General features: G+C 53.1%; 1 protein-coding gene across 2 annotated transcripts; it reads right to left on the bottom strand.

The window, feature by feature from the left end:
• Positions 1-11,966: 11,966 nt before the first annotated feature.
• On the bottom strand, positions 11,967-63,055 carry KLF13 (Kruppel like factor 13). 2 transcript variants are annotated; one of them, XM_045070752.1, is made up of 2 exons: positions 61,950-63,047; positions 11,967-18,138 (listed from the first exon to the last, which is right to left on the bottom strand). In XM_045070752.1, the coding sequence occupies exons 1-2, from the start codon at positions 62,539-62,541 to the stop codon at positions 17,849-17,851; spliced, it is 882 nt and encodes a 293-aa protein (XP_044926687.1). In that variant the 5' UTR covers positions 62,542-63,047; the 3' UTR covers positions 11,967-17,848. The 2 variants fall into 2 exon arrangements, with proteins under 2 accessions (XP_044926687.1, XP_044926688.1); XM_045070753.1 differs by lacking the exon at positions 11,967-18,138 and adding an exon at positions 60,621-61,129 and having other exon boundaries at positions 61,950-63,055.
• Between the last annotated feature and the right edge of the window lie 7,870 nt (positions 63,056-70,925).

The raw sequence follows: 70,925 nt of genomic DNA, 5'->3' as shown, positions 1-70,925 counted from the left end.
CCAAGTCAGGTAGGGTTCCGTGAGAGTGGGAAGGGGGTCATGTTCACGTTCTGATCACAAAATTATCCATGCATCTGCCTCTAGACTTGGAAGGCTCCTGCAGGGTCTGGGAGGGGACATTTTAAGTTGTATGTGGCCTGTCAGTTGTGGCTGCTGTCTTAGTCCAGGCAAAACAGAATGGGATCTGGAGCCCCAGGGCAGCACCGTGTAGGTGCTGCAAAGCCTTCAGAGAAGTATTAACTTTGATGATGGGGCCAACAGAGTTGGCATCTATCCATCTCCATGGGCAGCAGGGTCTAACTGGATCCTGGGCATGTCTCCAGAGTTGTTAAGTCTGTTAAGTCTATGTCTGGGGCAGAGACCTTCCAGAAGTTTCAGGAGGCCCTGGGAAGGGTTGTGAGAGGGGAAATAGAGGATATGCGTGTAGATCCCCAGATGGGACTCTTGGCCCAGTTCCCACCTGACCCATGTGTGGGATCCGTGCAGAGCCCACACTGTTAAATAACATGAGCAGACTCCTCACTGAATTTCCAGAAGGACAACTGCCCAAGCTATTCTGCTTTCTGGTCCTTATACAGGTTCTCCCCAAGATATCCTTGGGAGTCCTCCAGCCACTATGGCCCCAGTGACTCCAGAACGTGGAGGAAGGATCCCCATGGAATGAAGCAGAGCAGCAGTGGCCCCCAAGGACAGGCATGAGGGGTCAGAAGAGACAGAGCCACTTGGGACACCACTGTAGACCTTTCCAGTAAGTGGAGGACAAAGGATATGTGGTTGTGGACCACAGAAACCAGGGTATTCTGGTTATGGAATGGGGAATGGGGGAGAAGGCTGGGCCACTGGCCTCCTGGATGCAGCCCAGCAAGTCCTGGAGAGGGCTCCAGGCTCAGCCCGTCACTCACTGAGGCCACCGCCCAAAGGTGGCCTGCAGAACCTCAGTGGGCCTTCTGTAAAGGAGGATGGAGTCTCCCCTCCCTCTCCCTGGGGATCAGAAGCAGCCTTAGATGAGCTCATGCGAGTAAAAAGCACCTTAAAATTACAAAGCGCAAAGAAGAAAGCAAGTGATGATTATTGTCATTATTCCCTGAGACTACGACATCATTTTTCAATCGCGTAAGTGGTGGGCGTGCGTGTGTGTCCCATGTGCGTGCATGTGTGTCCCAGAGTGGCTTCAACACAGTCTCAGAACCAGAGGGCTGAAAGACATGTGGGGGCTAGAAATACAAACTGTAGCAGCCAAGGGCAGCATCTGGGAGTCCTTGGGCCGTCCTTGGGCGGGAACCGAGCGCAGAAGCCGAAAGGGGCTTCCTCCCACGCCAAGGGCAGTGCCCGGCCCTGGTCTGGAAGAGGGCAGATAGTTCGAGGGAGGACAGGGGCACTCCCGGGGACACGAGATGCAGCCAGAGGATTCAGATGTAGGTGTAGAGGCAATGGGTGCCTGCGTGAACGTCTGGTGCGGGAGGACCCACGGGTGTGGCGGGAGCCTGAGACAGAACACGCCGTCTCCCGTGGAGCTGAGTGGAGCCCTGAAGGAAAACAGAGCTTTGGGAGGGGTGCGCGGTGACGGCCAGGGCTGGGTTAGCGGGAGAGATCCGAGGGGAGCACAGCAGCCCCCGTGAAGGAGCCCCCTGACTCTAGGCCTGCTGTCACACGTGCTGTTTCACGCCTGTCGGTCCACACAGGAATCCGGAACCTCCCTGGCTTCTAGAGAAAACCCTCTCACGGAGCAGTTCTTGAATTTTGGGAATTTATTGGAGCCTGGGAAGCAAGGAGGGCTTCCCCGCCCGGCCCTTCTCTCCTCCCTCCTTCCCACCCCATCTCTCATTCCCTCTCCCTGAATGTTTCTAGGAGCCCCAGAAGGCCTGGACCCTCCAGTGTCCCATAGCCTCATCCCAGTCTCACCCAGAGCCCCGCCCACATCCCCGCCCACAGCTTCACTGACAGCTCCGCCCACAGTCCCCGAAGCTCCACCCGTAGCCCCCACAGGCTCCGCAGCCTCACCTACAACTCCGCCCACAGACCTCTAAGCCCCGCCCACAGCCTCCGACAGTCTCCACAGCTTGGCCCATAGCCTCACTCACAGCTCAGCCCACTGTACCCCACAGCTCCACCTATAACCCCACCCTGCAACCTCTCAGAGTCCCCCACAGGCCCACACACACCAGCCCCACCCCACAGCCCCCCCCCCCAACCCTCCACCTGGCAAAGGAGACTCATGCAGTGGAGACTGTGACATCCTTTCCTGCTTGGACAGCCTAATAAGGGTGAGGACAAGGTGCTTCCCGCTGAGGGGGGTATGGACACGCCTGGGGACAGGGATGCTAGGGCAAGCTGGAAAAGGACGGGACTGTCTTAGAGGATGTATGAGATTTGAGTATAGAACTCTGTTCCAGCTCAGGGAGCAGACCAGGAGATAAGAGGGAAGGTAAATAGGAGTATAATCCAGGACAGAAAAAGTGAAAGTAGAGATAAGAGATACAGAAAGCTGACTCTCTATGTCTACCTTCCACTAATATGAAACAAAAAAGGAGACGCCAGGAAGGGAGGAAAATTATCAATAAAACATCGAAGAAAATATTTCCAGTTCTAGAGAGACACATGGGATGGAGGATGAAGGAAAAAATGACCTGCTCTTACAAATACCTGTTTGAAAGTGCGAAACAACATGGAGTAAGAAAAATTTGAGAGACTTCAAAAATGGTAAAAGTAAAATGTTTGCTGCAAAGACCTGAGCAAAGGCTCAGACTTCCCATCAGTAGCAGTGGACATAAGAAGAAACAATAGACACATGAAAAAGTGCTCCACATCACTCGGCATCAGGGAAATACAAATCAAAACCACAATGAGATACCACCTCACACTGGTCAGAATGGCTAAAATTAACAAGTCAGGAAATGACAGATGTTGGCGAGGAGGCAGAGAAAGGGGAACCCTCCTACGCTGTTGGTGGGAATGCAAGCTGGTGCAGCCACTCTGGAAAACAGCATGGAGGTTCCTCAAAATGTTGAAAATAGAGCTACCTTACGACCCAGCAATTGCACTACTGGGTATTTACCCTAAAGATACAGATGTAGTGATCCGAAGGGGCACGTGCACCCGAATGTTTATAGCAGCAATGTCCACAATAGCCAAACTATGGAAAGAACCTAGATGTCCATCAACAGGTGAATGGATAAAGAAGATGTGGTATATATATATATATACAGTGGAATACTATGCAGCCATTAAAAGAAATGAAATCTTGCCATTTGTGACGACGTCGATGGAACTAGAGGGTATTATGTTTAGCGAAATAAGTCAGTCGGAGAAAGACAACTATCATATGATCTCCCTGATATGAGGAAGTGGAGATGCAATGTGGGGATTTTGGGGGTAGGAAAAGAATAAATGAAACAAGATGGGATCAGGAGGGAGACAATCCATAATAGATTCTTAATCTCACAAAACAAACTGAGGGTTGCCAGGGGGAGGGAGGGAGGGAGAGGGGGGTGTGGTTATGGACATTGGGGAGGGTATGTGCTATGGTGAGTGCTGTGAAGTGTGTAAACCTGGCGATTCACAGACCTGTACCCCTGGGGCTAATAATACATTATGTTTTTATTAAAAATTTTAAAAATAACAAAAAAAAAGAATTTCCATATACCTCCCCCACAAAAAAGAAGACACTCAGGAGTTCTATATTTAGCCAAATTATCACTCCAAGTATGAGACAGAATAAAGACGACACCTTTAAAGATGCAAAAATACGCATCTACACTTCACACACATTCTTTCTTGGACAGTTACTTGAGGATATATTGCAGCAAAGTGAGAAAGAAAACGAAGGAATAGAAAGACGTGGCGGAGGCACCCTACATCAGTTTGCTAACAAAAAGGAAGAAAAGGGATGAAAAGCTACAGAAGGAAAACATGTATATAATAAAATGACGTCTCCAGTATAATGAAAACTAAAATGTGATATCATTTTAAGCTACTGATGGAACAAAATGTGTTCACCCAATTTGCCCTGGATGCTAAGAATATCTTTCTGTAGGCTCACAGAGAAGGAAATGTCCCCTAGCCTAGGGCCTGGCTGTGCAATGAGTGACAGGTGTGTCACCAAAATGCTCACAGCCCCGGAGGATAGAGGTGCTTCTTGCTGTGCCACTTGAGTCCACGTTTACTGTGCAAAGTTTGCAAGAGTACATGACTGAGGGGTGGCCTGGGCGGGGGTGGATGGCAAGGGCCATGGGACCCTCACTTTCCAGAAAGGGAATTAAAGACATGGACCAAAGGTGGGGCAGCATTCATGGGAAAACCAGCCGTTTGTAAAGCTTCAGAGAGAACCTACGGAGCTCAAACATTCCCCGTCATGTAAGCACAGGGTGGACAGATGGAATTAATCAATCCTATTTCATATCAGAAAGCCCGTATATTTTATCAAATGCTCACAGACCGCAAAACAGGAGGACAGACAAGCATTTCACTGAGGCTTGAGGGAATAACTAAAAAGATATTTATAAAGAGAAAGGGTAATAAGGAAAGGGTTAGGCCTGGGGTGGTAGAACTTGGGTGGGGGCGGGAGAGCAGGAGGAGGGAGATTACTTTATCACTGGATTTTCTGGCATTTGTTTTTTTAACCTTGTTCACATGTATTACTTTGATTAAAATTCGCAAATGTTAAAAATGAAACCCATGGTTGAATTGCTTCCAAAGTCCTTGAACACCATGACTCAACACTCCATAAAGCAAAGTAAACATACTTTGCTGTTTTACTTTGTAAAGCATGTCACTTTCTCGGTGAGTTTTGCAGTCATCACCAAATGTGTACAAAGCATGCCTTCCTTACTCTACCTGTGCACATGAAGGGGAAAAAACCTTCAGGCTTTTACCTAAGGGTACAGCGCTGGGCGGGGTGAGGAATAACGAGTCCCCACCCCCACCCCCAGCTAGGGCTCCAGGTCCCAGAGTAGGTAACAGGGTCCCTTCCCAGCACTCAGGGCCAGCATCCCTCCATAATCTCAGATCTGTGAACACTGCTCTCTTTCCGGAGGCTTCCCAGCAAAGAGCCCCCCCGCCCACTTCCCTTTGGCTGGAACAGGTCTATTTTTATTTCCTGTGATCCACAGCTTACATACCTAGCCAGCGGCCAGGCTGCTGGTGCCAGGCTTTGCCCAATGCAGGGGGCGGCCCGAGGCCATCACAGTACACTGCAAGGACGGCCTGCAGGCCTGCAGGCCTGCCTGGACGAGTGCAGATGCAGGAACCAAATCCCAGGACCATGTAAGATTGTTGAATGTTTCACACCTAGAGCAAATATGCAGAAAGAAAAACAGCCCCCACAGTTCTCACCACCTAGCAGGTACAGGTGAAGGCCTCTGAGCTACCTGCCTCGACGCCCCCCCAACCAGCATGGTTCCACACGCCTGGCTTATGGGGATGGATGCACTAGGAGCACCCAGCATTGCCCTGTGTTTTCCAGCTCATAGACATGTCGCCCTATGGCAGGGCTTCCTTTCTGCTGCTTGCTTTCATTACACAGCGCTGTTTCGGAACGCTCTAAGGTTGATGCGCTCGGTTCTACATTGCACCTTTGCACGGATGGGCCGGCAGCCACCGCATATGTCCTTCCTCACCTGGCTGTGTGTTTAGGAGCTTCTGGGGTGTGTCTGGGTTTTGTTGTCCCCAAGGACACAGCCATGGTGGATAGTGGCCATCTCCTGGGGGTGGGAGGTAGGCCTCCTAGCTTCCTCTGACAAGCTCTTAGCCTTAGCCACAAAAGTGGTATTATAGTTTTTTTTTTAATTTTTTATTTTTTATAAACATATATTTTTATTGTAGTTTTTAATTACAAAAGTTATACCTGGGTCATTTTGAAAACTTAAAAAATAAACAAAAATAAGTAAAGAATTACAAAAGTTATACCTGGGTTGTTTTGATAACTTAAAAAAGTAAACAAAAATAAGAAAATAAAAATATAATTTGTAATCTCCACTACTTGCAGATACAAGTGCTTGTGTTTTGTCTTTTACCAGGAATTTTTCTATGCATATATACATAAGCACAATTATATAGGTAGAGAGAAAACTTTTTTTAAAAAAAGATTTTACTTATTTATTTGATAGACAAGGATCCCAAGTAGGCAGAGAGGCCGGCAGAGAGAGAGGAGGAAGCAGGCTCCCTGCTGAGCAGAGAGCCCGATGCAGGGGCTAGATGTGGGGCTCTATCCTGAGCAGAAGGCAGAGGCTTTATTTACCCACCGAGCCACCCAGGTGTCCCTGAGAAAACTTTTTAAATAACATGTGATTTTACTTTGTAAACTGTTTTATTACCTGCCTTTTTTACTTAATAGTATATTGGATACTGGACACAATGGATGTTACATGGTTCACTTAGCCAATCCCCTATTCCTATATATGCTATTTAAAACATTTTGGTGTTTTTCAACAGATGATTTTAAGTATTTTATTATTGAATATTTGCTGCGTTCACAAGAATATATATAATGGAGGTGCAAGGTGGGTTTTTGCTGTATTTTTTGTTTTGTTTTGTTTTGTTTTTTTTAAGAGAGAGAGCGCGAGCAGAGGAGGGAGGGGCAGAGGGTGAGAATCCTAAGCAGACTCCACACCCAGTGCCCAACCCCACACAGGGCTCGATCCCACAACCCTGAGATCATGGCCTGAGCCAAAATCGGGACTCACCCAGGCGCCCCCAGAAGTATGAGTTTTGACCTCCCCACCGCAGCGACGGTCATGGCTGCCACTGGCCACTGGCTGGTCCCTCCACACTAGAGGCACCCACTCTTCTCCATGTGGGGTTTGTGTTTCCATGACAATCGAGGATCAAGCACTAGCAGCTGTTCTTCCTTCCCCAGGTGAAAGTTATATAAGAAACTCCCTGGACCAGGGCTGGGAGAGAGCTGGGAGGCCCGGACTGAGCTGCTCTCCCTGCTCTGGGCATCCTACCCCCGGGGGCCCTTCGATCAGTCTCTACTAACCTTCCAGAATGTGCTCATAGTTAGAAAGGGCAGGAGAAAGACCAAAAACAGGGAGCAGCTAATGTTCATCAGAGCCAGCCGTCAGTAACCATTTCCCAAAAGCAATAAGGGATCAATCAGCAGAGGTCTCCCGCGGTGGCTCTGTGTGCTGATGACTCCTCTGAGGAGGAAGCCTATTGATGGTGCAAATCATATTGATATTTCTTGTTGATACTCACCCGGTGCTCCTGGGGAATTAATAAATGACTCGCTGCCCCGTTGTGAGGCTGGGAATAGAAGGCACTAGGGCCAGGACGGGGGTGGAGAAGCAGACTAAGTCCCCGAGTGCTGTTTCCCCACCTCGCCCTGCTGGGGAGCCTCCAGGTGAATGGGGGGCCCTGCCCTACCCTCTGCCTGTGTGGAGGGTCTTCACGGGAGGACTGAGTTTCCTAACTGCTTGCGATGGGGTTGTCTTGGCGGCCGCGAGTGGGAGTGGAGGCCATACCCGAGGGAGCCGTTGTCTGGGCACAGACAATTCTTGCTGACTTGGTGCCTGACATGTGGTGTATCCCAGTGAACTTGACAACAAGTGTGCATGGTCCCCCCACCAAGCCGGTTTCCCCAGTGAGGCAGGAAGGTGAGGCTCAGAAAAGGATCTCTCTAGGGCTGCTGGGTGGCCTGCTCAGAACTGAGAGCTGCTGTGCTTGTGTCTGTGCAGAAACAGACCTTTGCTCTGCATGAGGGTCCTGCCAGCCACCGCAGGCCCACTGGGCTGCAGTTCTCAGACGATCAATCACTTCTTCTTCTTCTTAATGGTCAGATCATTCATTTTACTTTTATTGTTTTTAAGATCTTATTTATTTATCTGAGAGAGAGACAGAGCATGAGCACAAGAAGGCAGAAGGGTACAGGGAGAGAGAGAAACAGACTCAATGCTGAGCAAGCAGCCCCATGGGGGGCTTGATCGCAGGACCCCGGGGGGATCATGACCTGAGCTGAAGGCAGAGGCTTCACTGACTGAGCCACCCAGGCGCCCCTCCCCATCACGTCTTTAGAAAGAATTGCAGCGGAGTGACTACTGTTTCCATGGTTGTTATTTCTACTTTTCAGAGCTGACAACAAGGAAAATACCATGGAGGACTACGGAATGCACGTGGCAGACACTGGGTCTGGTTTAATTTCCCGTGTGACCACAGGGTTCTCCCACCACGTGGGGGTCGCTCAAGCCTGCATCTCTCTGACGTGGCCCCGCCCTGCCTCTGTGCTCTCCCGTGGCTCGGGGTGGGTGCAGGAAGGCCACGAGGGCTGGGGCAGGTGCGAGGTTACCCTGCACTTCATCACAAAGGCCCTTCTAAGAGGGAGGTGGGAGGTCAAAGAGGAGAGACGTTGCTGTACTCTTGGCTTTGAGGATGGACAGAGGGGCCAGGAGTCCAGGAGCGGAGGTGATCTTTGCAGGCTGGAAAGGGCAAGAAACAGATGCTCCAGAGGACACTAGTCCTGCTGACCGCTTGAGTTGACCCTATTAGACTCATTGCAGATTTCTGACATCCCAAGCCACAAGAAACTATGTGTCACCTTAAGCTACTCTGTTGGCAGTGACTTGTTACATCGGTAAGAGGAAACTATGATGGGCCAATGCTTCCAACAGCATCTCCATCAGACCCTGCGTGCCCTGTGTACCACTGCTGTGGGCTCTCCAATCCATTCCAGTGGCAAGGTCAGGACAGAGGCGACAGCCCTGTCAGGAGGGACCAGGTGCCATCCCTGAGCTAAACTGCTGTATACTAAGGACGCTTAGGGCTCGTGCTAATGGCAGAAATTTTTTTTTTTTTTGAAGATTTTAATTTATTTATTTGACAGAGAGAGGGGGAAAGAGAACACAAGCAGGGGGAGCGGCAGGGAGAGGGAGAGGGAGAAGCAGGCTCTCCACTGAGCAGGGATCTCTGCATGGGGCCCCCGGGATCAAGACCTGAGCCTAAGGCAGATGTTTCACCAACTGAGCCCCCCAGGTACCCCTAACGGCAGGAATTTTATCACGGAATGCATGAGGTTTGATTAAGGGGTACTAAGCCATCCATGTCCCCAAAGTGAACCACACAGTCTAACCCACCAAACACCAGCCGCATCCCCAAGATGACTGACATGGGCATAAAGAGATTGGTTCAGAGGATTATGCCCCATTGGGCCCCCCTGGAAAATCCTGTGACCTTAGTTTTGCCTGCCAACCAGGCTCCCATCCAGAGTCACTCTGTGGCATTTGGGACGGGTAGCACCTCAGCCTCTGCTTGAAAACCTCGAGCAGTGCGGTGATCACTGCTTTGCAGACTCCTGCCAAATGATGGGAAGTTTCTGCAGTTGGTGGACCCTGCAGGGCTCTGCCCTTCTGATGCTACCCTCCTATCCTCCGCCCTCCCCCCCGCTCAAAGCCAGCACTCCCGGTGTCCCCAGGAGACCCGAGGGCGGGTCAGCAGCAGCCGGACATAGTCTCCTCCAGACTCAGTGTGGTAAGGTGGATCTGTCTTGGTTTTGTTGGTTATGGTCAGGGGCTTGTTGTCATGCTACTGGCCTGTTGAGGCTATTTTGAATCCTCTGTTGGTCCAGAAATTAACTACTACATCCCCATCTCTGTGCAAACCCTCCCCTACAGTGCACACTTCAGCTAACAGCCCCGGGTGGGACGTTGTAATGCAATGTCCTGATAAAAAGTGCCAAGAGTTTTGGGCAAGGAGTGTCTGGGGGCTGACCACACTGTAACACCCAGTCCCTGCTCTGTTCTGATAGCCCATCACCACAGACCCTCTGCCCCCACATACTGCTCGTGTGTTTTTTTAAACACCAGGAAAACCTATTGCTTGAGCGTTTTCTTTTTTCTTTTTTTTTTTTTAAGATTTTTATTTATTTATTTGACAGAGAGAGATCACAAATAGACAGAGAGGCAGGCAGAGAGAGAGAGGGAAGCAGGCTCCCTGCTGAGCAGAGAGCCGGATGCGGGGCTCCATCCGAGGACCCTGAGATCATGACCTGAGCCAAAGGCAGCAGCTTAACCCACTGAGCCACCCAGGCGCCCGCTTGAGGGTTTTCTTCCTTCTGCGTGACTGGGTACCTCTCAAGGTCGCAGGACACACCTTGGCCCTGAGATGTAGCCTCCCTGATGCCAGGCCCCCATCTTCTAGAAAGGAGCCCCAGCAGGAACCCGGAACTTCTTGCAAACCTCAGCAGCAATGTCACAATGTTAGGATGGATGGCTGCATTCCCCCCACCCCGTCAGTATTTCTTTCTTTCTTTCTTTTTAAGATTTTATTTATTTGAGAGACAGAGATCACAAGTAGGCAGAGAGGCAAGCAGAGAGAAGAGGAAGCAGGCCCCCTGCTGAGCAGAGAGCCCAAATCGGGGCTCGAACCCAGGATCCTGAGACCATGACCTGAGCTGAAGGCAGAGGCTTTAACCCACTGAGCCACCCAGGTGTCCCCCTCCCCCGTTAGTATTTCTAAAGCATCTGGGCTCCTGTCAACACACAGCTGTTTATGGAAATGGATCCATCCATCCGGCTTGCTGTGATCAGGGAGTTCCCCAGCAGAAAGGAATGGTGTCTGAGAAGGCGGAACACCGGCTCTCCTGGGAAAATGCCCCCCCGAAGACGGGGTTCCCCATGTCTCAGCACCAAGAGACATTTGTCTGAAGATGCGTGCTTGTTTTCCGGCTGGTTCCTGTGTGCTCTGGGGCCTTCACTTGGCGGGCCTCCCTCCTCAGCTGTGATACAGAAAAAAAAATTATATATATATATTTATTTACATATATTAAATTTTAATATAATTAATATCATAATATAAATATATTAAATATTAAAATATTTTCTGGGAATATATATGTAAATATTTATTTATATATAAATATATTTATATTAATAAATATATATTTACATGTATATGTAAAAATATATATATATTCCCAGAAATACATATATATATATATATTCCCAGAAATATATATATATATATATATATATATATATATATATTTTCCCAGAAAATATTTTAATCAGGAGCGCCTGCCAGTGTAGATGTCGCTTTAGGAAAAATCACCTTTGATCAGCTCCAATGTGTGTCACTCATAACACTCATTTTACATTTCTCTGTGTTTCTGAGTGCTTGCTGAACCACAGGTGATAATGTGAGACGCTCGCACTGTCCCAGAGGCAGGCCTGGCTCTGCCCCTGGCTACGGGCTTCTTTCCGTCCTCTGTGGGCACAGGCTACAGGCCAGACCCATCACCCATCTCTTCCCACTAGCTACAGGCTTTACACTGCCTGCTGCAGAAATGCCCTGTTTTGGGGGAGCCCCACAATCACGGGAGACTTAAACAAGCTCTGGCATTAACACGTACCATGCCAGTCCCCAGACCCCAAGACCTGTCGCCACAACTCTGGGTTGCCATCTGTGGCAGAGTGCTTTAGGGTCAGTGCCCCCAGCCACCCCAGGGGCGTCAGTGGCTGCAGGCAGGTCATTCTTCGGACTCTGGGCAGAGGGGCGAGGGGAGCAGATGGGCATCTGGCTGAGGGACAGCATGGTCTAAGGGGCTGTCAGAACCTCCGAGGGGATCTGGGGTGGAAAAATGGGGCTGCTGCCCAGGGGAGACGAAATGCTGGGCTTTATGGGGAGTTCAAGGGAAAGTCACTATGCCCTGCTCAGAAACCCATCATTGCTGCCACCCCAGGGCCTGCCTTTCTCCTTGATGCTCTTGGGGATGGAACTGTCAGGGTGACCTTTTGAGGGGAGGAGGGTGGGAAGGGGAAAGAGTTGAGGGGTGAAGCTGTGACAAGCTAAAATCAGCTGAGTAGATGGGAGGGGATAGCCAGAGGGGCACCGACTCTGTAAAGCCTTCGATCCTACAAAGTCCCAGGTGGGTTTCTGCTCCCTCAGCCAATTACATAATGCTGCTGGAGTTGGTCCCCTTTGATTGCTCCCCTCCCCCACCCTGGGGCTCTCCAAGGAACCAGCTCTGGCAAATAAAATAATGAATCATAAATTTTATTTCAAAATGTAAACGTCACTAAACATGCATACACGTTAAAACAATAAAATTTACAATTTAGTCATTTTTTTCTTTTTGCATAGGACATCATTACAATATAGAATCTATGCCATACAAAATACATACAAAGTTTTATCCGAGCAAGCCAAGGCCAGATTGGGAACTGTACAACTGTAATACTTCACTGTAGTGATCCAGGAAGGATGAAACGTGGCCTTCGGAAGCATGGTGTGGTGCTGGTTAAAAAGAAAAAAAAAAGTTCCTACAGAAAAGGAAAATGTGTGCTCCATGGAAATGGTCTTGGACCCTTGGATTCTGCCTTGGGATTTTGGCAAACGGTTCCAGAGAGGCTCCATCAATGGCTTTGGATGAGGAAGGGGTCATTTGTGTGGATCTGGGGGTAGCCGCCTCATGTGCCTGACACACCCACACAAGGTACTCCCGGTTATGTGGGGACACAGCAAGCCCCCCTCCCCACAATGCATAGCTCCTGGTGATGCCACGGAGCCCTCGGGTTCCTCGGCACCAAGCACGCGATTCTCCAGGGGGGGATGAGAGGGAGCCCACCCGCCCCACCCCACTCCACACTGGCACCCTAACCTGGGAATGGCTGCCACACCACTCCTCAAGTGGCATTTGAGCCCAGCTGGGAAGTGGTCCCCACACACAGGGCAGGCTGGGGAGGGATCCTGCCGGTACACCCAGCCCTTGTGCTCCTGGTCAGGGCGGGGATCGGTCAACCTCCGGCCAGACTGTGGTTGTCTCGCCGGCATTTAGCTCACGTACTTGGGTTTCTACATGAGCTTGTACAGCATCCTGCCAACACGTCACTAGGAAAATGCCCCTGAGCCCTGGGAGAAAGCTGCTCTTGTGGTCCACTCGCCTCCCATCCTGATTATCTTTAAATAAAAGTAGTAAGGTTTTAAAGCTGCATGAGAAGGGGAGAGGCTGGGCAGAGCCAGCCAGCGGCCGCACTGCAAGTCCAACATTGCTACAGGGGGTCGGAAGAAACCAAGTAGGGCCCCTCCACCCTCATGGATCTGGGGCCACGGCTCCCACCAAACCTAATCTTCACACCAGTGAGTGGCAGGGCAGGCGGTGGGGGAAAGGCCTCGCCCTAAATGACGTTCAGGCATTTATCAGTAGTAAGCTGGATTGCACATCCAAATTCTGGTACAAAATTCTCTGGAATGTGTCTTGGACAAACCTTTGAAACTGAGCCTCAGAATCAGGAGTGTCAGTCACAAGAGCTGGCTCTTCCCTGGGCAAGCCTGCATTCGGCAAGTGGCCCACATCCTCGATTCTACCTTTGGAAAACATGGTCACCAGAATCACATATGGAATCTTTGGGTAGCAAAATATGCAGGTGACCAACAAAGCATCTCTTACTGTTTTCGATGCAACCGCTACATCAGACCCTTTAAACCTTCCAGCACTGTTTTTGACTGAATGACTTTTTAAAAATAGGTTAAAAAGAAAAAAAAAATCAGTGCTATCTGTCCAAAGTCAAAATAATCAGGTAGTCTTGTGAACAGCCCATACCAGGAGTCAAATGACAAGGGGATGCTATTGCTCAGATCCCGCTTGCTTGTTAGGTGGCACTCCTGCTAGCTGAGACCACTGATCACATCCCTGGGGAGTGCTGCGACCCTGTGCTTAGCACCTGCTTCTGGCAAGAAAGGAGGCTGCGTCTTCTGAAGACTCTGGGCCGGGCAGCAGACAGCTCACCTGGAGACGCCAGCTCGGCCACACTTCACTTGGGACCACAGGAAGCCACCAGCCCTCCCTTCATGTCCCAACAGGTGGGCTGGGGGGCCACCTGTGGCCTGGCTGTCCCTACCTCCGAGTCCCTACCCACTGGTCTGAGCTGTGACCCAGGGTACAGTGAGATCCGGGGACCCCAGTGCCCCTGATGTTTGCACCTGGAGGCTGCACCGTGGCAAATCCTGCACCTGCCTGGTCGCATGGCCTCGGAATACAGGGTGGGCGGTGTCCTGCACCTCCAGAGCCAGAAGTGGGATGCAGGTAGGGTCCCTCCAGGACTACATTCCCATCAAGGGCATCGCTGCCTGTTCCTACATAGCACCCTGTAGAAGAGGACCCTGAGGCCCTTTGTGGAAACGGCTGTGTTCACCTGTTCCTTTCTGGATGGCTGTAGGATTCCATGGGCATGTGGGGAGGGGACAACTGGCTCCCTCACATGGCTGATGCAAAGAGGGGCTTTCTTATTTGGGATGTGATCTAAACACCAGCCCCCTGATGGTTGAGTCCTGGGTCACTTTTAGGACTTTTTGGAGGAAATCCTCCCGGTGTTCAAGCAACCTTCATTTTGAGATCTCTGCCCCCTTGGCCTGTGAGAATAAGTCTGCTACAAAATAAAGGTTTCAGTTTTCACTATTCTGTCTAGGAGTCCTATGGGCTCTTCAATCACACTGAAGCCAGTAAGCATGGCCATAAACCAGAAAAATGAAAGACCCTGAAATAGACCCAGGCTGGGAAGACATTCTACATCTTAGAAGAAAATGCAGGCTGTATCAGGAGGGCCCGCTCCATTAACTACTTCCAGTGGGGGGCCCTGGGGAGTCGCTTTCCAAGGCCCACCACCCCCTTCCACGAGCACTCATTTCATGATGATGAGATGCCGGTGAGAGCCCATTTAAACCTTGCCTGAGGTTCATGGATCTTTCCCCCACCCTTCAAGTGAGATGAATTCTAGCCCCAGGTGAGTTAGGATGGTCCAACCGGAGCTCCAGGCCAAGTGCCCAGGGATGCCAGGTGGGAATTCCCTCCAGGTGCCCTACGTCAGCTGAGCAGTGCCCCATCTCTCCGGCCAGGCCCACAGCGGAAGGACCGCACCCTGCCATTAGACCAGAACCACTTTGGGAATGAAGACACACTCATTTGCCAAAAATAGCCAATGCCTGCATATTTCTGTTTTAAGGCAATGTTACCCTTCCATCTATCTGATGGAACAGCCCTGGGTCATTTAGAGGAAAAATTAAATTAAGTGCTCTCTTTGGAAACAGCAAACACCCGCTTTCCCTCCCCCACCCCCCACCCGCCTCTAAAACAAACCAGCTCTTCTTTTATTCCAAGATGACTGGGTTTAGAGTCCTTACTCCCCTTCCTATGTGCAGACAGATGTGGGGTTAGAAACCCTCCTTCTGAGATGCCAGTGGGCAGATCACAAGGAGACTCCTGGCTCCTCAAGGGGACAGCACTGCGTGGCCTCCCAGAGACACACGGCTCCCTCTCCCTGCCTTTCGGGGACCCGTGGACGGTGAGCACACCAAAGGACTTTGGAATAAAATTCCTGAACCTGGAATGTGAGTTCCTGAGACATGAAATGTATTCAGTGTGGCTTTCTATGCCTCACACAGAAACGACTTTGGGAGGAGCCTCCAAGGGCCTTCTGGGCCTCACTTTGGAACTGGGCACCAAGGCCTCTCACCCTCAGCACTCAGGGCGCTCTTCTGTCCAGGTCTCTATAGGATCTTCCACTCTCTCCCCCAGATCAAATGCAAGCATGGCTGTCATGCAGCCCAAACGGGGCACCGTGGCCAGGGCCAGCAGCTCTGCACCTGACCCCCCCAGCCCCGCTTGGCTTCCACCCACACCAAGAACGCTGCCGCCCAGCTTGGTACCTAACACGCCACTCAGAGGCTACCACCATGCCACTGGCTGAGCCCAGATGACTCACAACAGAATTCGCAAGGGGTACCCAAGTGTTGCAGAAAGCAGACTGTACTCTTGTGCTCACCATGGCCAGAGGGTACCAGCCTAAAGCCGGGGCCAAGGGCTGTGAGCACCAGCCATGCCTGGGTCTCTGTGCTGCAGCCCACGCCATGAAAAGGTGGGGACAGAAGCAGGACGGCCACAACCAAGGCACTCTGGGCCCAGGAAGCCCATCTCTAGCCCTCTGAGGTCCCGAGGGTCATTCCTCCTCACCAAAATGAGCAGAGGTCTCTGCAAGATACCCCAGATCCACCCCAAACCCACACCCCCCACCCAACACACACACATACGCACACACTGTCCTGGGGCTTGTATTTACATGCCCCGACTCTCAGGAGGAAGGGAAGGGAGGTGCCTGGGCAGCAGCACTGAGGTGTAACCTCCAAACGTGGCTGAGCAGCAGCACACTGGAGCCCAGCCCAACTGCCGTGCCAGTGCTCAAAGCCCGGCCCAGCCCAGGCGGGGGCTCCCGGAGATACCGCTTGGCTCTCTGCTCTTCCTCTCCCTGCAGGAGAACGCCGGCGACAGAGCCCCTAAACCCCAATGCCCCCACGAGCAGGTGTGGGCTGGATCCTCCCGGGCAGGAGGGGACAAATGGGAGGGAAAGGGAGAAATTAGTCCAGGGGGTGCAAAGCTCATGGAGAAGCTGGAGGTTTGCTAATTCCGAGCTGGGAACACGGTGGGTCTGAGCAAAGTATTTCCCACAACTTTCTGTCTGGCGTTCCCCAGGGAGGAAACAGAATGCACATTCTCCGACAGCATTTCCCTTAACATCTGCTTTACCACTCCCGAAAAGTTCCAAGTCACAATGTTCCGGTCTCTTGCTACAGAACTGTCTCTGTGAAGCACCGAGCGCTGCCACGTGCACGGCCACATACACTGGGCCTCTGGCCAGGTGGCCCAACGACCTTCCCCACGGTTGCAAACAAAGGTGTCTTGAGACCAGGGCCATCCAGGAGACACAAGAACTAGAGGCACGGAAGACACTTTCAGACGTCTCTGAAGACCAGGATTCCCAGGCTTTGTTTTCCAGTCAGAGAACGTGGCTGATTGAGAGGTCTCCATGTGCCTTCTGCAGGACACAGACGACCAGGTGTCCCTCCACAGGGCACATACCTCAGGCAGGCCAAGGGCTGGGCAAATGTGGCCCCGGGACCCATCACATCGGACTTCAGATGGTGCACTGGACTGACCAGCCGAGACTTACATCTCTACTCTCAGTGCTCTGAGAGGCCCCGAAATAGGCTCCTGGAGGCAGGGGAGGGAGATAGGCAGGGCCTCCCCCGCACAAGGCAGGCATTTCTGTGGTCTCCCCAGGTGGAGTGCTTCTTTTGCCCGGTACAGCTTAAGGCATCCCTCTGAATCATCTATGTCCTGAGCCTGGCCGGGCTGCTGGGGCAGAAGCTGGCAGCTGGGAGGCCCCCTGCTTGGGAATCTGGCCTGGAAGCAAATGTCAGTGACCGTGTCCGCTCAGAAGTGACTGATCAACTGACCCACAGGCTGGATGCTGAGCCCCACCTGCACTGCTCCATCTCCTTTGTCCCCAGTGTGTTCCCGAACCTAACAGAAAACTCCAGAGTGCAAATCTATATACAGAGTAAGGCGGCAGGAAGGGGGTGTCCTCACTGACCTCGTGGAACATGTCCATCCCTGAGAAAGGGGGGGGAGGGGTTCAACACCACTGAATCTCACCTTTGTGGGTATGTCTATTGTGCAATTTGTGGATGGTGTTTTTTGAAAATTTTTTGTTTTTTTACAAATTTACTTTTGACACCTGAGGTGAAGAAATTGTGTTGTTACTGACTTCATAAAGTTATCTCTTCTTTCTTATTACAAAAGGAAAAGACACGGCATCAGGAGAGGAAGGGCGAGCATCTGCTCATGGCTGTAGTGGGGGCGGAGTGTCCTCGGCCAGCCCTGGGGCGGGGCGCCCGCGACCCCGTGGAGAGGCGGGGCACCCGCGGAGGGGTGGGGTGGGGCCCCTGGGAGGGGCAGGGCGGGGCACGGGGGGGTGTGGGGTGGCCGGGTAGCCGATGGAGGGGTGGGCGGAGCCCCGGGGAGGGGTGGGCGGGGCGCCGCAGAGGGGCGGCCGGGGCTGTGCTGCTGGGGGCGGGGCAGCGGCCTGGCTCAGGGTGAGCTGGCCGGGCTGATGGTGGGGCTACTGGCGTCCGAACGGCTGTAGTCGCTGAGGGAGCCGGTCCGCGAGCCCCCGCTGCGCCGCTGCAGCATGCCCGGGTGGAAGTTGGCGTGGCGGCGCGCGTGCTTCGTCAGGTGGTCGCTGCGCATGAAGCGCTTCTCGCAGATGGGGCAGCTGAACTTCTTCTCGCCGGTGTGTGTGCGGTAGTGCCGGGCCAGCTCATCCGAGCGCGCAAACTTCTTGTTGCAGTCCTGCCAGCTGCAGGCAAAGGGCCTCTCACCTGTGGGCGACAGGGCAGAGCGTCAGCCCCAGCTCCTGACTCTGCCCTCCACGACAGCCCCTTCCTTTCTCCCCACCCCTAGCTGTCTTCCCACCCTCTGCGACAAACCCATCAGGGCAAAGGTGTGCCTTGCCAGTGCCCTCCAGCTGGTACCCAAGGCGGACAACAGACCTCTCCCATGAAAATGGCAGCATCTCAGGTAATGTGGCTGCAGAGCCCACGGCCCCTGGGGAGCTCAGGCCCATCTTCAGAATCAAAGACTGGTTGGTAACCAGGAGTAAAGGGTCTTGGGGAAGGAAGAGCTTTCAGGCCTGCATAGTCCCGCTGCCCCCACACTGGCCCTGGGGGAGTCACACTTCAGAGCCCCACACCTCTCAGGGCCAAGAGACAATTCCCAGACTCGAGTGCCCTACCCTCATCCTGACCTCTGCTCAGTTTCCTCATCTATAACATGAGGAGCCCAGACCAGGTAATTTTCTTCTCTTGTTGCGCCTTCTCTTATAGAAGTTCCAACAGGGCCAACACGCAAGAGCCAGCAGAGCAGGAGAGTACAACAAGGCTTTTGCAGACCCAAGCCCAGAGACAGATAAGGGTGGCTACTCAGAGCACTCCATGAGAGGGAGGTAACAAATATGTAGGCTATGATCAGAACCACTCCCTTCCCTTCTATTCCTTGCTCAGAGCAAGGAACAGTTGAGCATTTACCCAGACAAACTCTGAACCACAAGAAAAATGACATCAACTGCTCAGAGAGAGCCAGCAGAAGCTCCTGGCACCCCAGAATACAGCCCTTATGGCACCTGGGTCGCCACACAGCCACCTTTCCAACCATTTACTTTCCCCTCCCTCCCCTACTCTGGCTCTAAAGCCAACAGCCAGGCCTTATAGCTGGCTCACCTGTGCCTGGAGGGGGAAATCACACCACCCACCCCAAATGAGGCCATCAACCTTAAATATAAACAAACACCCAGGGATAGCCAGATGGCCAAGGAAAATCAGCAGCATGAAAGGGAAAAATCCGAGAGCAACAAAACAAAGCTTACTCCAGGGGAAAAAGAGTGAAGCCAGAAGACAGAAGAGAATGTCAACCTAAAAATTCTAATTAGTATTCTAAGAGCAATTTCAGACAAAATTCATGCATCAAGCAAACGTGATACCATCAAATGGAAGTTCAGAGAACAAAAAATTGTATTTAAAAACTGAGAGCATTGTTGCCCAAACAAAAATTCCACAGAAAAGCTGGAAATAAACTCAAGGAAATATCACAGAAAAACAGAACAACATCAAAAACCTCTAGAACATGTGAATGTTGCTGTGTTTTCTGTCTCCTAGTAATGCTAAAGCTAAGAGCTATGTGTGGTTGTATATGTTCTTATTGACTTTATGTGGGTTTTTTGGAGAGGGAAAGGGTGTGTGTTGGGGCGAGGGATTCAAAGTCAAGTAGGAGAGTAAACCATGATTATTTCCTAAACCTATCTAACAGTTTACAAATCATAGTTCAGAGTTACAGGGACTCAATCCTGGGGAGTGCAATATTTAATTTCTGTTAAAGAAAAAAAAAAAAAAAAAAAAACAGGGAAAAAAGGGAGGAGCGCAAAGTACCAAAGAAACAAGAGCACCGTATCTGTCAGGATCAAGTAAGACTAGTTACCACAAATGTGGGCAGGCTAGTGAGTAAAGGCTCCCGCCATGAGAAATTCTGCAATGTCAGAACACTGAATAAAAAGAGACCACAAAATTCATTAGAAAGAGGTGAGAAACAAATACCAAGTTATCTGGAAGGGAATAAGGCTGGGACACACACTAGACTTCTCATAAATCACACTGGATTCTAGATGACAAAGAGAGCGGGTCTTCATGTTTACCTCCAGCAAAAATAAGAAAAAAACAAAAACAAAAACAAACCTGAGAAGCCAGATTGATGAGCGAGAAATGAAGGGGTGTTCAGGAGAGTGAGGTAGAGACCTGGGGACCACTGAGGCAGGATTCATGGGGGGTAGTTCCAAGAAGAAAGTGAGTTCCATGCATCAGAGAGTATGATCAAGAGGCTGAATATACTTCAGGACACAGTGAGGGTACGTATTATTCTTTATTTAAAACAAAAAAGAGAGGCAATTAGAAACTCCAGGAAAAACAGAAGACATGCAAGAAAACTGGGGTCTAAACTGGAAGCAAACTAAAATGCTGCAAGACTCTGAGCAATCAGGGAAGAGCTCTGAGCCAAACAGTGGTCTAGGGGCTTTTTGTATGTTAAACTATTTATCTTTCACAACAACCCCATGAGGCAACAGGAGGGAATGAAATCCCTGTACAGGCCCTGGCATATGGAAGTAATCTTTTCATAGTCATGGTCATGTGAACCCTAGCACCAATTAGTTGTCAGTGTGTAGAATCAATGTTATAGACAAAGTCCACGCAACTGACTCGGCCCCAGGAGAAAATGATTTATAAGAAAGGTAGGAACACACACATGAACAGTCAAAGGAAATGTCTAAATGAGGTTAAAGTTATAAGGATAATCAACAAAAAAATTAATAACATATCCATCAATTCAGGAAGAGGTGATGGGAAAGGTAGGAATGAGGTAAATCCTTAAATTTCATGGCAGGAAGATCATACCTACATCTAAATCTAAATCTGAAATATCAAAGAACAGTAAAAAAAAAAAATTCACATATGTTTATTTATATCAGTAACCACCAAGACAACTAAAATCAGAGCAGTGTTGGTCTCTGGGGAGTGAAGCTGCACTGGGAACAGGATTTTTTTTGTTGTTGTTGTAAGCTCTTCTGTGTTACATGTCTTCTTAGAACTGAATATATTGTTAGTTGGTTCTGGGGGGAAAAACCTCGTCACAAAAATGTCCGAGAAATGCTGCATGCTAAGTCCACTTTAGGAACCTCACAATGCACGCTGGTCATTAAATGCTTGGAAAGGTCCAGCATTAAATACAATGGTTTCATTTCTGTGTCGCTGGGTGCTGAGTTCAAGAGCTCAGTGTGCCAGGTGTGAGGTTTAGACCCATCCTCACAGTTTGCTGAGTGTGGCCTCAGATAAGCGTCTCTATGGAGGAGTCAAGAGTGCCTCCCCTCTAAGAAGTCCAAGTCCTAATCCTTGGAACAAGGAATCCTCGAATCCCTTTTCTTATTTGCAAAAAGGATCTTTGTGGATATAATTAAGGTAAAGATTTTGAAATGAGATCACAAGTGACCTTAGAAAAACACATAAGAGAAGGCCAGGTGAGGATGGAAGAGCGACTGGAGCGCGCATCCACCAGCCCAGGGCCAGCAAGCACTGCAGGGCGCCCCGGAAGCCAGGAGAGACACGTGAGATGGATTTCCCCCTCCCTGCTGCCAGCAGAGCCTTCAGAAGGTGGGCAGGGGAGTGAGCTGCCAACACCTTAATCTTAAATTCTGCCCTCTAAAACACTGAGAAAGTGCATTCCTGTTGTCTCAAGCCACCCAGTTTACAGTAATCTGTTTCCAGTAATCTGTTCTGTCAGGCTACTTAGTTTAAGGTAATCGCCCAGGAGACGAATAAACTACTCCTTCCTCCCAGTGGGGTACACGTGGTGATTCCTCGAGGTCACACACAACCAGGTCGTGGCACCGTGCCTGGCACGGGCCAAATGCTTACCTTTGAAAAGTTAAGCTGTTAGTTTTGCTCTTATCCATTATTTTTGTCACCTGTGTCTTCTCAAATTGAGGCCTGTGGTGGGAGCAGGGGAGGACCAACCCAAATTCAGACTCCCCTTTGCTTTCTAAGAAGCCCTGGGGCCTCACTGGGGGTTTGTCCTTTTCAGGGTCCTTAATGCTTACAGCTCTGGGAGGCACGTGAGGCAGGCATAGTCAGAGATGGCTCCAGTGATGTCAGGGCCGCAGAGAACTGCAGCATCCGGTGGCATGGTATGTGGTACCAGCCGGCCTGTCGCGGCAGTGGCAGAAGGGAGGGAAAGCCCAACACCACCCCTAGGCCAGCACGCGGCTCTTGGTCTGTCTAGGCGTCAGCAACTCGGCACTTTTATTGAACACACACCCAGTGTCTGGCCCTGGGGACAGGGTCCTGGATACTCCATCCTTCATGCCTCTGTCAGTCCACTCCAGGAGGGCCGATGGCAACAAAGTGGCCCACCAACAGATGAAGCAGACGCCTGCAGACACCTGGAAGTTATGATTCATGCTGGTAAAGAGCGGCACCAGGGTCTGGCTGGGCTGGGGACACTCAGGCAGCACCCAGGGGCCTAATGAGGAACAGCCAGTAAAATCGAGAACAGCTGGGGTTAAGGCAGCATGGACAGGGGGACAGAGTCACCCACGACAGTGTTTCTCATACTTGTGGAGAGGGACCCAAAGAGAGTCTGTTCATATGGGCTATATCTGTTGGTATTTACCGTATCAGAAATTAAAACAAAAAAATTCAAACTCAAGCACACATTCCAGTAGCTGACAGAGGGATGATGTCATCACTCATCATTTAGCTTTTGGAATATTCCATTATATTCTTTTGAGAGAATAAAGGATAAAGGATGTTATTATTTTGAAAATAGTTTTCCTAGAAGGGTCTCAGGTACCTACAGGTGTCCCTAGGCCTCCCTCTGAAAACTGCTCTGCTTGGGATTGGCCCCAAGGTGGTGCGACCAGACTGGAGTGGGGACCCAGCAGGTCTGGGTCCTACAGGGTGTCGGGACTAAGTGGATCCTAGCTTCCCTCCTGCTGGGCTCAAATTCTGCATCTGCTTCCTCTTGGGCACATGACAGGGAGACAGCAGGAGAACCACAGGGCCATCACACGGAGAGTGCGCAGTCTAGCTCAGAAGTGACATGGGCCCTCTTGGAACAGGAAACCTAACCGAGGATTCCAGATCCTTGAAGGGAGCTCAGCCCTCCTGCAGCACTCTGCGTGAAGCCTAATCCTGGCATCGCTCACTGAAGACCCCCTGCCCTCACTTTCCCAAGGGGGCCAGGATTGGGGCTGTGGGACTGAACGGTAAGAGGGCCTTGGGAGGGGGAAGCAGAGTGAAGGAAGTGGGTAGAGGTCAGGTTTTGTGGGGTACAGGGTACACAGGGAGGGAGGGAAGCTAGGGGAAGGCTGGAGTCACTGTGGGGGGCTGGGGAAGAGGCCAGGCCATGCTCAGGGTGGAGGGAGGGGCCTGAGGCTGCCAGGCTGCAAGGCCAGGGGATAAATGGTCTGTACTGAGCGGGGTGCTACTGGTGTGTAGTAAGGGGGGGGCAGCTGGGCAGCAGGGGCGCCAGGGCCAAGGGCTCGTGGGGCACAGGGCGGGGGTTACATAAATGTTCCCTGGCGCTGCAGTGAGGCTGTGAGAGCGATTGCCTCATCTTATCAGGGAACACTGCGTCCCACATGCTCCTCTTGCCCAAGCCACAGGCCTGGCCTGGGACAGCTTGTTCCTCCCGGAAGCCGCAAGAGGCCAGACTGGGAGCACAGGGGCTTTCCTCCTTCGAGCCCCTGACTGGGCACCGAGCCCTGGGCCCCCTGCTCGGCAGCCTGCAGGTGCAGCTTAGGGAGTGTGCACCATCCAGCCCCTGCCCGGGGCGCAGGCTCCGGCCACAGGGAGACTCCCTCTGGCTCTCACCCTTGTCCAAAGGGCATGCTCCCAATTAACTCAATTGCTCCAACCAGTCTGGGCCAGACTGCCAGCTCCTACAGGTGAGTGGGTCCCTCCTGGCTCCAAGAATGCCTGCACAAGGCAGTTCTTTTCTATCTGTGGGCCTCTTGGGGGCAGTCCTGGGGGTCCTTTAGCATTGGCTCCTAGTGCCACTCACAGAGCTGGGGCCAGAATCATGTCTGTGGACTAAAGCCTTTCCTGCCTGTGGCCAGTAAGTGCCCTCGACTATTGGCCCCCTTGACCTCCTGCTGGCTCGTCTCAGCTCAGGCCAGCTCGACCAGCCAGGGCTCTGGGAAGCCGAGCTGAGCTCCTCTTTGTGGAAGTGAGAAGGGATAGGGTACATCTCTGAACAGAGGGCCCCAGAGAGAAGACCCATTGACGTAACGGCAGTGCCTCAGGTCCCATGAGCAGACCTCAGCGAGCAGAAGGAATCCACATGGGTGTGTGTCTGGGCAGTGACAATGAGGGGCAGAGCTGGTCAGAGTCAGAGGCAAGCACAGGGAGAGTCTGCCCCCCCCCCCACGCAGCTTCTCCAGGGCCCCCAGGCCCCAGCACCCAGGTCCTGGCTAGTCACTGCCAGCAAGTGGGCTGTCCCCTTTCAACAGCTAGCTCTGAACTGCGGCCACTGGCATGAGGCCACTTCCAGCTCCCCACCTTGACACTGCCATGTTTTCCCCTCCGGGGAATCCCTCCTGCTCACCCTCCCACCCTGGGGCAGCTTGGCAGTCCGCCAATCGCTGGAGCCAACCAAGGGCCAGCCTCCAAGGAAACCCGGGCTCACAGGCAGCCTCAGGGTCAGCAGAAAGGCCTGTCCCCTGTGGTGGAAAGCAGACTCTCCTCTCCTTAAGGAGGCCACTGGCTACTCAACTGATCACTGACAATGCCCACGGTTTATAGACCCACGTGGAGCTGACAGGAGGATGCCCTGTCTCGCAGAACACCCCTGTTGGAAGCCCCTCCCCACTACGGTCGGTGCAAGGGAGGGAGGTGAGGCCCAGCAGGAGGGAGAGCTGCCACTCAGTGGGGACTCTGCCCAGAGCTAGAGAGGTGCTTTCCGCATGGAAGCAGCCCCTGCAGTGGTCAGCCCCCACCACACCCCTGCACCCCCCTCCCCAATCTGCTGACAGCTGCAGAGGCTGTCATCTTGCCTGTTTCTTCTCACAGTTACTGGAAGACTGAAGAGGGAGCACATACATGCTCATACGAGTGACACTGTTATCACCAGTTGCAGGGGGGTTGCTCCTGGGCTCCCCAGCCCCTTGAGGGGGGCTCTCATGAGCAAGCCACCGGCAAATGACCGTGGTGGCAACCACTGGTTGCACATGCAAGCTCCACACCCGTGAGCATTCATCTTTGCTGGAACTGCCCCCGCCCCAGGGCACTCTGGTCTCCTGCGGCTGTAAGAGCTGCACCAGTGCGGCCAATCCCTCGCTCCTGACACTGTGGCTCGAGCCAGGCCGTGTGGAGGAGGGACGGGAGACTGCTGCACAGCCTGGGGGGCACAGTGGGAACAAAACCTGCCTTTCTACAACAGATGCAAGTGTATTTTTAAAGTAGGCGGTTTTGGTGTTGCTTTGCTTTGTTTTGGACTGGGATAACTTGATTCTAAAATTCCTACAGAAAAACAAACAAATAGATACTGCGAGGAAAACAGAAAGATTGACGTGGGGGTACCAGACCACCAGATATTCCACATCTGCTACATAAGCAGGTAACGGGCCAGTGGAGAGGAGCAGAAATGCCAGAACTAGACCCCAAAAGAGCGGGGAAACAAGTATGGCATAAATGAGCATCTCAGATGGGTGGGGGGGAGAGGACCCAGGATACGCGCAAGGACAGCTAAGTAGCATCTGGAAAGAAAGTAAGGACCATGCTAGGGTAGACGTTAGACGTTCTTTCTATGCATGGAAGCCCAGTAGCCATAAATGAAAAGACGGATGAGTCTGACTACAAAAGCATAAAATACTTCTCGAAGCACAAAGCTACCAGAAACAAAGGCAGCAGATAAATGACAATCCGAGGAAAAAAATATATTTGCAGCTCGTATCACAAAAGGCCTGCTCTCTGACAAAGAAAGAAAATACAGAAAAGGAAAAACCAACACCCAATAGAAATACGGGTAAAGGCTATAAGACAGTAGAGAAAAAGAACACAAAGTACTCCCCAACACCTGAAAAGATGCTCAGCCTCACCTATCAGTGAGCAAATGCAAACCGACCCCCCACTGAGGTCCAACTTTGCACCTGCCAGGGGCCAACGCGGCAGGATGCTTGCACTCCCAGCTTGCCCAGGGGAAGCACAAACTGCCCCAACCTCTACTGGGGGCCACCTGGTGAGGAGGTTGATCACAATTACAGACATGGGCAAAATTTGACTCCACAAAACAACTCCTGGGAACTTATTCTATAGACATACCTGCACCCCTACAAAATGGGATAGGTACCTGATTATTCAAGGCAGCAAAAGCCACAGAACAACTCATGCCCTTTCACTGGGGCCCATTAAATCAATTCTGGAACAGCCGCAGCACAGAAGACTGTAAGAAAGAAGTGGACTGGGCTCCTTGTGAACTGATGCGGGAGATCTCTAAAGCAGTACTATTGATATTGAGGGAGGAAAGCAAGGTTCAGAGCAGAAGGCATGAAATAGGGTACATGGCGCGTGTACGTGTGTGCATCTCCCTGTGCATGCAGCAGGATCCTCTGGGAGGACACCTAAGAAAGTCACAGCAGAGGTCACCTGGGGACAGAGCTGGGAGGGTGTCGGGGAGGTTGGGAATTTCCTTGAAAACTGCTTGCATCTCTTGGAGTTCCAAACACTCAAACGTATTTACCTATTCAAATGATGAAAAATAAGAATCCATAGCAAACTAGGAAACGCTAGCCACAAAGAAGGCAAATTTTAAAACAGGAGTCAAAGAACAACATTCTCTGCCTTCCTGGCCAGGCCGACTCATACCACACGTGGCCTTGCATATCCCTCAGCAGATTCCGCAGACACAGAGGATCCTGAGAGCGCCCCTTAAAATAGATTCTCCTCAGGACGGGGGAGGGGGCAGGGGAGCTCCTTGGCGTAGGAGAAATCCAAAAATAGCAATGAGGTCCAATCTACCTTTCTGGAAGGTGTTCCTGGGTGTCCCAGGACTTCTGGGGCTCGAGTCCCTGGGTCACACCACAAATTGCTAGCGTTGGAGGGCGCTCCCTGACACCTGGTTGGACAGACCGGTCTGACTTAAAGGGCAAGGGAGAAGGAAACGAATGGCAGCAGACCCAGATTTGCGACTGCATGTGCCCGAGGCGCCTTCAGGCTCCTAAATACCATGCGCCTATCATTAGTGTCACAGGACTGGACAGTGGAGAGTCAGCCTCGGTAGATGGGTGAGGCACTTCCAGGAGAGTCCGTCCACCTACCAGGACACAGGCCCCAAGTTCAAGACAGGAAAACTGGTCCCCTGGTCCCCTCTGCCAGGGACTGGGAAGAAGGTGGGGACTAGAGACCCCGTGCAGGCTTCTGGGAAAGATTTTTCTCCTGTACCAAGGGAGAGGAAAAGGAAGGAAGGGAGGGAGGGAGGGAGGGAGCACAGAGGGCCAGGCGTGTGGGGGTGGGGGAAATAGCCACAGATCAGAAAAGCCTCTGGCAGGCTGTGCTGGGCTGTGACATCTGGGGTGGCACCAAGTCATTGGCGGCCACACAAGGAAGTCTGCAGGGACTCATAGAGAAGCCAAGATGCTCCTAGACACAGACGAGCAAACCTTGAACCGACCTGAGGCTGCCCATACCACCCCCTCCCCAAAGAAACAAAACTTTTCAAGGTCAGCCACGGCCCCTGGGAGAGGGCAGGGAGCAGAGCAAACGGGTTCCCTTCCAGACACCATCTGCCAGCGTGCACCACCAGCTGCCCTGCTCTGCACCCCAAGGGCTCTCTAGGCAACCAAGGGAGGGGCCCTGCTCTGTAGAGCCTTTGGCAACCATTCTGTCCCACTTCCTTTTCCTGTGTCCCCCCCTCCCCCAGCCTTCATTTCCTCACTGGGTGGGTCTCGCCAGTGCCTCCTGGGTGGGCCTCGCCAGCAGGGACCATCCACAGTGCAGACATCTGCAAGCACAGAGCCTACCAGTGCACAATTTTTACTTCTGACATCTGCAAGCTCCTGGGACTCTACCCTAAGGGAAAGAAGGGTGTCGAGATGAAACCTATCTCAGAGATGGGGACTAAAGGCAGAAAGTCAAAAGGGCCTCACGAAGGCCACACACCTGGCATGGCTTGCCCTCCAAGTCTAGATTTCCCTTAGAAGGAGGACATTCTCACAGCTTTCCCCACTGTGGAGCAGGAACCGCTATGGCAAGCTGCCCAAGCTGACCTCGGCCTTTAGTGTCCTGGGAGCTGAAAGAGGAAGAGTGACATTCAAGGCCAAGGGGCCCATCTCACAGATGAAGGCACAGAGGCCCAGCACACACACCACCAGTTGCCACCCTCGGCATCCTAGGGCCTCCAGCTTCCCAGGGAAGAGAGCTCCCCAGGAGCACGCCCAGCTTAGGCGAGCAGATCTGGGCCCCTCCGCCTACTGGCAGCCTTGGCAGGCAGCCACCAGTCCTTGTGCAGCATGTGGCCGCACCTAACGTGGGGACGAGCTGGGCAGTTTTTTTCCAAGAGGCCCTGCCCACCTGTCTGAGAAGGACTAAGCACCCCGAAGCAGTGCGCTCAAGATAACTGAGCTCAGAAGTGGCTCCTGAGGAGCATGTGCTCGTCCTCCAGACCCCGCACCTACACCTGGCCTGTTCCATGTACTAAAGCAGTTGTCCACTTCCCTCGGGGGGAGAAAAAAAACAGTCACAAGGTTTCAAACAGAATATAGCAGAACAATGTATTTTTTAAAGCAAATAAATCAGGATAAAAACAAGTAAGTCATTTTTCCATAGTCCTAAAAATGCTTTGGTTTTTGAGGTAGCTGATGAAAAAAAAAAAAAAAAAAAAAAGAAAAGAAAAGAAAAGGCAGTCACTGACCTACCTTTTCTAGAACAGCTGAAGAGTGCTGAGGAACTGCTTCAGACACCCCCCGAGAGCTCCTAGGGCCTCTCCTTCAGTAGCCCAGGTCACCAGACCCACCACAGCCTCAGCCACTGGGAGCAATTTACACCCTGTGTGTTCTAGGAAAACTACATTTTTTGTTTTTGTTCTTTTTAAAGATTTTTAAAAATTTATTTATTAGAGAGAGAGAGAGTGAGAGAATATGAGAGGGGAGAAGGTCAGAGGGAGAATTAGACTCCCCACAGAGCTGGGAGCCCGATGTGGGACTTGATCCCAGGACTCCGGAATCCTGACCTGAGCTGAAGGCAGTCAATTAACCAAAGGAGCCCCTCAGGCGCCCTCTAGGAAAACTATCTTGTTCACAAAACCACCTGCAGAGAACAGGATACTAGTACTGTAAGCCAGAGGCTTTGCTCCTCAGTAAATCAGAGTTCCGTCCCCAGAGAGGAGGTGGCCCCCCCAATGCCTTCCGCAGCCAGCCCTCTCTCTACCTGAAGAAACCCACGTAGAAGGAAGAGCATTCCCAGGGCCCTTTGAGGCTCAGGGCACAAAGGCCAGCCCCTTCCCTATCACAGGACCTGCCCACTGCTTCTCATTCACATCCTGCTTCGCGCTCAACCCTGTTCTTGTGCCTAGCATGGAACAGGTCACTAGGGGGGCTGATCCTGAGGACAGCAGCCAGCAAGAAGCAGACACCCCTCTGCACTGCACCCCTCACCATCCCTCAGAGTGACCCCTTCCTTCTTCTGGTGACAGCTCTGTAGGGGTCTCTATGACCCAACACTACCTGCATCAGACTGATGACAAGGGAGGCCAGCAAAAGCTGGGACAAGCTGTTCAGGGCAGGTGTCACCCCCCATGTCACTGGAACCAGGCTTCATGTGCTGGGTAAGCAGACAAAGGAAAGGTCAGCACAGAGGCTGACTGGCTGTCCCCCTCTAAAGTCCTGGAAACCACAGACAGGGATGTAATTGTAAGTAGTTGTATTTGCACAGACCAACCAAGAAAACAGCACCGAGCAGGTGAGCCCCACTGTCCCAATGTGTGCAGGAAATGCACACACTACAGAGCTGTAAGGGCAGGAAGGAGACAAAGCCATTCCCTTGGAAAGACAGGATTCATGCGTGATTGTCCTTTCTGCGTTTCTGGACTCTTCAGCTGAGCTGCTTTTTGCAGAGTGCAGCGTGTTATCTCATGAAACTGGATGCATGCGTATTTATCTGCATGTGTGTACTTACGTGTATGTGTTCTAAACCTCTGTTACAAAATGATAATAGCTCACCCAAAGTCCCGCTCACTAACTGGCCTGCTTCCACTGAATTCAGCACCTCTGGCCTCTTGTGAGGGAGTAGCACTAACTGACATGCACGGGTGCAATGTGGCTGGAAAGGTCAAAAGATCACATGCCAGAAATTTCACAAAGGTGTTTCCCCCATTTTGCTAAGGGTTACAAAACACATTTAAAAATTTCCGTTCCCAAGGTCCCATTTAAAATAGCAGTAATAAAATACTAATGATTTCTGCCAGCAGGGAGCCAGAAACCACCCTGAACAAGGGCCCTAGAGGTCCCCCACCCCCTTCACACAGACACACACAAGCACGCACACACATTCTACCAAAGGGACATGGAGAGAGAGGTGTATCAGCTCCCATCCCCAAACACTTCCAGATTCCGGACTGGAACAGTCCACCAAGTAGCCAAATTTGGTGAGTGAACCCATGGGAGGTGCCCCAAAGCACAAACACGTCCATCTCTTTCCCATCTCTTCTGAGGGTCACATCGCTCACTGTCTCCAAAGGGAACCCAGAAGCACTTCCCCTGGGCTGACAGTGTGACTCACGTCAGGCTCCCCAACCCCCCTTCCCTCTGCAATCTCAGAGGGAGCACCCCCTGTTTGGGAAGCCAGAATGCTGTCCCCAACCCTGTTCTTGCATCTGTGATCTATGGCACATACGGCAATAACAGCAGCTGACAACTTAGGGATGACGTTTCAGTTGCTCTTTTCAGAGGTTTTCTTAGACAGCAAGGACATGAGTTTGGAATCCGTGATTAAAGATTCAGGTTTATTCATTTGATAAAAATGTTCTTCATTTGAGGCTGATTGAAAATAAAGGAAACTTTATTTTCCTTATTTTATTATATAGAGCAACTGGAACTCTTGTTCATGCTGGTGACAACGTGTCTTATCATAGCCATGTGATAAGACAGTGTGGCACTTTCTTATAAAGTTAAATACAGACTCACCATACAGCCCAGCAACCCCAGCCTTTGGTATCTACCAAGTGAACTCAAGAGCCATCTACAAATGTTTATAGCAGATTTACTCATAATCAGTGAAAATTAGAAGTAAGTATTGATTCACAAACAGAAAAAATGGTTGAGTATCAAATGCATTTTGCTAAGTCAGAGAAGCTAGATCCAGAAGTCTATGTATCCTATGACTCCGTTCATATGACATCTGCCAAAGGCAAAACTGTAAGGACAGAAAACATACCAGGGGTTGTCAGAGTTGGGGAATCAGGAAGTGGCTGACCTCAAAGGGGAATTTTTAGGGCAATGGAACTGTTCTGCCTGGTACGGGACGGTGGATACAAGACTCTTCATTGGTCAAAACCCACAGCACTGCACATCGAAGTGTGCCCTTCAACGTACACAAATTCTGAACACGTAAAGGAGGCTGGGGGATCCCGGGATGGAATGCAGACTGTGACCACAGCTTCTGACCATATTACAAATGTATGGTGTGGCCTCTGGGAAGGGGGCGGGGGTGGAAAGCAGCTGACTTAGGTATCTTGGGAAAATGGTGTTTTGACCAGAAACTGAAAGACTGCAGACATAAGTAACAGTACTTAAACACTGCTCTAGCTTCTCACAAGATAAACAATTACGAAACCATTTCACATGTGTGCTGGGATTGAACAAACAGGCGACAGCACAGTGAATGGTGGGAGCTGGTGTCTCACTGTTGGAGAAAGAGGTTACAGATTAGCAGAGGGAGGCAGGATGAGTCCTTCCTGAAGGGCTGCCCCAGCGTCTGAGATAGCTGTGTGAATGTATGCTTAGCTCAATGTGCACACAGAGGGCCAGATAAAGAAATTATTAAGGGTATGTACTTGTAAATGGGCTGGGACACAGACATGTTTCCTGGGTCCGTCCACTGGGATGGGCTAGAAGCAGTGACATCCCCAAAACAGGGAGCACACTCAGTACCCAGATCTGGTTTCTAAATACCATTTTCCAGCAAAAGGAATCAGGGTTCCTTAGAGAAATAGGTGATCCTAGGACTAGAACAGGAAAAATAGAAGATGAACTTGATTTATCTTACTAATGCCAGAAAGTAAGGAAGTGCACAAAAACCCAAAAGGATGGGAATGGGTTAAAGGGACAGCAAAACTGACAAGAGTTCCTGGCCAACGCTGGAACAATGAGCAACAAAATAAGTATCTGCAGCAATCACGTGGTAATGTTCTCCCACTGATACAGCCTGATGAGAAGGGTACTTCACCTCTGGTATTTTTCCCCCAAAGCCATAAATCAGTGTCATCGCAAGAAAACCACCAGACGAATATAAACTGAGGGACAATCTACAAAATATCTGGCCACTGTTCCTCAAAACTAAAGGTCATGGAAAACAAGGGAAGTCTAAGAAATTGTCACAACACACAAGGAGCCTGAGAAGGCATGATAACTACAGTTCCGCTAATAAATTACAGAAAACCCATTTCACTCACATTCTGTGATAACTGCAGCTGCGACCATGTAACTCATTTCTAAGTAGTAAGTCAGTACTTCCTAGCCAGGACGAATGGCTGCTATAGCTTCACTTGCTGGGGTAAAGGAAAATGATGGAGAAAACACTTGATTTCTGAGGTTCCTCAAACACTTTGGGAGCACTGGCTCATGCAGTGATCACCTTTGCTAGTGGGGCCCTTCTCTGATCAGTGCTTGCTGCCTTGAGGACAAATGCATAGGAGTCACCCAGCGACCACGACAGTGACAACCCAGTGACAGCTGGGCCAGCGTCTGTTCTCCGTCTCTTCTTTCCCTAGACAGCACGACTGACGTTTACAGCCACAACGCACCCAGAAAAGGTGGTTCCTTTCCGACTCCCTTGCAGCTAGGATTGGCTTTGTGAACTGACTGCGGCCAGTGAGTTCTGGATAAGTCACCGGATAAGTCTCAAAATGATAAAGAGGACCACGTGCCTGCTGCCTTTCCTTCCGCCTGGAGAATGTGCCAAGGTTGTAGGACCAGCAGCTGTCATGCGGTCATGGGTGGCAAGCACAGCCTAATTCATGTGTCAACAATGTCTAACGAGAAAGATACAATGAGACTTGGTCCCTTGGTGGCATTCTAGAGCTGCTACACCAGCCCTGGATATCCACTCTGGGACCTGTAACTGAAGAAAGGAACCCAAACCTACCAACCTTAGGTTTAGACCTTCTTCTTTTCTCGGGCAACCGGGTTCTTGTGAGCTGCCTACAGTTGCTTCAAGATTATTGCTCACTGGTAGCTTGGGGGCTGGACAGTTTGGCCAGTAGATAGGAGCCTATGCGGGAAGGAACTCTCCTGCTACTGAGGGAGGTCCTCGTCTTGCCCTCTCATTCCTCCCTAGACTTCCCTGCACTGGCCCACAGGCCAAACAGGAACTCTGGATAAACACAGTAGATCACCACCTTCGCATCCCCAGATCCCTCTAAAATGAAAGGAAAGGGATTTTTCAAGGACTAAGTGAAAGGGAAAGGAGAAAACAATAGTAATTTGGAAGCTGGAAATTAGAGGGATGGCAGAGAGAAAGAAGCACGTTACCCTGCAGGACGTGACCTCCCGAAGGCTCAGGAGCTGGCAGTGAGGGTACAGCTGGGCAGAAAGAGGGGGCACCCGACACATCACAGGCGCCCGCCTCCTCCCCACCTGTCGAACAAGTTACTGCTGGTAGGTCACGGCAGGTGGAGTCTCCAGAGACTCCAGACACACACACACAGCTCACAGCAGGCAGGACAGCCTCCCCCATAGGGGCCTCAGGAATAGCTTACCTGCTCCCTGCCGCCACTCCCAGCCCTCTCCCCACCTGGCCCTGGATTACCCCCCAGGCAGCGGCAGAAAGACACTGGGCCCCTCCGTGCACCAGTCCTGGCCTTTGAGCAGTATCCCCAGAAACCAAGGACTAGGAGTCAGAGAAGTACCTCTGAGCAGGGCTGTCGGGCAAGCAATCTAAACCAGCAAGCAGAAAAACGCAACCCAATGGAGCACTGGGTGTGGTGCAAAAGTAATGAATACTGTTATGCTGAAAATAAAAAATAAAAAGAAATTTAAAAAAAAAAAAAGGAAAAGAAATAAAAAAAAAAAAAAAAAAGAAAGAAAGAAAAAAAAATGCAACCCAGAGGAGGCAGAGTCCATGTGACCTGGGGGAAGAAAACTTCTAGAATGGCGAGTCACCACAGAGCTAAGACACGGCCCCATGCGGCAAGGACAGGATGCGCCTTACCAAGAGACAATCCAGTGGAAACCTGAGTCTGAAAGTTGAGACACATTAGGGGAATGTGGCAGAGGTTAAAATCTCCATTTCAGGGTTGGATGAGAAAATGGAGAAAGTTTCAGAGAAAACAGAGCAAAATGACAAGTAAGCAGACGATACAGGGAAGAGGTAAGAAAATGGAAGGCTCAGCCGACCGCTTCAACTCCTGACAAAAGGAACCCCGAGAGCCCTGAGGACACAGAAAGTGGACATCATCCAGAACACGTGCAAGAACGGGTCCCAGAAGCCCAGGGCGCTCGTGGCCACACTGAAGGGACTGCTGTAGGAAACAGGGCCTCGGGCCCAGCACTTCTGCCACAATCAGATGAGCGGCAAGACACTTCCAGACACCAAAGTCTCTAAGCCGTGGCCTCCCACACCTGCACCAGAAGGCAGAGGCATAGGGTGCAGGATATGGGGCCTCAAGATGGGGAGGGGATCTCAGGACAACCAGGGAGCTGCCAGAGGTCTGGAGAGGGACCTCCACCCCAGAGAGAGCCCCGTGGACAGAGGCTGTAAAAACAAGTCACGGACAAAAGCACTGAGAAAACCAAGCAAAAAACGGAGCAACTATTAATTCTACAGAAAAGAAATGTGTTGACACTAGGGTCACCAGCAACTAGCATTCAGGTAATCCTGGTCATCTGTCAACACTGAATGCAAACTACCCGGCTAGCCCAGTGAGGCAGCGGGGACAGAACGGCAACAGGGAGCTCACGTCTCAGCTGCCACTGTGCGAAGTCGACGGATGATGCTCAGAGCAGAAACACGGAGCAGAGCCCCCAGTGGAGCACGCAGTGGAGAGCTAGGATAGTAAATCCCAAAAGGGGCCGCTGAAGGAGCCCACGGCAGCCGCCTCTGGCAGAGGGACGGGAGGAAAGGGGCACAGGCTGGTCCTCGTTTATCACGATGTGCGGCAAGATTTGGTCCACGTGTTACCTGATGCATTTCTCTAATGCATTTTTATTTTTATTTTATCTTTTAAAGATTGTATTTATTTATTTGAGAGAGAGACACAGAGTGCTTGAGCTGGGAAGAAGGAGCCGCTGAGCAGGGAGCCCGGCACAAGGCTCCATCCCAGTACCCTGGGATCGTGACCTGAACCAAAGGCAGACGCTTTACCAACTGAGCCATCCAGGCGCCCCTCCAGGATATTTTTTAAAGTGATTTACAAAATGGGGCAGAGATAACATTCATGGTGGCCATGCCCTTCCATGCAGAACCCCGGTGCTATCCCAATCACCACTCTGGAAGCCCTGTGAGGCCGCGGGCTGAGGGTGTTACCCTGCTTTGCTCCTCCCTGGACCCTCCCCCGAAGGAAAGCCCTTCCTGGGGAGCCGGGCCTCCTCCCTTGCCTACTTGTCTTACCCCAGTAGCACTTCGGGTTGTCTTTGTTGCCACTGGGCTTCCGAATTTCCATAAATACCCATTCCAGGACAGTTCAGCTCCAGCTCCCTTCTGCCTCCAACGAAGCACTGCCCTGAGAGGGTGTGGCCCGCACCACGTCCCAGTCTAATGAGTACTCTGGGGGGACTTCAGGCTGTGGCTTTCTTTACTCCATATTTAATTAGTGTTATTCTAGCATTAGACACCCTGGACTTTCATTTAAAAATGTGCGGCACTGAAATATTAATGAATAAAATGATACGGTGTCTGGGATTTCCTTGAAAACAATGGGGGGTGCTGGAGGGGACCCTGGGGATGTGGGCATTCGTTACATGGTCCTCTCACGGTCTCTCTGTCTGACACTCTCCCTACGGCAGGGACATGGGGTGTAACCACAGGTCCAGCCTGGGGGCCCCTCTGCTCACTGGATTTCAACCCTCCTTTGGCTCTCCCAAGGCTGGCTCACTGCACCCCAGGCAAATCTCTGCCCGCCCTCCCGTGGGCAGGCAGACACCCTGCAGGCCTGGCCAGTGCCCTGGACTCGCCACTGCCATTTGTCCACGCAGGCCCAGTGCTCACTCCCACAGCTGGGAGAGCGGAGGGTAACAGGCAGGACTGGGTCTGGCCAGGACCCTCTAGCCTGATGCTGTCTCTAGGGCCTCACTGTGGCCACCAAGTGCCATGTCTGAGCCCAGACTGTGCATGCCCACTTGGTGCTGGAGCCTGGGAGCTCTGGGGAGTTCCTGAGTCTGTGCACTAGGCAGGGGAGCAGGGGTGTTGTTGTCCAAGAAGCAGCCTGGCTTCCGCTGGAAAGGAAAAAGGGGAAAAAGGGGTTCGGAGCAGAGTGCTCTTCTGCATGTTCGCACCTTGTGGGTGCTGGGCCCCTGGCAAGAAAGGGGCTGGGGGAGGGGGCGTCCTGCCTGCTGAAGGCCCCCAGACACCTCCCCCCGCCCTCCCCCATCCGCCTGGGGTAGGGGGAGGCCGAGGGCAGGGAGCTGCCCCAGAGAGCACCCTGCCAGATCACTGTGGGAACTCTGGCCGCAAAGGCCACAGCCCCCCTTCCCGGCAGCTATTCTTGGTCTGTGTCTCCCTTTGGGGGGGAGGATAAGGGTGGAAATGATCAGAAGCTAAAATTAGCAAACGGCAAACAATTGAGGCCAGGAATCTGAGGTCAGCTGAGGATAACGGTTTGTTTTTTGCGGCCCTGAGGTGGTTTGAGCAATAAAGGGAATTGAAAATGAAAACAAATCTGGAAGCAGCCCAACCCCTGCAGGGACCAAGGCAGACACTGAGTCAGGCAGGGGTAGGCCAAGGCAGATAGCAGGGACTTCGCTCAGCCCAAGCCCCCAGCAGGACTCCCCTCCTCCCACAGGACTTCCTGCTGTTTTCCTCTGAGCCAGCCTTCCACAGCCAGGAGGACACCTACAGCTGTGAGTTACAGAAGGCTCAAAGGGTTCCCCAGGCACTAGTCTGGTTTTGAATTCCACTCCCAGGAGGGCCGGCAGAGGCAACGGTAAAAGCCCCAGTCACGGTGCCATGTAACCAGGGCTACGAGCCTCAGCTCTGCTTCTGCGGGCACCTACCTTTTCAGAACCCAGTAAACTGCCTAAGTGACGGGCAGCCAATCGGCCCAGCGAGGGTCTGTGGCACACAGGGCCACAGAGCCAAGCCTGAGCCTGGTTCCCTGCCTGGCACACCTGCCCCACCTTCCACCTGCACACCTCTGGGAGACCCGGACAGAGCTCCTGACCACAGCGGGCTGTGAGCCGAGGGTCCGGGGCCCCAGGCCAGAGGCAGGCAGTAGTTTTGAGTCCTGACTGCCCCGAGGTGGGCCAGCTGCAGACAGATGGGGAGAGGACAGCCCAGCATCAGCACTGCTCAATGGTCAGGGGGCTACCTCCTGCCCAGAGCTCCAAGCAACGACCCTGGAGTCCCCGTGCCCAGGGGTCCTAGGCTTCTATCTGGATGTTCACAGCTTGGGCCCTGGAAACAATGTCCTCCTGTCACTCCTAAGGGCACTCATCTTGGCCCTGTGGTGCACAAGACTTTACACGGTCTTTTCCTACAGCGCATGGGAGCCTAGAGAGCCTGGAGAGCCTGAGCCCGAGCCCTGGGGACAAGGCTCCTGCCTTCAGGACACAGCAGGTGCCCAGAGGCTTTGCCACGGGGCCAGCCCCAGAAGAGGGGTGAAAGCCACACCAAGTGACACCACTGCCCATGTGTGCTCATCTCAACAGTCACCCAAGCTGCTCCAAGACCTGCTCTCCAGCCATACCCAGGCCAGGCAGGCCGCGTGCGGCTTGCCCCTGACCAGGCCCTCCTCACCAGCGGGCTCTGCATGATTCTAGCCAGCTCCAACCAGAGCCCAGCTGGCCAGCAGGTCTATGCGCTGAGCGGGGCCGAGGATGCTGGGAACCAGGAGAGCCAGAGGGACGGAAAGGCGAAAAGTCCAGGGCATGTGGAGGGCCCTGGGTGGACTGCGGGGCTGAGAAGAGGGATGCGAACCCCCGGGTGTGGCTGGAGCCCTAAAGAGGAGAAGAGCTCCCGCAGCCGCCTTCCCAGGCTGGGCGCTGCTGTAGGAAAACTCCCCCCTTTTCCTGACCATGAGCTCTCCAGACACCTGGTGTATGAGGCCACACCACACACACTACTACAACCGTGAGCGTCCAGAGGTAGGGGACGCAACAGGGCAGTGTGAGGGTCCCAGTGTAAGAGTGGGCCTGGGGCTTCTGTCAACTCTGTAAACCAACTACCTCGGTTCACCGTGGACCCCTTCCAGGTCTCTCAGAAGGCTGCCCGCCAGGGGGCCAGACTGCGGCTCTCACGTATGGCTGTGCTGTTGGGCTCATGCTCCCTTTTCCCTAACTGCACATTCCCCTACTTGCTCCCAGGAGTTCATGCTGTGAAAACAACAAAGACAAGTCCATTGCGGAGTGCCCTCAGTCATGCGGTATCCCAGAAAAGCAAGTCGCTGGAGGTGTCACAGCCACCGACCCCCAGGGCCTGTTTAGGTTACCGGAGATGACCGTGAAAGGCCAGGTCAAAAAACCTGAAAGGCCAGGTCAAAAAACCAGTCGGCATCTCAGGGATGTGATCATGACAGGATGTTCCAGTGGGAGAAGTACGGAACATGAAATGACTTCTCTGAAGCAATCCTGAGTGTACGAAAACACACAGAGGCAAAAATGTTAACCGTGGTGACTTGTGGGCGGGTGGGAGTAAAGTTATTGATATCTCTTCATGTTTGTCTTTCTCTTGATACTTCACTGTTTCCCAAATCCTTTTTCATGAACATGCCCAACTTTTTACAGAGATGAAAATGAATGCAGTGCAGCCAAGCCAGGCCTTAGGCAAGCCGAGTTCTTGTGAGAAACAAGAACACGCATCCCACCCCTCCCACAGCACCAGAAGCCGGACCCCGCGACGGGAGGAGCACACAGTTTCTGACTGCTGGCTACACCCAACTCAGAAGCTGCCACAGGTCCAGGCATGGCGGATGTGGGTTATCTTGAAGGGCAAGTCATTCCTGCAGACGCTGTGGGATTCTCCACTTGGATGTCCACCAACGACCCCCGTCCGGTATCCTGATTCTCACGGCACCACCATGTTCCTACACAAAGGCCATGTAAAGCTAGGCTCCTCACCTATTCCAAATTACTGTAGCCCCAAAAGCACGCTGGGCCCTGGGTGTCAGTCTGGGTTCTAGCCTGGCTATGAGGCCTCCTCTTGATGAAGTTCTAGAACCTAGGTGAGGTTCGGTGGGCTGAGGTCCGGAGCCGATGACCAAGAAAGAATTCTTGAGACATCTTTAGTGCAAAATGATGGTTTATTAAAGCACGGGGACAGGACCCGTGGGCAGGAAGAGCTGCCGCCCCGGGTTGGGTTGTGAGGGATGGCAGGTTATGTACCCTGCGGTTGGGGGAAGGTGAGGGGAAGGGAGGTGTCAGTGGAGTTTTCATATGCTAAAGATGCCTACAAGGTGCCAGGATGTCCCAGGCCTACCGGAGGCCTTGCCCTTGCTGCTGGATCAATGTTGTCTTTAGACCAGCCATTAACATTAAGATAGTTGGGAGACTTTTTGGTGGGGTGTCACAATCCTGCTATCAATCGTCTTTGTTAGTGAGATTTAGGACATTTGTAAGCCAAGGGAGACTCCTTTCTAGCAGGATTGTGAGCTCTGCAAGTTAACTATTTGCTTATTGTTCATGGCAGTCAGGGCTGCCTGAGGGATGCTACACATATGACTGAGGGGGAGCAGATGGAGAGGGGGTGCAAGGTGCCCCTTTTGGCTTTGTCTTCAGCCAGCCCCCTGCTCCCTCATCACTCTGAAGCCTGCCTAGCGGACTGTACCCAGACCAAAGTCACCCTGTGGATCCTTTGATGTCGACCAGAGGCCGTGCTACACACCAAACCGTGTTTTCTAAACACTGAGTGGGTGAAGCAGGTGCAAAGCACCAAGCCCTAGGCCTCATTTCTTTTACCCCACATCCTGGGGGACACAGCTCCCTATACCTCAAGTTTAAGCATCTGATGAAAACAGAACCTAAGGGGGGCGTCCCCGCCTGGAAGCTCACACACTTCCCCCTCTGATATATAATGAGATGCAGTTCCCAGATGTCTACCTGTGACCCAGACAGAGGAGCCCAGGGCAGGTTCTGAAACATGGGCCTGCGGCACCTGTGGGACCTGGTTTTAGCCCTCCTGTCCCCTCCCCAAGCTAGGATCCCGGATCCAGCATGCCCACTCCCTGACTGGGACTTGAGCAGACTCTTCCCCTTCCTGGCTTGCAACCTGCACACTGGTTTAAAGATGAAGACCACATGCCACACCACCCTCCCAGTTCTGGGAGGTCAGGGGAATTCTCTGTAGGGCTTTACTTGGTGGAGAAGAGCCACATCATCCGCAGAAATGTTCACAAATTCTGCAAGAGCTTCTCAGAGGACTTGGCAGTTTCAGCAACAATCCGAGTACCTCTGGTTCAGCCAAGGACACATGGCCGATCACTTGTTCTACCATCTAGCTTCATGTGGAATTCCAGGGACATCTGAACTTGTCTGCTTTCTGTTAATTCACACCCAACTTTGCACTGGCAGGAGGGGTGCTGGAAGCTGTGACCGCTCCCTGCCCCTAAAGCCCTCCAGCCCCAGGAGAGAGAAGCCTAAAGCTACCTCAAGCACCTGAGGACCCCGGCTCCTGACTCAGGACCCCCATCCGCCTGGTCCAAAAACAGTAACCCAAGTCTGGCCCACACCCGCCCCCCAGGGGCCTGGTGGGCGCCCAGTTCCTCCTCACCACCTGCTAGACCCCACGAAGAAGGCATTGCCTGCGTGATCACACAGCCTGTGGGAGTATCCAAGGTGAGTGGAGGCTGGACGCTGCCAGTGCCCAGTCGGGGGCCTGGAGACTCAGGTCCAGGGTCAGGCAAGGCATGAGTCAAGTGCACTTTTGATCCCTGGCCTCCCTGACTGTGCACCATTCAATTCAGGAGAGAGTTGCTCCTCCCACCACAGCCCAGCAGGACACATGCTTAGCATGCTTATCACATGGGCCAGGCCAGGTGGCTGTGGGGGAGGGGGGGCAGCTGCTGTGGGCCCATCCCCAGCTCTGGGGAAACAATGCCTAAACCTGGACCTGTCTAAGTCAGGAAAGCACTGGGCAGCATTTCCACGGTCCCGGGGATTCCCCCAGAAGGAATTACAGTCACAGACCATGACCCTTCAAACTCAGGCATCAAAAAGCCCCTGCAAGTGGGGGTGATGGGCCCCTGGGGAATACAGCATCTCACCCAACCCATCTGCAAGCCCCGGCTCCTGAGACAACATCAGGAGCTTAGGCTGTACCCCAGAGCCCAAGCACAGAGGCTTGGCTACAGCCTGAAAGAGGAAGCCAGGAGGGCCCTGAGCAGGCTGGCCATGTGCCGCCTTCATGGTCGGCCATGCCGTGGGCTCCAGGATGGGCTTCCTGGACTGAGTGGCAGTGAGTTACCGGCTTGCCGGAGGTGAGAACGGCCGAGCAGCAGTGCCCTCCAGGAGGTAAAACCACATGTGCTGCTTCACCTTGGTTTTGACGCTCTATTTGCAGAACTGTTCGCAGCTACCGAACACTTGCAGTAACAATCTGTGTGCGTGTGCCATGCACGACATCTTTCTTCCCCGAAAGCACACAGAATGGGCCGACCCCCAGACCTTCAGCACAAAACCAAGCTCACAGGAGTAGCAGGGCCTGCCCGCGCTTGTCGGCTTCTGCGGCCTGCTCTTCCTCTGACACAGGACTGCTCCTGCGGCCATCCTGAGTAGCACGGCCCACCTGAGCATCTTCCACTTTTCTCCACCTGCAGGAAAACCTGGGGTGGGCTGTGCCTTCAGCCACAGATGCCAGGTGCCCAGATGAACAGCAGGAAGCTGCCGGAGTTGAGGCAGATGCTCCAGGGGAGGGAATAACCAAGCAGGAGACAGCAGGCATGGAAACACACATCTCCTCCTTGATGAGGGAGCAGGAGGCTGGCTGAAGACAAAGCAAAAGCTGGCACCTTGCACCCCCTTCTCCACCCACTCCCCTCGGTAATGTGTGTGACATTCCTCAGGCACCCCTGACTGCCATAAAGGAGAAACAAACAGTTAACTTGCAGAGATCACATCCTGCAAGACAGAGTCTCCCTTGGTTTACAAATGTCCTAGAGATCTACAAACAAAGAAGTTACCTTATCAATAGCACAATTTCCAGAGGCAAATAACTCAGTTCCTCAAGCCCTAAATAAAGTTAAATTTCTTCTAAAACCCAAATCTCACTAACAAAGACGCTTGATAGCAGAAATGTGAATGGCTGGCCAAAAGACAACATTGATCAAGCAGCAAGGCCTCCCATATCCTGGCACCTTGTAGGCCCTCTTTAGCATATGAAAGTTCCGTGGAAACCTCCCTTCCCCTAACCTTCCCCCAACCACAGGGTAACCTGCCATTTCTCGCAACCCAGGGCAGCAGCTCTTTCTGCCCATGGGTCCTGTCCCCGTGCTTTAATAAACCATCTGGTTTTAATAAAACCATCTTGCACCAAAGATGTCTCAAGAATTCTTTCTTGGTCATCGGCTCCAGACCTCAGCCCACCGAATCTCACCTAGGTTCTAGAACTTCATCATCCTCAGTGTGGACCAGCTCCATCCCAGCCTGGAGGGTGCTGGCCCCAGGAACGTGCACTTTGGGAGAAGCCAAGTAGATGCCTGAATGTTCCACCAAAGCTGCCCATGGAGGAGGGGCCATGCACACAGCCACAGCACCTGGGAGGCCAGGGAACCCAGAAGGGCAGGACGTGCCAGCTACCATGACACCTACTTCATTCTTCTCCCCCTGGTTTCCCAATCATGTGGACTCCCTCTCTCTTCTCCCTTTTCTGGTGCTCCCCACCCCAATCCAGACTCCGGAGGCAAGAGGCTGCTACAGGACCTCTTTCCCCACCCCACCATCTCTCAGGAGCAACACAATCCCCTCTATCTCCATGACCCAAGGGGGCTTGTCTCTCATTGCCAAGGCCACGCCTCCTCTCTGCAGACAGGCCCCTAGCCCTCCCTCTAACTTGTCCTCTGCTACCCAGCCTGTCAGGTTTCCCAACCCCACCCCAATGATGGGGCAGCTCCTCCCTGCTCCCACACCAAGCACAGTCCCCCTGCACACCAACCCCTCAACAACATAAGCATTGCTCAGAAAAGACCCCCTCTCCCCAGTACCCCCACCCCGCCCAGATAAGCACCAGAGATCACACCTCCCAGACCACCCATCTGTTCAGCTCGTCTCACAGAAATCAGTGGCCTAGTGGCCCTGCACTCCCAGGTGGTTCCCAGACTAACCTCCGAAGCCTTCTCCTTGGAAGCCTTGGTACTGCCAGGACAGTTCTGGGGGAAAACCTGCTGATGCAGGAAGGTGTCCAAACCCGTACTCCTTGCCTAACTAACCTCTTTTCTCAAGCCTGCGAGTACTCCTCATCCTACCTACTGAGTCTGGAGCCCTGACACAGACCTGACCCCACCACACTTCCAGCTGAAGGCCAATGACCAAGGGACCTGAGATTCCTACCCAGAGCCCCTCTGTGCTTGACTCTTCAGGCTGGCCCCCCTCCCCTGCCACCCACCCAAACCACCACCCCAGTCTGCACTTCCCTGACCTCAGCCACCTGGCCGCTGACTCCAAACCCTGATTGCACCAGGTGGGAGTGCAGTGCCGAGGGGAGGGCAGTGATGCGCCAGGCCCAACTACCGAGTGCCTGGCACATCCCTGTCTAGAAACTGCATGGTTCTGAGGCACAGGTGGTGTTTTCATTTCTTCTTCCAGTTGAAGATGATGCCTTTGAAAGAGAAAAGAAGGTACGGAAGTGAACCGCTGTGACAAAGCAGGTCACTGCCTCATGGGAGGCCCATCCCAGAGCAGAGGCTGTGGTTGTGGGGGAGGAAGCCCCTAGCCTGGGAGCCCCGGAGACCCTGAGAGGCCAGGAGACCAGGAAGGACCTGAGGAGAAGGAAGAGAAAGGAAAGGTGGCATGGCGTCACGGGCGGGATGGGGATGTAGGAGCACAGGGTGCAGGCCTGTGGGAGACAACAAGGAGCCACGCCACGACTGGGGAAAGGCCAGAGCAGGGCCTCGTGTGCAGGCTTCCCGGAGCCAGGAGGGATGGCCCAGGCCCAGGCTGGCAAAGTGAAGGGCCTGCTGAGGACAGCTCTGTTCCTGACTCAGGGGGTAGGGAGCGAAAGCTCCAAGTTTCAGAGAAAAGATGAGGGAGCTTTCTGGGAACTAGGGATGGGTGATCTTCCCAGAGACAAGAGAGTCAAAACCATCGACCTAGTAGTATTCCCTGCAGAGCAGGCCTGGATTCCTATGGGGATAGACTCATGAGAGGCACTGGGCAAATGGGGGCATGTGCCAGGACCAGGGCTCACACTGGGCACACACACAGGCACTCAGGTGTCCTAGTCCCTCTGTGCACAAGCTCCATCTGCGTTCTGGGGATGTCCTGGGACATGTCTGCCCTCTGGTACTTCTCCTTCAGAACCGGGATCAGAGCAAGCTGATGTGTCATCACTGCCAGTGCTGGGAAACCTTACCCAGGGGGCAGCAGAAACAATGAGCTGGTGGGAGCGGGGTGGGGGGAGCAGCTAGAGACCCCAGCGAGGTTGGCCCATTGTACATGGGTGGTGTGAACGGGATTTCACGTGGCTAGAAACATTTGAAGATCTTCCACCAGGTTGGCTGAGCAGACACCCTGGGGCAGAGAACTGGGCGCTGGCCCAGCACTGCTGTGGTCAGTCCTGTGACAGGGAGGTTCACCCCTGGTCCCGGAGATAGTGCACTGGCACAACTGGGCACGGCAACCTCAGGCCGCAGGAGACCTAGCCTGGCATCTCTGTGATGACACCCCTGGGCACAGCATGCCAGCTGGGTGGGGCACTGCCAGTCCCCAATGAAAGGCGGCTACAGGGGCAGCTCACTGCTCCGGCTCTCCTCACACTCACTTCCTGTGTGCGACACCCCCCCTCCCCTCGGTCACACACTGCTGGGCAGACAGTGCTCACTCGGGCCTGGATCTGCCCCCCGACCTCGGGCCTTCTGAGAAGGCATGTGAAGGAGGGACAGACCTGGCTGAGTGGGATGGGTGGAGCACCCAGGGTAAAGGAGGGTTGGAGTGAGGGACACAGACCCCCCTCAACCCAGGCCCAGAGCAGCACAGGGGTAGGGCCATGTGGCACTGGCCTCACAGACACCGAGTCTTCCCCTCAAGGGGCAGAAGCACCAACTGGAGCCAGGACCCTTGAGGCGCTCAAGGAATGATGGACAAAATCCCATGCCCTGCATCCCTCACCCCAACACTGTCTGCTGACACCCCACAAATGCAGCTTTACACACCAGTCCGGGGTGTGCCACTGGCTGGAATGAGCCCACTCCCACACCTGCCAGCCCATCACCTTGACCCCTGACCACCTTTTCTCCCCACTCCTGAGAGCCCAGTGCCACTCAGCCAGCCTGCTGGGTGGGTTAAGACCCTGTTGACCACTCTCTTGGGACCTGGTGTACCTCCTGTCTGCCCCTTGCTGGGGCCAGGGTGTCATTACTAGTTCTGCTTGCTAGACCCCAAAGAGCCCTAAACCCAACCACCTTTGACTAAAGCCTGGGCAGCCAGGGTGGCAACCTTCTGAAAGGTGAGAGAACAGTGACCACAGACCCCAAAAGTTACCCACCCCAGACTCTGAGGGCCCACCTCCCTCGCCCAGCCCCAAGGGTTAGCCTGTACCTAGCCTGCAGCCTTGGGGGTTGAACCCCATTCATCCACTTTCTTCCCCTCCAAATCATTGAAGTACAGAAGCAGGATCTTCGCTAGCCTAGGGACAACACAGCCAACCTCGTTGAGGGGTATGTGGAGAGTGACCCAGAGTGCTCAGTGATAAAAGGCGCCATAGCCAAAACCCCTCCAGCCCCTACAAGCAATCCTCCCCAGCTCCATTCCACACTGGAAACCATGGGATTTGGTTGAAGGAAATATTCTGCAGCTTTTAGGGAAAACAAACAAACAAACCCCTATAAGCTCAAGGACCAGGACTCATTCCCCACATTCTTAGGACAAATCCTGTGACCACCATGTTTGGCCCTGGGGAAGGTGTGGAATGACAGCCCAGACCTCGAAGTGTTCTCCCTTATCACTGGGGTCAACAGACCCAGGCCAGCCTCCTGAGAAGGGGATGACCCCTCACCCCACCATGGATCCAGCCCATGACAGTGGGACAAGAGCAGGCCACCCCACGAGAAAGGTCACCAGCTCGGATACTGAGGAACCATGTCTGGTGAGTATCTGGGCCGTTGCTGGGTCCTGGCCTTGCTCCCAACACCCTCAACCCCCACCCTGGAACCCCAGCTAACTGGAGGGGCATGGAAAATTCTGAGCCACCACCCATTTCAAGTGGAACAGCCTGCAAATTCAGGTTAAGGGAGTGATGCTGACACTTAGGAGACTGCTCTGCTGACACCCAGCCCTGCGCCAAGTGAGGGGGTGAGGCCAAGTACCATCCGGCCTCGAGGTACAGGCTGTTGTCAGGACAGATCTGAGGGTGCCCCCACCTGTATGAACAGGGTTGGGAGAGTAAGTCCCACCTCTGGAGCTGGAGGGAAGGGCTCCGGGCTGCATGGGTACCAGGCGCTAACCTGAGATAGCTGGGGAAGTATTGGGGTATTTGCCCAAAGGGCTTGGGGAGTGTCTTAGTTTGCTCAATCTGCCACCAAATAACACCAACAGGATTTCTTAGAAGAACAGAAATGTATTTCTCACAGTTCTAGGATAGGAAGGCCAAGATCAAGGGTCCAGCATGGTTGGGCTCTGGGGAGGGCCCTCTCCCTTGGTTCCTAGCTGATGTCTTCTCACTGTGTTCTTACGAGGAAGAAGGGGCAATGGACAAGGGCAATAATCACATCCATGAGATCTCAGGACCTAATCACCTCCCCAAAGCCCAACTGCCAAGTATCAACACACAGGGCATTAGAATTTAACCTGAGAATCTCAGGGGACACAAACATTAGAGCAGGGAGCATCCCCCAAGATCAGTGTCATCCCCAAGACCCAGCCATTTGTGCCACAAGTAGTTACTGAGTAGGCATGGGCCTGTTGCTCTGCTTGGTGTGACCTGTTTCACTGGGAGGAGGGAGACACACTATTACAAAAAATGTACCCAGAGGGAAAGGAGGTACAGCGGGGGGAGGGGCAACAGTAAGATATCTCCCCACGAAGAGACACAAAAGCAGGACAAGCACATGGAGCATCTCGGAGCTGGGCAGGAGCCCAAGAAAGGTGATTCTGCCCTCCAGAAAAACTGAGAAGGCTGACTCCTAAGGCCCTTCCCAAACTGGTTCAGGAACAGGAGACACCAACACTCTGTGCCTGGGAGCTCAAGGTGCCGTTGGGATTTCTACCTGGCTTTTGCAAGGTTGTCTTCCAAGGAGTCAAGGCAGTCCAGAGTCAGAACATCCAAATCCCAGAGGGCATGCTGAGCACCCAGGGATGGCCCTCTTGATAATGGACAATGTAAGCAGAAAAGTTTTCCAGGTCATTTCCTTGTGGCTGGAAATGGTCCCCTAACATATGACAACCCCATTTGCACTCCTGTGGCCCAGGATGTGGCTAGCACCGGTGGTCACATGGCCCTGCGAGAGCCCATGAATGCTCAGGCCACCCCCCAGCTGACATGCCTCCACCATTGTGGGCCGCACAGAAGGCTGGACACCTCTCTAGCCTTCTGGTCTTCTCCACACTGGGAGCAGCCTGCGGGAATCCCTACTGGAGGCTGCACCTGCCCACCTTTCTGCACAGACAGCCCTGGCTTTTGCCCCTGCACCCCATGAGAAGGACAGGGGCACGACTGTCTCTGCACTTCCAAGAACACCCAAATGTGGCCATCACAGACCTGGGACTGTTCCTCTCCAGGGGAGATGTCGAGTGGACACCTGTAGCAACTACACCTGAGACACCTGAACCGTCCTGTGCAGGGCTGGGGGCGTGCCCAGCTCAGGGGGCTCACCACAGCCCCAGTGCTCAGCATGCAAGGGACACAGCCTACCCCACGAGCAGGGCACAGCAACAATCCAGGCCCCCAGTGGCCTCGCCTGGCAGAGCAGAGGCGCCGGTCCGCAGGAGACCAGGGAGCCCCTTCCCCTACCCAACATTCATAAATACCTTCCAGAACAGCGAGGTACCAGGAGAGAGGAAGGAAGGCCAGGCTGGTGCCCAGGTGTCACCTCAGAAGTGATGCCCTTAGTCCTTATATTCATTCAAAATATTCGCCTCAGACCACACAGGAAGCATCTCGATGCCAAACACACTCAGACGGAGATGAAAAGCAAGCAGGAAAGGAGTATGAAACTGTGGTCCGAAAGCTGAAAACCCAGCCTCAAGAACGCTTTTATGCTTCCCTTTAGGAAACAATTCTCATATCTAGTAAACTGTCCCCCTTCCCCTCAAAAAAAGAAAAGAAAGGGGGGGGGGGGAATCCACAGATGGCCCAAAGCTCACGAAAGCAATCACTCCTGCAAACAAGTAGACTGCATGCTGAAAGCAGAGAAGCCCAGGAAAGTTACAAAAATAGCAAATGTAAGTCCCGAATGGGATTCCCAGCCACCTGACAGTGGAGCCCTGTGCCCTCCCCTTGAGGAGTCACTTCGAACTTGGGATGAAACAGGCCCCCAGCAACACAGTCTCTGCTGCTCCCGGGCCAAAGAGCTGGGCGGCCGGTCACCAAACTCTTCCATCCCAGCACCGGGGCCTCCCCGAGGGGTGGGCAACCTCCTCCAAAGACTGCACAGACTCAGGAAGTCCTTCCACTTCCAAAGGGGTGGAGTCGCCTGGCAGGGCTGGCACCGCACCTGTCACCACTAGACCGACCCTGCGAAGGGAGGAGCCGCCAGCCGGGTGCCCATCTCTGCTGGAGCCCACCAGAACTGCTCTGGTGACCAGCGACGGGGTCACCTCAAGGTCCCAGGCCAGCTGCTTCTGAGCCTTAAAAACCGTCAGGCCTGGTGCAGCTGGGGCCTGGGAAGGCTCCGTCACCTGGTAACATCTAGATGAGGCACACCTGAGATCCTCGCTGCTACTCCCCAGGCTGAGCGCAGCTCCCCCGGCAGCAGGTCTCCATAGCAACAAGATGCTCCCAGAACCTCCCAGCTACACTGGCTTTCCATGGCCAGGCTCCGGCTTCATCCTCCCACTGCCAAAATGGGCATTTTCTGGCCTGGGGCCCTCCACAGGGGGCCGGAGGGTGGAGGTACGAGCTGGCACCAGCTTCAAAAAAGGAGTTCTAAATTGTCTGTTGTTGTTGTTGTTTTTTGTCCAAAAGAGAAGGCAGCAAAAATGGTCACTCAGGGGCAGTGGATGAAGTTCTGTTCCAGCAGGTTAAACACAGACACACCCACGCCCCACCCAGACACATGCAAAAGCCACCGGCACACACCACCTTCACAGGGCACAGGCCACGCCACTCGCACACCTCCCACCAGGCCCCTGGAGCAGGGCACACTTGCCTCCCGCTCCGGGTCAGCATGCCCCGACCTGCTTTCCACAGAAGAACACCAGCCTGAGGCTCACTCTGTCCTCGCTCCAAAGCCCCTCCACCCCAGTCCTCGACAACACGCCATTTTGTCTCTCTGTTCAAATGACAAAGTGTATCAGGCAAAAAGGGCTTTCTCCCATAAAAACAGAGAGGCTCCAGGAAAGCTGCCTGGAACACGGCAACTTCAGCACAGTGGGGAGGGGAGCACGGCACTGGGCTGGGGCTCCAGGTCCAAAGCCCAGGTTGTTAGGCAGGGCTTACAGAGTGCACAGAGACACTGGGTTTTTGACAAAACTCCCAAATGGATTAGGACTTTGGACTTCCAACACTTTTCACACAGTTTAATACCTTTAATTTGTGTCTTTTCACCAACTTTATAAAAAAAAAAATACATTCTTCACAAAAAAAAAAAAATCAAATTCTGCACATAGCCTCAAAAAGGGTCTCTTAGAAAAAGGGAGAAAGGGTGACAAGAAGTCTTCTCAGTGCCCACCCAGGTAAGGAGGCTGCCCAGCACTTGACAGAAAAATCTGGAGAAGATGAAAGGCACAGGGCAAGAACTGGTAACACCAGAGACTCACCACAAAATAAATGCAACCAACAGAGACATTTCTTTCAGTTTTGGGGCTGGGGGAACTGTCCCCCCATGGTGACTGCAACGGCCCCTGCTGCAGGGAAAGGCTCGCTGGCTGTGAAGAAGACAGAGAGGCCTCAGGGCAGCCGTGCCCAAGTCAGCAAGAATTCAGCCTGTCTGTGTAGATAGAAGGGCACCAAGAGGCCCTTCAATGAAGAGGGGACCCTGGATCCCTGGCTGGGTGTCAACTATAAGGCTGCTTAAAGGATACTTCACCCCCCCCCCCCCGGGTGCTGCCTGGCCCAGAAGCCCTCTGGCAGGTCCTCCCTGGGACAGCCAGCTGGAGGCATGACCTGGCTCAGCCAGCCCAAGCTTCCTACATGGCAGTTACTGTTTAACAGTAAGCACCAGGGCATCACCTGGTCCTGAGGTGTAAAACTAGTTCACACGGCGGCCTCCCACGAGAATTCCGTCCCAGGTGGAGAGAGCACTGCTGGGGCTCAGGAAGAATTCAGGGTCTGTCAGATGGCTTCCAGAAGCTCCAGTTATAGGCATCCGAACACCCCGAGTTAAGAGGCATCTCCCCCAAATTTTCCATGGAACTTACTCAACCTCAAAGCCAATACAATCCTGGTGTGGTGTTTACATAAGTGCTCCCGGTGTCTGGACCCCTGCCAGTGCTCCCCGCCTGTGGCCCAGCCAGCTGTCTGCAGTGGGGGCCCTCGGTGCCACCCCCGCCCTGCCTCGCCACAGTTTAAAAGAAAAAGTCAATGAATCACTGGAAGGAACATTCCTCCTATAAACGGAATATAAAGGTTTATTAAGAAATTATAGGAACCGGGTCAGGCATTTTGGTATCTTAGTCACTCCAGCTAATTAAAGAAAAAAAATCAAAACAGAGCAGCATCCCAGAAACTTGAGACAATGAGAACTCTCACCACAAGCACTTTGAGCCCCAGCTCTGCCAGTTGCCGAGGTGACCCAGTGTTTACCTCCCAGTTTGTAGGAGGAAGCTGTCTGCCCAGGAACACCGGGCTAACACACTGGGAAGGGCCAGAGCTACAGCACCAAGGAGAGGCGTCTTCAACAGCTCTCAAGCCCCCAGGGCCCTACTCCCCAGCACACCTCCAGTCTTAGTCCGGTGGGCTGGAAACCCCTGAAGACAGATTAAAAAAGTGCTTATATCCTAGGGTGCAAGTAAGGTGAGGAGAAGGGGGAGGAGGGGAAGGGGGAGGGGAAAGGAGAAGAGGTGAAAGGGGAAAGAAGGGAGAGATGGAGGAGGGGAGAAGAGGAAGAGGAAGGGAAGGGAAGGGAAGGGAGAGAAGGAAGGTGTCAGGAAAGAGGGAGGAGGAGGAGGAGGAGAAAGGGTAAGAGAAGCGGAAAGAGGGAGAGGAAGACTAGGGAAGGGAGGGGGCTGGACTAAGGGGAAGGGGGCAGGAGGAAGGGAAGGGAAGGGAGAGCAGGAGGGGGACAGGAGAAGGGAGAGGAAGACTAGGGAAAGGGAAGGAGCAGGAGGAAGGGGGAGGAAGACAGCATAAGAAATGAGGGCACATGGGGCTGCACACTTAGCTGGGGGAGCTAAAGAGCTTTCATTTCCCTGGCCTCAGCCAGGCCCCTATACCAGGCTACCTGCCCCAGTGGAAAAGGTCAAGGGCAGAATGGCTTGAGAAGGAGGACTTCATCAGGGACCAGGAATGCATGTGCTTCAGCTGGGCTCCAGGAAACCCACTCTACCCTGAAGGCCAGACCTGCCCAGCATGCACTGCTCCTTCCTTCTGTGCTCTTGTAAGGCACCAGCCTGGATGTAAAACAGCCCTACTGGGGATCATGGACAAAAAGCCATCCCCAAGGCAGCCTGTGCCACCCGGCCAGATGCCCTGTGACTGGCTTACTTCCAAAGGAACAATCCCCTGAGCTTTAGCAGGCGGCTGACAGTGCACACGCGTTCACACACGCACACACATGAATATGTCTTCTGGGGCCATATGTGATGCTGAATGTGGGACAGGAGGGCCTGGGTATGGGAAGGAGTTTAAATGCTCAGCTCATATTTAAGGAGATGAGTAAGATCAGGGAAAGGGAAAGGAAAGTAGAAGTTTTAGAAGACCAAAGTTAGTACACTTTAGAATGAAGCAAGTGAGCAATATGCTAACATGAAATACCCACCAATCATTAGGGAAGGACAGCTTCAAATCAGAACCTCAAAGAAGCTGAGGCTGAATTTCCTGCAAGACCCAGAGGCCTGACAGTAACTCAGGACAAACACCTTCGTGCTCACCACAGATGCCCATGATGGCAGATGCCTGTCGCGGGACCACGGACCCTCCACAAAGAGGGCATGGCACAAAAATGCCGAGACTACATTTCATCACAATAAAAGCCAGTGTCTTGCAAAGCCCCTCAGACCCTCCTGAGAGCCCCTGATGCATAAAGCCAAGCAGCAAAGTAATTTTAGAAAGCAGGAAGTGCCACGCAAGCAGCCACAAAGGGGTATCCTGGAAAAGATGAGGAAGCCTTGAGAACCGCCCTCAGCACACAGGGCAGCAAGGAGCCGGAGTCCCTGTGGACCCTCACACACTGCTGGGAGGGGCTGCATCTCCCACCACAGGGTCCAGAGATCCAGATGGAAATCCAGGGTGTGAGCCTGTCAGAGGAGGCAGGCAAGATCTCTGGGAGGAATCAGAGGGGACCTATGCATGGCATCTCCAGGGCCTGAGTCCCCACCAACCCTACCAAGGCCATTCAGCACACCTGCTAGGAGACCACTGGGGCTGGGGCCCAGGGCAGGGGACACCAATGACCAGAGGACAAACCAGACACGGCCGGTTGGGGGAATGAGGACAACAGGCAGCAAGTCAGGGAAGCCGACTGCGGAGTGCTAACTAAGACAATGGAGAGACTGCTAAGGAGCTAGACTGCCCAACACTTGCTACAATGGCAACTATGCAATTCGCTCATATTTATTATTTCTCTTTCAATGAAAATATGTTGAAGTTTGTTACTGGGAAGATGTCTAAGGTGCACCCATGGTGCCAACACCCAGTGTCCAGACCCTTCCCCTGATTCCAGACATGGATTTGAACAACCAGCCCAGCGAATGGCCCAGGCAAAGAAAGCATCACTGGGTGCCAAGAACACACCTAGGTTCCTGGGTCCCCGCTCCTCTCCCCACAAAGGGCAGAGCTCTAAGCCTCTTCTGTTTCCTCTCTTTCCCAACACCTCCTTGCAAAAACCTCTACTCTTCATCTGCCATTAACTAACTTCTACCCCTAGCCTCAAATCAAGTTCCCTTTACCCTCTTCTGTGTGAACATGTTTACCATTAAAGAGAGTTAAAGACAAGTGTAAAAGCTCAGAGGAGTTCACAGGGGTGGAAATTCCTCTCTATATGATAGAACCTATTCTACTCCAGGAGAATGAGCTCAGGTCTACCTAATTCAAGAATGTCAGGAGGCCCCAACTTGGGTCCTTGACCGTGGGCCAAGCTGCCTGGCCATCACCTTGCTTATGTCCCTCCATGTCTCTGTGGCAGTCCTGGGTGGGGGGCAATAAGCCTCCTGAGCTCCTATGAGCCCACTTCATCTTCTCTCCATTCCCAAGCTTCCTTCCAGTTGGCTGGTGTTTGCAGGACACAGGCATGTGCCAGAACTCCACCTTCAGAAGCTCCTGGGACAGGAGCCCCATGCGGGAGCCAAGCCACGTGCTCTCTGGTAAGTGATTTTTATTTGGGCCCCCAATCCTTGCAAAGCTCTGCCATGATGTACCCTGGGCTCTAACTCCAAGGAGACCAGCTTGTGCCCTGTGCTCAGGGACCATGGGTCACCCACCCATGCAGGGAAGGCCATGCCCCAGGCGCAGCAGCACAGGGACATTTAATCTGCGGCATCAAGCCTCAGTGCTCTTCCAAGCAGGTCACCTTGGGACAGAGTGGCCAATCACTACGGAGTATGGCCAAGTTCCTGGTTAGCAAGTGTGTTTGTGTGATGAACTTCAAAAAAGGAGAACAATAACAGATCCCCCCCGCAAAAAAAACCCAACCAACCAAACAACAACAACAAAAAATACCATCCGTACCCTCTGTTCTGTTTGTCCAGAATGATGTTAGTTAAAACTATGGACTGAGCAAGGCTACTTGCTCCCACCATGCACACAACAAGCAACAGCAAACAGGGATGACGCCCAGGCCGTGGGTCGGAAGGGAACGAGAGCTGGGGGTACGGCACATCAGTGCTGGGACACTGAAAGTGGCAGGAGGGTCAGTAAAGCAGACAATCTATACCACCACCTCCTTTCAGCTGAGGGAACTCCAATGCCTCCAAGAAGCCTTGGTTGACCCACAGATGCTGGAAGATAGGATTCAGAGTGACCCTAAGGTCAAAGTGAATAAACAAACCAGAATCACAGGATCACACGTCCCATATAAACATGTTCTAGGTTTGAACGCAACAACAAACAGGATAGCGTGTGTGTGTGTGTGTGTGTGTGTGTGTGTAGCCAAATGGCAGAGCTTTTCTTACATCAAGTGCCTAGTATCAAATCACTGCCAACAAAGTAAAAAGTTAGCATTTGAGTCTCCATTACACTGACCTAGAGCAGGGGCCAAGGCCTTCCGAGCTCAGGGTCCCACCCTGGGCCCTGGCAGCCAAACGCCCAACACCCTCCCATCCCAGTCCTGCCATGGCAGCTCCTTCAAAACTGCCAAACTGGAGAGAACACTCCAAAGTCTAAGTCCATTTTATGGGAAGCTGACTTCTCAAGAAATAATCCCACTTGGGGCTATGAAAGGGAAGTAAGACAGACTAAGGTGTGTGGACTTAGATCAGTATTTGTTTTTTCTGGAAAGCAAGCAGAGACCCACCAGGACCTTGAGGGTATCACTGGCTACAGGCCCCCCCCAGGCCTGGAGGATGGGTCACCTGTGGCCACAAAGCCAGGTTGCTGGTGGGCTAAATGAAAAACAAACAAACAAAACAAAGGCTATAAATACCATCTGAAAACATTTTCTTTCTTTTTTTTAAGATTTTATTTATTTATTTATTTGACAGATCACAAGTAGGCAGAGAGAGGGGGAAGCAGGCTCCCTGCCGATTCCAGGACCCTGGGATCCTGACCTGAGCCAAAGGCAGAGGCTTTAACCCACTGAGCCACCCAGGTGCCCCTGGAAACATTTTCATTCGAAGTAAAATTAGGGCGTGTTGTTTGTCTGGGAAGGGAGAGCACCTAGAACTTGGCTGAGCTATCCTTTGACTTTAAAAGGGCTCCCAACAGTGGGACCCAGAAACCCCAGTGCTTGTCCAGTCAAGGAAGTTGAAAGAAGCAGCACAAACCTCCCAGGTGCACCAGATTGAAGGGGGTTGAATAAAGGTGACCAGGCACCCAGATAGACACACAAGCCCAGCAGCACCCTAATCCTCCCAAAACCCAGTATCAAAGTGTCACCCTAAGAGTTACCTATTATCAAGAGAAGAATGTCCCTTTATAGAGAAGAAAGCCAGCAGACACTGCCTTAACCACGGATGTGATCCAGCAACCAGGTGACCTGACATCACCTGCTCCCACGGTGGTACATGCCCAACACTACCCTGTCTCCTTTTCGACCAAAGTCTGTTTAAGCTGCATGTAATCAGGGGAAGCAACCAGACAAACCCAGACTGTAGGATATTCTACAAGACGACTGGCCTGCGGCCCTAAAATGCCAAAGCAGCAAAAGGCTTGCAAGATAGGGGACTCCTTCAGACAGCAGGAAACTGAAGAGGCCGACCAAACGCCATGTGTGATTAACTGGATCCCGCATCCTATAAGGGACATTTTGGGAATCATTAGGGAAACTGAATATGGACTGTATGTTACATAACACATACTATTTAAAGACAGAGAAGAGACAGGGAAGGGACAAGATACAGTACTTAGAGAAAAAAAGAGGAGGAAGGGGGAAAAAATGATAAAGAAAAGGTGACAAAATATTTAACCAATGAGTCTACGAGAATGTCTGAGTGTTCACTGTATTTCAGAGTAAGAATTTGGGGGCTGGGGGGAGCAGCATGCTGGCGACACACAGGCTTCTAATCCCCTGAGGCACTGCCCACCTGTCATGCTCCAGAACGCAGGTCCAGACAAGAGTCGCAGTTGGGCATGGCGGTGGGTACCTAAACTCAGCAGTGCCCACAGTGCACAAACCTCAGCTCCCCCCTCATTTGCTGTGAGACCTTGGGCAGATCTCTTAACCCATCAGAGCCCTGGCATCTGTATTGAAGACTAGTCACAACAGCAGTGCCTTTTTCAAAGGGTCCTTGGGAAGGTGAAACTGCTTACTGGAGACGAATGCAGACGGAACCATGCCTGCCCCAAGAAGGCAGTCCACAAGCATTAGATACAACTCTGAGAGATGAGTGCAACCTTCTAGAAGTTTTCATTTCAAAAAGTAGCTTAGCTGCTTCCCTAAAGCACAGACAAGACACACATTAACAGTGTCCTGATACCTCAAGATCACTGTTATTAAATAACAGTTATGACAGAATACAGGCCTTGGGGACTGCTGGGGAGCGTGACACCCCTGCACTGACAGCCCCACCTGTGTTTCAGCTCTGTTTGGTTTTGATGGGCCTCTCAAATTATATACTTAAGGACGCAAGCAGATACAGATGAACACATACTAATACCTCGTTGGTTTCTTTCCTTCCTCACTTGTAGCTGCTATCAACACATCTCCCTCTTCCCCTTTCGATTTGCTACGTCTAGGAACCCAACGACCAACTGGATTCAGAGCGAGGTCAGAGCAAAGGGGCCCTCACTGTGTCTGGGCTGCTGTGAGCTGGGTTCGGTAAGCCGGCTTCAGAGCACCTCCTCTGAAGGGGCAGGGCCCCACCTCTGTTGTGTTCCAGATCTGATGCCCCACACGCAGGACCTCTGCTCACTCAAGTGTGGTGCTAGCGGCTGGTTCACACGGGAGGGGCTCCAGCCCTCTTTTAGCCAGAGAAGGGAGAGTTTCAAATAGCATCACCCCAGCCCCGTGCCCAGTGCCAACAAGCCAGGAGGCACACACACCTGACCCGGCTGGGGCCACAGGGTAAGCCAAGTAAAGATGGTGGGAGGGCATGAGGCGTGAGAGAGTAATGGCGGTTTTGTTCGTGTTGTTCTAAAGTGTTCTCAATATGACAATCTCACACGTGCAAAAGGAGAACTGGGAGAAGTTTAAAAAAAAAAAAAAGGGCAGCAACACAGCAGGAACCTCAGTACTGGGGAGACCAAGACCTCCATCTATTTCCTTTAAAAACATAATGTGCTATTTCCTTTAAAAACATAATGTGTCTTTTAAGTCAACAGAGAAACTCCACAGTGCTTTGAAATACCGTCTACACTACGGTCAGTAACACTGCCAAGGCTCGATCTTACAGAAATGCCAGCTCCCCTGCACCGACACCCACACCAGAGTCCACTGCTACAGGCACGAAACAGCAGAACACAGGAAAGGCATTGCAGTATCCTTCCAGCAGATGAGGGGTTCACAGGTTGTGGACCGTGCAGCCATGTGGAGTACTGCGCAGGCAGGAAAAAGAACGAAGGTGCCTTGTTAAACAAGCACACAACAGAATCCTGTGGTAGAATGTATTTGCTAGGATCCTGCATGTGTACTTTTCAAATGTCTGCATGTGCATGCATAACATAAATCCGTTACAAGGGCCTGGAAAGGGATACACCAACACGTGGGGAGGGTGGTTAGCCAGAGGAGGGGAAGGCTGGCACGTTCTGTCTACACACTTCTGTGTTGTTTGAAGAATTTCACAACTAGGCCCCCTGACAGGCTAGGACCATGAGGGAGCAGGGATGGGAACTGCCAGCCTGCCTGTATCCTGAACAAAGTGCTGGCTCTGTGCCAGCCTGGCTTTGCCCGGGGTGAAGGAGAGCTAAAGTGGCTCACACTCTACCTGGCAGGCTGCTGGTCCAAGGCGGCTGCGCCAGAAGGCACCTGCGAGGGGCCCAGGAGAACAACGTGGCTGGAAACCAGGCTCTAGGGCGGGACTTTGTGTTGGGGGAGGGAGCCTAAATACCCTGCCCCGATAATCTCATTCATGATCAAATCCCTTGTTTGGAGGCTCAAGATAAACTTCAAACTAACCCCACCCAAATTTATTATAGGAAATGGCTGAGAGAAGGCAATCTTACTCTACTTCCACCCCTATCCCAAAAGGGCCAGGTAACCAGGGATGTGTCTCTCCCGAGTTAGGCAGGAGGGAGGAGCTGTGTACAGCACAGTATCCCCCTTTTCAGCCAGGCCCCCAGAATTGCTAAAATTGACCCAGCCTAGGCAGCTCACAATCGGATGTTTTAGCTCCTCGTGCTGTAGGGAAAACAGGGCACAGAGGCATTCTGAAAACAATTCTTTGTGGAAACAAATAGGTAGGAATGTATTCAAGGCATCTCTGCCAAAAAAGACTGAGTGACCATTCTGCTGGGGCCTGCCAAGCCCCACCACTCCAGACAACAAGCAGGAATCTCCAGGTGAAGGGCCTGGCTGGCTCAGAGGGAAGATCTGCCCTCAGAGGGCCTCCCAGGCCTTCCCTTCTGCAAGTCCTGAATGTTCACATCAAAGCCCTTCAGCCTCCAAGAAAATATGTTCCTGGTCTTGCTATTCCCCAAGGCAAGACTTAGCAAATTCCCAGATCTGGACTGGGAAGTTCTGACTAGCCAAATAAGTGGCTTAAAAAAAAAAAAGTGTGTTGAGTTGCAAAAACCTTAGCATCTTTGTTTCATCACATGTTTGCTATAATATCAACAATTATCTTAATGTAACAGAGTAATCAGTCCCCAGGAGACTGGCCTACGACTCACCAGGACAGGCAGCTCTTTTGCATTCAGTTGGACAGGCAGTGTAGGTGGGAGACCACAGCAGGGTCAGGGAAGGCTGGGTCTCCCTAGAGTCAAGGCTCAGCCCTGTACTTCCCGAAGGGTTCTCAAACTCATAGCCTCATTTCCCACACTTTCCAAGTGTTCAGGGGAGACATCACCAAGCTGCAAGGTCTGGGGACCTGTCCTTGCCCACAGGGCTAGACAGAGCAAGCTGGGAACTGCCTTCTTGGCTAAAGTGGTTTTGATATTCACACACACACACATACACACCCCGCCATAAAATCACTATGGGTGGGTGGGGTGGTGGTGGTGGTTCCTAGTGGAGTAAAAGGCCTGACATGACCTGAACCACTGCCAGCAGGGACACCACCACCCCCCCACCACCCCCACCCCCCACCCCGCCAGGAAAGCTGTTGGAAGCCCACAAACCAAACCACAGCAACCTCAGAACCAATGTCTGCTGCTCAGGTCTTTCCCGGGTAGCCTGGCCTCTCAGTCACCACAGTAGCCTGTGAGCTACCCCCTTCCCCTCTATGAACACCAGCTAATTATGTTCTGCACACCTGGGCACAGGCTGGAAATGGGCTCCCTAGAGGTGCCCTCCACCAGAGGCTGAACCAGACACCCTCAAGAGGCAGGCTCTTGGTTCATAATCAGATTCACCTGGGGCACCACTTAAACTGTGTGTTCAGTGGGAGGTCAATATCTGGGACCTGGAAATCTACATTTCCAAGGCCCCCAAAGGAACCCTGTACATTCCTGACTCGAAGGTCTACATCTGCTGTGGAGGTAGGACACACTTGGAGGGCAAGGCTGGCTCCCTGCTCTTAGACTCCGCACACTGCAGCCAGAGTGCGGTCCATCCTCTCTTGCCTGATTGGGGTTTCAAATCACCCCAGAGAGACTGGGTTCCACCCACTGGGGGAGACCCGGTTTCCCATCGCCTCTAATCCTCTCGCCAAGAGACCCGCTCAGGGACACTGGAGTCTGAATTAGGGAGTGAACCAACCCACAAGCTATCCTCAAGCTCAGGCCCCCACCAAGCCTGCTCCGCCCACGCCAGCGAGCCCCGCCCCTCAGCCAGCCCCTCCGCAATTCTCGAACCCCGCTAGTCGGCTGGAAGGCCACAGTGAAGCAGGCTGCGAAGTTTCCAATCCTTAAATTACCGGTCCACTACGGACCTCGCGCCCCAAATCGGTCCTCGAGCCAAGGCCCACGCACTGACCCCGCCCCCGTAATCTGGGTGCTCCAGGATCCCAACTTAGCTTGGTCCCTCCCCTACGGCCACACCCACCCTTGCAATAACGTTCCTAAATTGAACCAACATCCATCCCTACACTAACCCCACCCCCCATCTCTGTCCACACACACTTAATTCTGACTCAGAATGAGTAGAAATGGCCCCGCCTTCACCCTCGACCCCACCACCATCCACGTGATTTAGGGCGCTCACAGCAAGTGACCAAAACCGCGGGGGCAGCCTCCGAGGTAAAGGTTTGTCTGAAATCCGCCGGTCTCGACACCTTTAGACCTTGGGACAGCTCAGTTCCAAATTTACCAGGAGAAAGGGGTCTTTCAGCTCCAGGGTCTTGAGGAATGCCGTTTTTACGCCAGTCTTTTAACCAGTTTCTGTACTGTTTTATAAATGTGAAGTCTAAATCGTTGGTAACAAGGCAACTTTATTTATACGGGTTTTTAACCTGGTCCAAATGTGGAAGAATTAAGTGTAACAGAAGAGTTGGCGTGAGCCCAGGAAAAATACACAATTCTTTAAACCAAACTGGGAGAGAAAGGTTGCATCCCACCGTTGTGTTTAAGAAAACGAAAAACAACAAACGACGAGGTTCCGGGCCCATGGGAAGGGGAGGGCTGCCCGGGGGTCGGGGGTCAGGCGATGGTCCTCTGAGACCGACCGTCCCCCGTGCAGGTGCCGCCTGGCAGGTGAAAGCTGCGCAGAGAAGAGGGCGGCGCGTTGGAAACGGCAGTGGAGTGGGCGCGCTCCTTTCTGGAGAAAGCGCCCCCAGGCCTAAGAGCCCTCTCGGGTCGGGCGCGCCCCCGCTGGCCGGATGGGCGGGGCTCCCACAAAGAGCCTCCGGCGGAGAACCCGGACCGCCCCCCGCCTAGGCCGCTGCTGGCTCTGGTTTCGACAAATTAAACCTTAGAACGCTGGAAAAATTACAGGAAGAGGAGAGCGAAGAATGTGCCGAGTGGCTGGAGGGAGCCCTGTCCCCGCGTGAACTTCGCCCGCCGCTCGCCCGGGCCGGGCCCGGCCGGGCGGGCCCTCCCCTCCCGAGAGCGCGCTAGGCCGGCGGGGGAGGGGCCGGGGCCAGGACACCCCTCCCCCGCGGCCCCGGGGCGCCCCCGCCGCCCAGCTCCCGGAGCAGCACGCGAGGTCCCCACCCAGCTCGTCCGCACCTGCCCGCGCAGCACCCCTCCCGCCCCCCGCGGGGTCTACGCCCGCAGCCCCAATGACGACATCCGCCCCCGCGGCCCCGCCCGAGAGTGCCCAGGGAGGGGGCGTGCCCGGCGGGGGCGCGGTCGCCGGGCGGGGGCGCGGTCGCCGGGCGGGCGCCGGCTCCCAGCTCCCGAACCCGCCTCGCTCCGCGCGCGGGGCCGACCACTGGACCTAGTGGCGGGGGAAGGGGCGAGGCCCCGACCGTTCCCCGCCCGACCGCCCCTCCCGCCCCGCCGGCAGCTCCGGGGGCGTGGCCCGGTGGCTGGCGCTGTCCCCGTCCGCGCGCTCGGGGCGCCCGGGCGGCCCTACTGACCTGTGTGAGTTCTCAGGTGCGCCTTGAGGTGCGAGGATTTCCCGTAAACTTTCTCGCAGCCCGCGTAGTGGCACTTGTGCTTTCTCTGCGGGGACTCGAGGTCTGCGCGACTTCGGCCCCGCCGGCCCCTTTGTCTGAGGCCGGGTTCGCCGCTCCCCGCGGGCCCTGGCTCCCGCTCCGGCTCCAGCCCCGCCTCGAGCTCGGCCTCGGGCTCGCTCCACGCAGGGCTGAGGGGCGCGGCCGCAGCACCTTCCCCGCCAGGGGAGGCCGGCTCGGGGGCGGGTGGCGGCGCTGGCGGCAGGCGGCAGGGGGTCCTCGCCTTCCGGGCCGCGGCGCCCTCTCTGCGCTCCGCCGGGGCGGGCGCCGGCGCTTGCTGGTTAAGGTCCGCCAAGATCCGCGCCACCACGAAGAGCGAGGCACTGTCCCTGCCGTCGCGGCGCTCCTCGACGCGGGGCAGCGTGGCGGCGACAGCGGTGGCCGCGCCCTCGGGTCCAGGCTCCGGACCCTCCCGCGGCCCGTGCACGACCGCGCGGCTCGACATGGACACGAGGCACTCGGCGGCGAAGTGGTCCACATAGGCGGCGGCTGCCATGCTGCGGGCTCCGGCCGGCGGGCCGGCGGCACTGCTGGTCGCTGCGAGTCGTCAGCGGCGCATCCGCACCCACGGCCTCACGAGAGCGGGCGGGGGGCGGGGGCGCGGCGCGCCCTCTCCGCGGGCTGGGCTGGGCGCGCAGCCGCCTCTGCCGTCACCCGCGCGGCTCCGCGTCCGCAAGGCGCCCGCCCGGCCGGGCACCAAAGAGTGAACGCATGGAGGGTGCGGGCCAGTGGGGTCCCCGCGCGGCGTCAGGGGCGGCCTGTCCTAAGGATGCCGAGCAGCGACGTTAGGGACTACCTCGCCAAGTCGCGGCCGCAGCCTCGCCGCGCATTGTGGCAGGCGGGACAGCCGCCGTGCGCGCCGCGGCTCGGTGTGGGCGGCCCGGCCCCGGGGGTGGGCGGGGCCGGGGCCACATCTGGACCCGACGTCAGCCCCCAGCCACATCCTGGCAGCGCAGGTTACAGGCGGCGGCGGCCGCGGGGAACTGCGCGCGCGGAGGGGGCGGGGGATCCCAGAGCGCGCATCATCAGGATAGAGCGGTCGCGCGCCCGCGGCTGAGGAGGGGGCGTGGCCTAGGGCAGGGGCTGACGCCGTTGGTTCGTCCGTAGGCCGTCGGACCAATCCAGGCGGCCAGAGGGGCCGACCCGGCCTGGGGGCCTGCGCTCGCCAATGGGCGTGCCCTCCTGGCCCGCGGGAGGAGGAGCGGAAATTTGAGCCGAGAGCCGGGCACGCTGACGCAGGACGTCTGAGGGCGGCGGGCCGGGGCGTGGCTGCGCGGGGACCGCTCCCCACCCCACCCCACCCTACCCCACCCGACCCCACCCCCCTAGCAGCGGGGAGCCCGCGGGGCATTTTCTTGCCAGGGTTCTGTACGGTGACAACCTCGAACCCTGGAGTGGAAGCGAGCGCTTGAGAGGGCGCCCCTTTGTCCCTCCGTCCCCGCCTGTGAGGGGCGCCGGGAATGGGCGCGCCTCCGTGGGGGCTCGCCTCCGCTTCTCTCTTTCCTTCCAGAGCTGCATTTGCACGCGGGGAGGCGTGTCCGCTCCGGCTGGGCGTGGGGCTGCCGGCCTGGCCTGGGGGCGGAACAACTCCCCGGGCACCCCGCCGTAGCAGGGTTCCTAGGTGTCCTCGAGGCGCAGGCCGCTCGCCCCCTCCATGCCCTCTCCTTCTGCTCAGCTCCGGACCTCGGTGCGGTCCGGCTGGGAGCGAGGTCACGGGTGGGGCGAGGCCGCTCCGGCAGGAAGGACCGGCTGATTCCCCGACCCAGCAGCCGGAGACCCCGAGGGGATCGCGCTGCGGGTGAGCCTATGTCGGCCGGAGTCGGACTGGCCGCCGGCTGGTGGCTAACCTGCCAGCGTGGTCACCGTGACGTGCCCACCGCGTACTGTGCTTGCAGGAGTGAACTACGTGCTGGTGCAACCGGCGCCGCTGTTCAGGGAACGCGGGGCCCCTTCCTCCTCCCCGCCCCGGCCTGCTGCCAACAACTTCTCCAGGCTGCCCCTCTCCCACGGCGGTGGGGAAGGCTTCAAACGCCACCAGCTGCGAGGACCCCGCCCACCGCGCCCCACCCACCCTCTGTCTGGGCCTCCCGAAGGAAATACTCCGCGGCGCCCAGCCCGCGTACTCCTTGTCCCGGCCCTGCCGACTTGCCCCTGACTCTCGCCGGCGCCCCCACCCTCATCCCCTCGGCCCCACCATCCTTCTGCAGGCCTAGGCCATCTCTGGAGAGGCCAGTATATTACTTTCTACTGCTTCGGAATCAAGCGCCGCAAGACCCTTTCCGGACCCTCGCCGGCAGCCCCTGAACCGGAAGGCGGAGGCCTGGGTCGGCCCCCTGGGTGGTTTGCCTTCTCGGACGGTTTGCACGTGTCCGCCGGCCGCAAGGGGACCTTGCTGGGTGACTGGGTGACGGCAGCCCAGGCACTCAAACCCTGAGGACCTGAGAAGAGGGCTGGGTAGGGCGAGGTCATCCTGTGCACAAAATTAAGAGCGGCCATTTCTCACCAAATTAATTTGAGGCCTGGGTAGGAAAAAAACCGTCTTTCCAGGTAACGAAGAAGGAACTGAGAGAGACGGTCTCTGTTACCTGCTAGGAGGAACCGTAAACTGGCATGGATGATTGAGCACCCCGGGTGTCTGTAACCGAAACTCTAAATAAACTCCCCTCTCACTGATCAAGTTGGTGCCCTGTGGGAAGACTACTGGCCTGCTTCCCTGCGGTGGGCTCTGTAAGGGCCATCTGGGTCAGGGCACTCTAAGAGGGTCTCCTGGCAGGAAGGAATCATTCTGTCAGGCAGATTGTGTTGATGACATTTAAGAGATTTGTGTTCTGACCAAATAATGATGCAGAATGTTCTTGTAGTCCCACCACATGCCACAGTCAGTCACTTACCAGCACCCATCCCCTTTCTATTCCCCTCCAGCTGGGGTGGAGGATTCTGCCCCAGTCTTTGAGATTCCACATCTCTTGGCTTTCTCCATGATCCCTGTTGGGATACTACCCACCCCCACACCACCCCCACAGCCGGCACACTCACACTGGCCATCCTCCTACAGGTAGGCTCTATTCTAGGCATTGGGCCACAAAGCCATGGACAAGACACCCACTCTGGGTGAGGGGAGGTCAGCCTGGGTCAAGGGTCCTCTGCATTGCCACACACCCCACCTCCATCCACAGCCCAGAGCAGTCCCTAGGCCTCTCCATGAGTGCTGAATGCTGTCTCCCTAGGAGTTTTCAGGGGTGCCCTGTGGCATTCCAGATGCAAAACTCAGCCCCTTGGCTAGTTTCTCACCCATCTGGTGATCACTGAAGGCCTCAGACCCTGCAGCCTTTACCATGTAGAAGTATGTTCCAGTATCCAGAGATTCATTTCTCTTCCCCAGAGCTGTGAGTCCATGTTTTTCTTGCTAACCAGAATTCTGGCAGAGGTAGCTCATTGTATATATGAGGGTGAGTGGGGGGCGAGTGTCAGGTGGAAGGCACAGTATATCAAAAAGCAGGAAGATCAGATGAAGTAGATGAAGATGTGTCTGGGGAGTAAAGAGGTTCAGGACTGGGTTTTCTGGTAAAGGTGGTGGACTGGCTCTTCATTTCCGGAGCCTTCTGAAACAACATTAAGTTTGTTTGTTGTAAGACAGAAATTGCCAAGGATGGAGAGAGCAAGGGAAGAAGTAACAACACCACAATTTTTGAAGCTACAATACTTAGCAGACCGGAGAAAATGTCCTGAAATTAGAGCCAGGAACATACCTTGGAATATCCAGAAACGTCACGAATGGGTGGCACTAGGTACCTCTGGATGTGAATGTGAATGAGAGGCTAACCTACGAATAAACTGGAAAGCTTGGTTAAGAAGTACAGAGTTGCCCAGATGCTCTCCCTAACTCTGTGCAGCCTTCCCCATCCTGACAAAAGACTGATGGTTATTATCTAAAGAAGGTATAAGGGAACATCTTGGGTTGGGAGACCCCAGGCACAGTTGACAGCAGAGGAACCATAATAGGAAGCGGGGGGATTAAATGAGCAGATAGACACTGGATGGTGAGACCAACCCTGCTCCCTTTTTTGGTATTTAAGATGGCAGGGGCCAGGAGACAAAGAATCTTTTCTGTGGCATCAGACCAGGCCAAGGCTAAACTTTTTGGCAGCTGTAGTTGCACAACTATGCCAGACCACCCAAAGGAAAGGCCACTGTTCATGAGCCCCACATGTGTGGATAGGGCTTCTAATCAGTCTTTGACACGCAACCAAAGTTGACCTGGCATCTCAGGAAAGCCCTGTGTCATGAAATCTAGAGCCCCAATGGAATTTTTCAAAAGCAAGTTGGAATATACAGAGACTATACAGAGAGAAGTCCTTGTCAACATAACTACTAATAATGTCATCTAAGAAATTAAGATATAGCAATCCATGAAAGTGGGACACATGTAAAGAAACATTCAGAGAACTAACAAAGCTCTTGGAAATTTAAAATAAGATAGCAGAAAGGAAAAACCTTCAAGAGGGGAAATGGAGGATAAAGTTGAGGAAATCCCTAGGAAAGTAGAATAAGAGGTGCCTGGGTGGCCCAGTCGGTTGAGCATCTGACTCTTGATTTCCTCTCAGGTCATGATCTAAGGGTCCTGGGATTGGCCCCTGCATTAGGCTCTGAGCTCAGCATGGAGTCTGCTTGTCCCTCTCCCTCTGCTCTAACCCCACTTGTGTTCTTTCTTTCTCTCTCTACCTAAAATAAATAAAATCTTAAAAAAAAAAAAAGTAGAACAAAAAAGAACGCCAAAGATAGGAAATAGAGAAAAAAAATTAGAGGACCATCCAGAAAGTCCATTGATCAAAAAACAGGGACCCTGAATGAATGATTAGAGAAAACACAAGGGGTGGGCAGAGTCATCAATGAATTAATCCAAGAAAAGTCTCCACTAGTGAAGAATGTGTGTTGAAAGGGCCCACAGGGAGCCCAACACACTGGGAAGAAAATAGCCCTACCCAAAAGCAGATTGCTGTTGAAGTTCAGAATAATGGGGACAAGAAGTGTCCTGACAATAGAAGCAGGTCACTTCGAGATTGTCAGAAGTCAGAATGTCTGTGAGCTCCTCCACAGCAACAAGTAGAAGTTAGAAGGCAAGGAACAAAGCCTCAGGCAACCTAAAGTAAAATGATTTTCCCATCTTCACCCAAAGTACAAACCAAATATTTTTAGATGCCCGAGGTCCCACAAAATTTACCTTGCGTACATTGTTTCTTATGGTAGGAAGCTACCAGAGATAAGGCTTCCAAGATGAAGAGCTCCAACAATGAAGAGGGAGGCACATGATCCAGGAAGCACCCCACATGGGAGGGAGGGCAGAAGCCCAGAGGGCAACCAGACAAAGCTGGAGCAGGGCAGAAGCTCTGAGGACACCCCTTCCAAGGGTAAGATAGACTGTATCAGTCAAGAAAGGCTGGGCCATTCTACAGAACAAACAACCTGCAGATCTCAAAGGTTTATTTCTGGCCAAGCTACGAGTCCCCAGCGAGGCACCCGGGAACAGACAGGTTGATGGAGCAGCCTCTCTAGAATGTGCTGGTCATCCTGGCAGAGGTACCGTGAGAGCATTGACCCAGAGGTGTCACTCGAGCCTTCTTCCCCACATGTAAAATGTACTTTTCCCCTCCCCAAGTGGGCCTGCCCCACTTCCATGAGCCTTTTAAATCTGGATCTAGAGGCCAGGGACAGGGAGATCCAAGACTGAAGGATGACGGATTTGAGGCGAGGGAGACTGCAGTGTCCCATTCGAGTTCCAGGACCTCTGTAGCAGGCTCAGTGGTCTCTATACGTAGCTGGCTCATACGGCTCTTTTTAGTCTAGAAACCCATGACCTAAAGATAAGTTGTCTGTGGCCCCCTACCCCCACCTCACTCCTAGCCCCGATGCACAATCACAGTGCACCGTGGGAGAAAGGGACAGAATAACACAACAAACACCCTGATTCAGAAAGCAGAGGAGCAGGAGGGTCCCGGTAAACCGCATCCATAGCAAACCTAAAATCCTGCCTGGCGGGTATTTTTCCCCACCCAGGAGGAAGGATATTCCTTGAATCATCCCAATCCTGCTGCCTGGGATGGCCTGGCCAGTGCACTGGTCTTTAGAGTCTTGCTTCACCCCTGGGGGTTCTTTCTTCACTACCATCTTCCTTATCTGCATGGGTGGGGGTAGGCTGGGAGTTGGGCGGTTCCCAGCCCATTTCCATCTGTAGAAGGCTGGAGATTAAGGGTAATCATAAATTCCAGCCACAAATTCTATTAGTCCTTGTGCATAGTTTCTCTTAAAAATTTAGTTAACTTTTTTTCTTTCTTAAATAATTATATTTTCAGAATATTTTCAACAGGACATTGATGTAAACATGGGGAAGATAATAAATATAGTTTGTGCCTCTCATTTAAAAACAGGACAGATGTGAGAGGCATTTCGGATCTGATTTCTTAAGATACATAGGCTCTAGCAGTGCCTGAATGGCTCAGCCTGTTAAGCTGAGTCTGTCTTCGGCTCTTGTGATGATCCCAGAGTCCTGGGATGGAGTCTCTGCATCAGGAGGCCTGCTCAGCAGGGAATCTGCTTCTCCCTCTTTCTCTTCCCCTCCCCGCTGCTTGTGTGTATGCACGCACGCTCTCTCTCACTCTTGCTCAATTAAATAAATAAAATCTTATAAAAAAATGCATAGGCTCTAGAGCAAATAATAGGTTGTTCCCATTTCAATCCATTTAAGAATGCAATGAAATTCAAATTGCAATGTTCATGCCTATACGGCTCTGGTGAAAATACTATAACCAAGGAAGAACTGCAAAATATTCTCCAACGACAATAAAAAAGTAACTATAGATGGTGTATTTATACAGCATCAGCTATATATGTAAAGCGTTTTTTTCTTCATGCCTTTGAACTTGAAAACACAAAAAATACAGAGGGACAGTATCAACTTGCAAAGTCACAGGTCTGGAAATGTCATTTCTTCATGGTTTCACGGACGTGTGTGCATATTGTAATTTGTATTTCTTCCTTCTGTATCCTCCTTATCTGTGGTGTGTTTCTGGGCAGTCCCTTGTGGCAGCTTTCCTCTGCTATTTAGACACCCCTAGTCAACACTTGGATACATTTAGTGACCTGGCTACTGGGGCGGCACAGCTGAGTGTGTAAGCATTATGACCCACATCAAAAGGCTGAACTTCATTGACTTTTTTTTTTTTAAGATAAACTGTTCTCATTTTAAATATTACTAACCTATGAAATTAGAATGTACTTAACTTCTTACCTAATCTGTTTGATTGCAGTTAGCTATGTTGTCAATAGACACTTTCCGGTGCTTTTTGATACATGCATTTCTCTCTCAACTTAATTGCGAGTTCTTTGAGCCTCTTAATCTTTGGTGGTAGAGTAATACCCCTAAGTCTTTTTTCTTTGATTCTTCCAAGTTATCCCAGGTGACAATTTATCAAATACTCTACCCCTGGGAACATGATGGCCATCCTTCTGGCCCTCACCATCAGTTTTCTCTCTGCCTGCTCACCCACCCTTAAGCCAATGCTACAAATCTTATCTTCTGCTACAGTGACACCCCCGCACTCGGTTACCACTCTCCATCAGTCAGGAGCAGCTAAGTTATGTTATAGTAACAAATGATTCCAAAAGCTCTGTGGCTTCAAATATCAAAAGTTTAATTCTCCATACATCGAGGGTTGGCTGGGGATTGCTCCGGGGCATGGTCCCCCCTGATGCCAGCATCCAGGTCAATGGGGCAGCCATGCTCTGGAACATTGACAGTTACTTCTGTTCATAGCAGTCACAAGCATTGCCCTACCTTACAGAGAGCCAGGTGCCGACCCATGAGGTCCCCAGAAGACAAGGAGCTGAGCTACTCAGCCAAGTAGTAATACCTCCCCCAAAACCTGTGACTTCCCAAAATGTGGCTTCTGAGGATATTGAGAAAATAGGCCAAAAGTTAGTGGTTGAATTAATGGTAAGTACATAAAAAACTAAGTGAACAAAAAAGAAGGCAATCAAGAGCTCCAAAGAAAACAAAAGGAGTCCATTGTAGCTGACCACTTGGCTCAGTTACAGAGGGTATTTCCATGAGAATAACAAATGTGGAGCATTGATCTAATGAACTGCTCTATGTCGCTCTAATGGGACCTTTTGAGGTGTGCACATGGGCCGAGGAGGCAAGAGGGTAGGAAGCTAAGTCCACATCTGCATATGGGGAGATAACCAACAGCACCCCAAACTGAAAGCCCAAGAGGCAGCAATGTGATCATGCTGTGGGGGACAGAGTTCTAAGATGCCCCCAACATTCCAGTCCCCGATCTACACATACCTCCCCCCCCAGAGTCCAACACTAAAGCAGGTGTTTCTGCAAAGGCATTTTACCGATGTGATTAAGGCCCAAATCAGTTGACCTTAAGATGAGGAGATTATCTGGTAGGCCTGACCCAATCACCTGAGCCTGTTTATCTGGGTCTACGGGTCAGATAGGGAGGTCAGAGAGATTGGAAGCATGAGAGGGATTTGAGGTGGGGGAGATTTTTGTGATGCTGGCTTTGAAGATGGAAGAGAGGCTATGTGGCAAGGAACATGGGTGGCTGAGGCTGTCCCGATGACAGCCAACTGGAACTCAGTACCTCAGCCCCACAACTACAAAAAACAGACTTCAGTCACAATCGTGGGAGCTTGGAAGAGGACCCTGGGCTCCAGAGGAGAGCATGGCCTGAGTGATGCCTTGAATGTGGCCTTGTCAGAACACGAGCAGAAAAGCCAGCTGGCCCATTCCTGGACTCTGACCTACAGAGCTGCCAGACCATGAATGGATGTTTAAAGCTGCTAAAACTTGGGGTAATTTGCTACACAATAGAA

Source organism: Mustela putorius, unplaced genomic scaffold, assembly GCF_011764305.1.
Source record: "Mustela putorius furo isolate JIRA1106 unplaced genomic scaffold, ASM1176430v1.1 tig00003972_pilon_pilon_pilon, whole genome shotgun sequence".
NCBI lineage: Eukaryota > Metazoa > Chordata > Mammalia > Carnivora > Mustelidae > Mustela > Mustela putorius.
The sequence above is the reverse complement of the archived record's forward strand: the minus strand, read 5'-3'. Positions and strand labels throughout refer to the sequence as shown.

Coding starts and splice junctions, on each gene's coding strand:
- KLF13 (XM_045070752.1), bottom strand. CDS start 62,541: ATGGCAGCCGCCGCCTATGTGGACCACTTCGCCGCCGAGTGCCTCGTG. Junction 18,139..61,949: donor GCACCTGAGAACTCACACAG/GTCAGTAGGGCC, acceptor TGTCGCCCACAG/GTGAGAGGCCCTTTGCCTGC.